General features: G+C 42.2%; 1 long non-coding RNA gene across 1 annotated transcript; it reads right to left on the bottom strand.

Moving 5' to 3' along the window:
* Nucleotides 1-34,861: 34,861 nt before the first annotated feature.
* On the bottom strand, nt 34,862-49,174 carry LOC114227537 (uncharacterized). The gene is made up of 3 exons (XR_008555728.1): nt 49,007-49,174; nt 48,574-48,668; nt 34,862-35,079 (listed from the first exon to the last, which is right to left on the bottom strand). It is a non-coding gene; the product is annotated as an uncharacterized LOC114227537 (long non-coding RNA).
* Between the last annotated feature and the right edge of the window lie 22,915 nt (nt 49,175-72,089).

Genomic DNA, 72,089 nt, shown 5'->3' with positions numbered 1-72,089 from the left:
GTCCTCATGACCGTTTCCCCATTTTTTTAGATACAAGAAAAATTATCCAGAAATGCTTTAACATCCATTCTATATTTAAATTTGCTAATTAGAGAAACTATTAGATATCTGAATTTGAAGAAAGAAGTGCCAACATTTTACTTAGAGTGTTTTCTGTGGGACATCTTAGATTTTTTTTTTTCCCCAATGTTCTTAGCTTTTCTCAGTCACCCTGTATTCTTTTATTTGACTGGTGGCTTAGAGGAGAGTGTGGTGTGCTCCTTTTTCTTGATTCCTTCTTCAGACAATGATTTCTCAACTCACCTACTTGAAATAAAGCAACAACACCTACTCATTAGGGATAAGGCTCTGCAGCCAAATCATTCCCTAGCTGTATATAAAATGTCAACTTTGGCATTTGACTCTTTCTTCTCTGGGCAAGTTGATCACCACAAGACTGATTCTCCCAAATCTCTGACTTCTCCGATTCTCGGTTTGTTTACCTCTACTGCATCCACAGCACCAAGGTCACATGCTGAACTGTCACCTCCACAAACTGCTCTGCTACTGCAGGTCATTGAAAAAGCATGACATTCTCTGGCAAAACGTCCTCATTATTCCTGCTCATGAGCTCAACCCTCCCTGCTGAGACTGTCTCCTTGACTCCTCGGGGACTCTCTTCTTTCAGTCTAGTCCCCTCCACCTTTTATTTTTATTCACATTTGACCTAGGCTCCACTGTCTATCATTTCATTAACAATATTGCTTTTTATATTATCAATTTGTCAAAACCTCAACCCTGAGTGAGTAAAACTATTCACCTACTCTATTACCTTGAAGCTGATCATTGCTCAAGAAAGTTAAGCATTAGTATAGATTGGTAACACTCTTAATCTGTTACAATCTTTGAACAATCTCCCACATGTTCAAAGAAATAATAATATAGTCTACTCAGATGAGATTAGACTGTATCAACCACTGTAACCACGTTCATCTTTTCCTTGGGGAAGGTGGGTTTGATTTTTAGGGAAACAAGTGAAAAACGTAATCATAGCCCTCCCTGATAAGGAAGTGATCTGGAATGGGAGCCCCTACTCTCACCCTCATTTATGGGTGCAGGCCACAGCACTTCCTGTTTACAATCACAAGAAATAAAGAGAAGTTTCCATGGTCACCTGGGCTAAATTGAAATACGTTACTCAGTAAGGCACACAAAGAGACAAAGGTTGAATATAAGAATGGTGTAGGAGGAACAACATTTTTATGGAAAAAAATGGATTTTCTGAGGGCGGTTGAGGGAGTAGATATGAAAACTTGAAAATGTGAAGTGAGAGAAAAAGGAGGTGGGACATACTCATAGTGAAGATCCAAGTCTGTGTCTACAGGGACTCGAAAAATCAAAGGCACCTTCTCTGTTCTCTATGCTGTATTACTCTGTTGAGAACACTCATTTTTTTCCATTGAAGAATGTGCTTTTTCACCTGACAGCCTGGGCTGTGTTAGGTCTGGAGGAGAGCCTAACAAACAGAATTTAGGAATGGGGCTCATTGCATTTTAACCACCTTGAGGGAGCTCTGGTGAAACAGAGGCAAGGCTTGCTTGGCTTACCCCCCAAATTACCACGGAGTATCTACTGGTCATCCCAGTTGCAGGGTGACCCAAATGCCATGAGCACCAGAAAAGTCCCTCAGGGATAGCAAACCATAAGAACAAATTTCCTGCCTCTTCACTGCCCTGAAACATTACCATCAAAGACCAGTATGAATCTTGTTAGGACAAAATAGGAGCTCCTGTAATAAAAACTACAGTGACCAGACCGGGTTCTCTTAAGTTATTAATTTCACTCTTATCTTTGTCTACTAAAGTCTTCTCATCAACTCAACTCCCTTACCTCCCAAGACAATAACATCAGCAACAAAATCTAGCCCTTCAACTACTATTCAATTTCTCCTCTTTAATGACAACATTTAATGGGAGAGTAGTGGTTGTGCCCATTCACTTTACATATTTATTTACCCCGCAACTCACTCAAAGTTGGCCTCTATCCATCCTGATCCCTCTCCTGCAATAGTTCTGGTCTTCTGATCAGTCAGTATATCAGGTTTTTCAGTTCTCATGGTACTTGGTCTTTAATGGCATTCGAGTGATTTTTCCATTTTATAAACTATTTATTTGGCATTGACAATGGCACGTTTTCTGCTTTTTCTTACACTCTAGCCATTTGTTATCTTCTTTCCACTTCAAACTTTTCTATCTGGTTCTTAAATGTTGGAAGTCCTAAAGGGTATTTCTGACTTTTGCTCTTCTCTCATTTCCACTTTTTTCTATAGGAATATCTCATCCATGCCCATGGCTTCAATTACTGTTTCTAGAACAACGGTTTCTGGAATCTCTGTTTCTAGCTCTGAGTTCTCTGAATTCCAAATCTCTAACTGGCCACACATCTTCCCTGGGATATCTCAGAGGCACCTACGCTCCACATACTAAAATTGGGCCCATGGTCTTCTTTCCAAACTTTGCCATCTTCTCCCAGTGTGTCCTGGTAGGGTGAAGCAACGTAATATTACTGGCAATGTAGAGTCAGAATGGATGATGATGGCGATTTGAGTTATCTTTGAGGCGTTATTCTTTGAAAGAGAAATTTATAAATGTTTCCATTTCAATCAGGTGCCTCATTTCTATCAGAGGGCTTCTCAATGTGATTGCAGGTTATGCTGAGCAGTGGAATTGAAAGGAATTTCATTTGCTCACTATCCATTGCTGTGGTCTTCATTTGCTAAAAAGAAATAACTTTGCTACTTGTGTCAAAAGAAAAAATTAACTTCCTGAAGTCATGAAATTATGTAAACATAGGACATTTAACTTTTGGGTAAAATTTCTATAATAGGAATGGTTAAATTGAAAAATAGAAGAGGATGTTTTAAAAATGTATATCATGACGTGTCATGCCATTTTGTTTAAAAATAATTTTTAGTAACGTCGAAGGAAATGAAAAGTTTTCGGCGTTTTGGATATTGCAGTTCAGATCTCCGGAGCAGGATCACATTGATGATAGAGTCTCTACTGTTCACATAGGAAAGATGTCCCCTTAATCTCACTTAAGGAAACCTGCCTGTGGATTGCCTTTAAAAAATACCTTAGAATTTTATGTCTTCCTGCAAATTACTGACACAGACAAAGGTGTGCGGTCATTCCTCAGACTTCTCATTGCAGCCGGAGGGGAAGGGGAATGGCAGCGTGGTGAGACCCGGCCTATGTGCCCATTTTGAGCTGAATAAGGCACTTGCCCACGGACGCCCGGGGCTCGGGGTCGCTGCCGCCTTCTCACTGATGCTGCCGCCCTCCCTGCCCTGCAGGACGGACCAGGAGAAGCCCTGCCCGGGAGGAAATGACGTTCTGCAAAGAGGGCCTCTCCGGAAGAGTTACTAACAGGACCTTAGGAAACCCCCTGGAATGATTGCAGACACGTCCCCGTGGCTTCCTTAGGACGCTCTGTTCACGCGTGGGTAGAGGACCTGCCCGCCACAAACATGGGCTCCTCTTCTGGAGTCCTTCAGTGGGGCTCTCCAAGGCCTGGGGAGGAGTGGAGGAAGGGGTCCCCCAATTAAGAATCCAACCATAAAGTGCAGAATGTATATGGGGGTGTTGGGGCTTGGTGGAGGGTGAGGGGATGCCTGCTCCTCTCCATAGGAAGACAGAGATGGGGTGAGTTGGGGGTGGGTTCGTTTGCATGATGGGAAGGATGGTCTGTGTAGAAGAACCTGCTCTTAGCTTCCCCCTTGAAGCCCGAGGAGAGGCTGGTAGTGCTGAGGCGGGGGGGGGGGGGAGAGGTCCCCTTAATGTGCCCCCCACCTCAGATTGCCTCACTGCCAGCCCCCCAGAAAGAACAGCGGACCCTCCTGAGGGCCCAGGCCCTGGGAGCTATCGGCTCAGCAGGTGGGAGACGCTGCAGAGGGTTGGGGGGAGCATTGGAGAGAGCCGTGTTCCCATAGGGCCCAGAGGTACAGCCACGCTGGGGAAGTGGGGGGATCCGGTGTCTGCAAGGTGTGAGAGGGGCATCGAGCCATATCAGGACCTTGAACAAGTCCCATGGGTTTTCTGGAGCCGGGAGGCCAGGGCATGGGGTTCCCACAGGCTCCCAGGTCCGTGTTGTGCTGGGGAAGGTCTCTGCGTTCTCATGTGTGTCTGGGTCAGGGGACATGGGGGGCCCATGTTGCTGTGATTAGCCTCCTGGGATCTGGATGTGGAGTAATTCACAGGCATGAGGGAGCTCTTCCTTCTGTGTGTGAAGCAAACACGAGGGCAGGCGGGTCCCATGTTCATGTCAGACCCGCTGCTGCAGCTCCTGCTCCGGTTTGGTGAGTGCTGGCCGACAGCTGCGCCCGGATGGGAGAGCAGCGGGCCCTGGCCACCTCCCCTGCGGGGGCATCGAGGCCACCGGGCCAGGGGCCACCGCCGGCCTCTTTAGGAAGGGACACCGGGTGTCTCCCCGCTAAGATGACGACCCTGGAATTAGAGGTTGATCAGGAGCTGCGGCTGCGGGGGGCTCCCCGCGGGCTGGCTAGCGCTGCCCACCAGTGGCTGTGTGTGCCCCCCTCACCCCCTTATACCGGTTCTCTGGACACTTGGACGTTTGTTGTCATACTTAGGCTGTCGGGTCACAGAGAACTAACTCCGAGAATGCGTGTCATTAGCAAGTCTGCCTTTATTTTTAACACGAGGCTCTGTGAACAGGATGAAGTGATCTGTTGCATACCCAGCTATAGGTTGTGTGTGTGCTTGGATTTTGTTATTTGTTTTTAGTAAAATGTTTCCACCAGCAGTACAGTGATTTATACTGGATTCAGCAAGATCAACCCAAGCCTGGGAGGCAGGACAAATCCACGCCGGCAGCAAAGGAGCCGGGTCTGTGCGGACTCAGGCTGGGCTGGAGGGGTCCGGCAGTGACCGGGAGACCTCCCCAGCACCTCTTCGGGAAAATAGTGTGACGAATTACTATGGAATTGGTCTTTAGGTCTCACTTGCTATACCTTTCGAATGTTGCTTTATCTGCTTTGGGCACATTATTCTTTCTTTTCTATTTACATATGTTGTAGTTTTATTGTTCATCATAAGCATTTTATAAAAAATATATATTTATTGATTTTTTTACAGAGAGGAATGGAGAGGGATAGAGAGTTAGAAACATCGGTGAGAGAGAAACATCAATCAGCTGCCTCCTGCACACCCCCTACTGGGGATGTGCCCTCAACCTAGGTACATGCCCTTGACTGGAATCAAACCTGGGACCCTTCAGTCTGCAGGCCGATGTTCCATTCACTGAGCCAAAGTGGTTAGGGCATAAGCATTTTTCTTTGTAGAGAACAATACTTCAGGAGAATAGCTTCTTTCAGTTGGCCACTGTTCTTCAAAATTAAGGCCATTGAAATACTTTTAATCATAAATTAGAAAGCTATGAATAATACTAAGTAATGAATGTCTTAGCACTTTTCTGTTTATGCAATTACCTTGGACCTTGAATTGGAATTAAATATAAAATATATTTTTGTCATTTTAGTTCTTGCATGAAAGATAATTCATTGTAAATGAAATCAGTAGAAGACTATATTCCTATAAGTACACTTTATAAATTATGCATATCACGTACACAGACACACACTGCAAGCATGTTAGTATGTATATTATTTTGCATTCCAAAAATACACTTTGATTCCACTTCTTATTATTCTAGCTTACAGCAGAATTTTGGAGCAGTTGTAATTCCTTCTAATACTAAATCCATTAATATAAAACCATTGCCATTAGACCTTACACATTAGTCTTTGCACATTACAAAACTAAAAGCTACTTCAAGACGAGTGGAGGTTTTGTGCTCAGATGTCTAATTACAGTGATGTATTTCTAGTATAAAATATTCTTAGACATCCAATTCACTAATTTTGGGCTCCACAGGAAAAATATAACTTGCTCAGAGTACTTGATACTTTATTTACTCTTTTTCCCTAAAAGCAAGGAATAAAAAATGGACTGCTATTGCCATTGTTTCTAAAAAATGTACAAGGTACACATATATGTATACATATCCTTATATAATAAAAGGCTAATATGCAAATTGTCTCCTCGGGTGTTTGGGAGTTTGACTGCTCACTATGATGTGCATTGACCACCAGGGTGCAGCGTGGAATGAAGGAAGGCCCTGGCCGGCAGCATGGGGAAGGAAGGCCCCAATCGGCCCTGATCGCCGGCCAGGCCTAGGGACCCTACCCATGCATGAATTTTGTGTACCGGGCTTTTAATATACATATAGTTATATCCATTCAGATAAAAAAGTCAGTCATTAGAATTATATTAAAAAGGAATTATAACATTGATTACATAACAATTTGTGCTAAGTATGTTAAGTTTATTTTGGAATTAGTTTGTGATTTTGTTTTCTCTGCAGTCTAAGGTAACAAATTTCTGTACAATTTCCAAAGGATATGGAATTTTGGTTGAAGTTAAATGAATGTACCTTTGGAAATACCAGAGACTTCATTGTCAATCTATAATAATAAAAGTGTAATATGCTAATTAGACCAGACATCCTTCCAGACGACCTTCTGGACAAAGCCAGGGTTGCAAGGGAAGCCTGGGTCGCAGGTGCCAGAGGGAAGCCGGTGTCTGCAGCTGGGGGAAGGAAGGCCTACTCTTGCATGAATTTTGTGCATCGGGCCTCTAGTTTTATAATTCATTTAGCTAGCATAAAAAGCATTGTTTTTGAATAAAAAAGACAATGTTCTTCTTAAGTGTAGAGTTATTTATAGGTATTTTTAGATTATTACTTATAATAATATACACTTCAAATGACAAGTTTTTAATCACACTACTGTAGTCTGTTACTAAATATAACTTTAAAATGTAGAGCATTCTAAAGTGAAAGTACTATTAACTAGAGTCTATGGATAAAGTTGTTAAAAATAATTAAGAGAAAATTTTCTCCCTCTATAATGTATTCCCTTCTATTGAAAATGTGGTTAGGACTTAGAGTTTTTCAATAATGTTAATTATGGGCAGACCAGTTATAAGCTGAGGCCAGACATTTATTTTACATAATATGTCCTTGTTGATGCAGAAAAGCATTTCCGGCGATGGGAGAGGTTGTACTTGAGCAGCTAATCCCTGGCCTTGGTTTCATTATTACGTTATTTGTCCTCCAGGTTATTTAAGAAACATCAACAGTGACAACAATAAACATTTTATTTTTCTCTTTGGAAGACATTTTTATTCAAACATTAAAACTAGAAAATGTTCATAAGCCTTGAATCATCAAAGTCCAATGACTTAGGGTAGGCTGAGGCTGAATATCCTAATCAAATTCGATGGACTAAGTACTTTATTAATTCATTTATTAGTATGTGTTAAAATTAATTGATAAGTGTTCTACAACAAATGGCTGCTATGATTTCACAGAGTAGGCTAATTCATCAGAATCAAGCACACCTGGTGATTGAGTGGCATTCTGCTATATTTTTGTTTTATGGTCTCAGACAAATTATTGGTCTGTTCCTCCATTTCCCCATCTGAAAAAATGGAGCAATGAAAACCTACCACACAGAGGGTTGGAGGTTTATATTATTTGAACATAGTTCATTATTCATTTTAGGAAATCCAGCAAATCCACAAATGTATAGAGAAGAAACTGAGAAGTATTTTCACCACCATTCCATAACTGTATCTCTGTTAATGTTCTCATTGAATTTATATTTAGAGTACATTCACACAACTGTAGAGTATAAATATTTACTTACACAAAATTAAAATTATGCACTTAGACCATTTGTATTCTGATTTTTCCTTTTTCTCATTTAATGCACTTTGATCACTTTATTTTTTTTTATTTTTATTTTTTTAATATTTTTATTGAGGTATTATATGTGTACATATCTTACTATTACCCCCCCACCCCACACCCACACATGCCCTCCCCCCCCAGAGTTTTGCGTCCATTGTTTATGCTTATATGCATGCATACAAGTCCTTCGTTTGATTTCATAACTCCCCCGCCTCTCCCTAACTTTCCCCCTGTAATTTGAAAGTCTGTTTGATGCTTTACTGTCTCTGTATCTATCTTTTTGTTCACCACTTTATAATGTTCTTTACTATCCCTAAATGAGTGAGATCATGTGGTATTGTTCTTTCATTGACTGGCTTATTTCACTTAGCATAATGTTCTCCAATTCCATCCAGGTTGCTGCAAATGATGAGAATTCCTTCTTTTTTATGGCAGCATAGTATTCCATTGTGTAGATGTACCACAGTTTTCCAATCCAGTCATCTGCTGATGGGCACCTAGGCTGTTTCCAAATCTTAGCTATTGTAAATTGTGCTGCTATGAACATAGTGGTGCATATATCCTTTCTGATTGGTGTTTCTAGTTTCTTCGGATATATTCCCAGGAGTGGGATTACTGGGTCAAATGGGAGTTCCATTTTCAGTTTTTTGAGGAAACTCCATACTGTTCTCCACAGTGGCTGCACCAGTCTGCATTCCCACCAGCAGTGCACGAGGGTTCCTTTTTCTCCGCATCCTCGCCAACACTTGTTGTTTGTTGATTTGTTGATGATAGCCATTCTGACAGGTGTGAGATGGTACCGCATTGTTGTTTTGATTTGCATCTCTCGGATAATAAGTGACTTTGAACATGTTTTCATGTGTCTCTTGGCCTTTCTTCTGTCTTCTTTTGAAAATATTCTGTTTAGGTCTGTTGCCCATTTTTTTATTGGATCATTTATCTTCCTCTTATTAAGTTGCATAAGCTGCCTGTAGATGTTGGAGATTAAACCTTTATCAGTGATAGCATTTGCAAATATGTTTTCCCATGCAGTGGGCTTTCTTGTTGTTTTGTTGATGGTTTCTTTTGCTGTAAAAAAGCTTTTTATTTTGATGTAGTCCCATTTGTTAATTTTCTCTTTAGCTTCCATTGCCCTAGGGGCAGTGTCAGTGAAGAAGTTCTTGTGGCATATGTCTGAGATTTTGTTGCCTGTGGATTCCTCTAGTATTTTTATGGTTTCCCGTCTTATGTTTAAGTCCTGTATCCATTTTGAGTTTATTTTTGTGTATGGTGTAAGTTGGTGATCTAGTTTCATTTTTTTGCATGTATCTGTCCAGTTTTCCCAACACCATTTATTGAAGAGACTGTCTTGACTCCATTGTATGTTCTTGCCTCCTTTGTCAAATATTAATTGAGCATAGTGGTTTGGGTCGATATCTGGGTTCTCTATTCTGTTCCATTGATCAATATGTCTGTTCTTGTGCCAGTACCAGGCTGTTTTGAGAACAGTGGCTTTGTAATACAGCTTGAAATCTGGTATTGAGATCCCACCTACTTTATTCTTCTTTCTGAGGATTGCTGAGGCTAGTCGGGGTCTTTTTTTATTCCAGATGAATTTTTGGAGAGTTCTTTCTAGGTCTGTGAAATATGCTGTTGGTATTTTGATGGGGAGTGCATTGAATCTGTAGATTGCTTTGGGTAGTATGGACATTTTAATGATGTTGATTCTACCAATCCAGGAACATGGTATGTTCTTCCATCTGTTTACGTCTTCCTCTATCTCTTTTTTCAGTGTCCTGTAGTTTTCTGCGTATAGGTCTTTTACCTCCTTAGTTAAGTTTATTCCTAGGTATCTTAATTTTTTTTGGTGCGATGGTAAATGGGATTGCTTTTTTAGTCTCTCTTTCTGTAAGTTCATTATTGGTGTATAGAAAAGCCATAGATTTCTTGGCGTTAATTTTGTATCCCGCTACATTGCCGAATTCATTTATTAAGTCTATTAGTTTTTTGATGGAATCTTTTGGGTTTTTTATGTACAATATCATGTCATCTGCAAATAAGGACAGCTTCACTTCTTCTTTTCCAATTTGGATGCCTCTTATTTCTTCTTCTTGCCTAATTGCGATAGCTAATACTTCCAGTACTATGTCAAACAGGAGTGGTGAGAGTGGGCATCCCTGTCTTGTTCCTGTTCTTAGGGGAAATGGTTTTAGTTTTTGCCCATTGAGTATGATGTTTGCTGTGGATTTATCATAAATAGCTTTTATTATGTTGAGGTATGAGCCTTCTATTCCCACCTTGTTGAGAGTTTTTATCAAGAAAGGGTGTTGGATTTTGTCAAATGCTTTTTCTGCATCTATTGATATGACTATGTGATTTTTATCTCTCAATTTGTTTATGTGATGTATCACGTTTATTGATTTGCGGATATTGTACCATCCTTGCATTCCTGGAATAAATCCTACTTGGTCATGGTGTATGATCTTTCTGATGTACTGCTGGAGCCGATTTGCTAGAATTTTGTTGAGGATTTTGGCATCAATGTTCATGAGGGATATTGGCCTGTAATTCTCTTTCATTGAGTTGTCTTTATCTGGTTTTGGTATTAGGGTGATGCTGGCTTCATAGAAGGAGCCTGGAAGTGTTCCTTCCTCTTGAATTTTTTGGAATAGTCTGAGGAGGATAGGTTTTAGTTCTTCCTTAAAAGTTTGATAAAATTCTCCTGTGAAGCCATCTGGCCCCGGGCTTTTGTTTGCTGGAAGCTTTTTGATGACTGCTTCAATTTCTTCCATAGTTACTGGCATGTTGAGCTGTTTAGAATCTTCCTGATTGAGTTTTGGAAGGTTGTATTTTTCTAGGAATATGTCGATTTCCTCTAGGTTGTCCAGTTTGTTGGAATAGAGTTGTTCATAGTATTTTGTAACAATCCTTTGTATTTCGTCGGGATCTGTTATTATTTCACCTCTTTCATTTCTGATTTTGTTTATTTGGGTCCTCTCTCTTTGCTTCTTGGTGAGCCTGGCTAGAGGTCCATCAATCTTGTTTATCCTTTCAAAGAACCAGCTCTTGGTTTTGTTGATCTTTTGTATTGTTTCTTTGGTCTCTATGTCGTTTATCTCCGCTCTGATCTTTATTATTTCTTTCCTTCTGCTTACACTGGGCTTATCTTGTTGCTCTCTCTCTAACTCTTTGAGTTGTTGGGTTAGGTAATTTATTACCATTGTTTCTTGTTTTTTGCAGTAGGCTTGTAGAGCTATGAACTTCCCTCTCAGGACTGCTTTCGCTGTGTCCCATAGATTTTGGATTGTTGTGTTTTCATTGTCGTTTGTTGCCATGATGTTTTTTATTTCTTCCTTGATGTCTTTGGTAACCCAGTCATGGTTTAATAGCATGCTGTTTAGTCTCCAAGTGTTTGATTTCTTTGGGTTGTTTTTATTGTAGTTGATTTCCAGTTTTATGCCACTGTGATCTGAGAAGATACTTGATATGATTTCTATCTTCTTGAATTTGGAGAGACTTTGCCTATGTCCTAACATATGGTCTATCTTTGAAAATGACCCATGTGCACTTGAGAAGAATGTATATTCTGTGGCTTTGGGGTGAAATGTTCTGAAGATGTCGATTAATTCCATCTGTTCTAGTGAGTCATTTAGGATTGATGTTTCTTTGCTGATTTTTTGTTTAGAGGATTTGTCCAATGGTGATAGTGGGGTATTGAAGTCTCCTACTATGATTGTATTACTGTCAATCTCTCCTTTGATATCTTCCAGGAGTTTTTTAATGTATCTTGGTGCTCCTGTATTGGGTGCATATATGTTTACCAGAGTTATTTCTTCTTGTTGGATTTCTCCCTTTAGTATTATGAAGTGGCCTTCATTATCTCTTGTTATGTCCTTCACTTTGAGATCTAATTTGTCAGATATAAGTATTGCAACCCCAGCTTTTTTTTCATTTCCATTTGCCTGGAAAACCTTTTTCCATCCCTTTACTCTCAGTCTGTATGCATCCTTTTTTTTGAGGTGGGTTTCCTGTAGACAGCAGATATCTGGGTTTTGTTTTCTTATCCAGTCTGTTACCCTGTGTCTTTTGATTGGGGCATTCAATCCATTTACATTTAAAGTTATTATTGATAGGTACTTATTTGACGCCATTTTTATTCTATACCCCTGTGTACCTTCTTTGCTTCCTATTTCTTTCTTTTTTTTTTTTTTTTTTTACAGCAGACCCTTTAGCATTTCTTTCATTGCTGGTTTGGTGGTGATAAACTCCCTTAGTCCTTTTTTGTCTGTGAAGCTCCTGATTTCACCTTCAATTTTGATTGATAGCCTTGCTGGGTACAGTATTCTTGGATTTAGACCCTTCCTTTGCATGACTTGGTATATTTCATTCCATTCCCTTCTGGCCTGATGAGTTTCTGTTGAGAAATCAGTTGCTAGTCTGATGGGGGTTCCTTTGTATGTAACTGTCTGTCTCTCTCTGGCCGCTTGTAAGATTCTTACTTTGTCGTTGGTGTTTGCCAACTTAACTATAATGTGCCGTGGCGTCGGTCTTTTGGGGTTCATTTTACTTGGAACTCTGTGAGCTTCTTGGATTTGTGTGGGTTTTTTCTTCCCTATATCAGGGAAGTTTTCTGTTATTATTTCTTCAAACAGGTTTTCTATTCCTTGCTCAGTTTCCTTTCCTTCTGGCACCCCTATTATCCTGATGTTGTTTTGTTTTGTATTGTCCCGAAGTTCCCTTACGCTCTCCTCAATCTTTCTAATTTTTGTTTCTAGAAGCTGTTGTAATTGGGTATTTTTTTCCATCTTGTCTTCTAGCTCACTTATGCGGTCCTCTGCTTCATCTAGTCTACTCTTGATGCTTTCTATTGAGTTCTTTACAGCAGCGATGTCATTTTTCATTTCTTCTTGGTTCTTCTTCATTTCTTCTTGGTTCTTACTCATATTGTCGAATTTGTCTTCCATCCTTTTCAGCCACTTTATGACCATTTCTCTGAATTCTTTCTCTGATAGGTTGTTTGCCTCTAAATCGTTTACTTCCTTTTCTGGTGATGCCTGCTTCTCTTTCCTGTGGGGGCTGTTTCTTTGTCTCCTCATGGTCTCTCTTCTCCGGATGTCTGGTTATATAGATTTCTCTCTCTGGCGTTGATTTAAAGGTATAAAATACAACACAACCAGGCACAACAGACAAGGCACTGAACAGAATTGTATTCACGATATTAATAACCTCCAATAAAGGTAACCACCAGAGAAAGACAAATTAGGGAATAGGAGTGGAAGAGGGAGAGTAAAAAGAAAGAACAACAACGAAAAAAAAAACAAAACAAAAAAAAAACAAAGAGTGTGAATCTGAACTTGGGAAAAGAGAAGAAAGAAAGAAAAGAAAAAGAAATAACAGAAAAGAAAAAGAAAAGAAGAAAAAAAAAAGTAAGAGAGACAAGAATGATACTAAGAGAGAAAAGGGGAACAAACTATATATATGGGGAGTAAACTCCACTAGAACAACCACTATTCCCAGCAAATTCCAGCAACACGAGCCTGGAGATTAATACAAACTGCAACAGCAGCTAATATCAAGTGAGGCAAGGGAAAACAAAAGTAAAAAACAAACAAAAACAAAGCAAACAAAAGAACCAACCAAACCAACAAAAAGAATAATCAAAACAATCTCATAAAAAAGCATAAAAATGCAATCTAATCAACATTCAAGCAAACAACAACAAAAGGCCCGAGAGAAAAATAATTTTTTTAAGGTAGCGTAGAGAGAGGTTTGTATGGATTTGGAGCAGGGGGTTTGGGAATTAGATATATAAGTAGGGTGAAGTTTTAGCAGGGAGTAAACTGAAAAAGTAGGGAAAATCTAAAGCCAGAAAGGGTTAAGATAAACTGGGGACCAAGGGGGAAAGGTTAGGAGGAGAGTGATGGCATAATGTTAGCTTTGAGATAGGGTAAAGCGATTGTAAGGGAAAGATGCAAATCGAATGTAGGCCACTAATCCAAAAATAAAAGAAAGAGAAAATCAAATGACATTAAAAAAAAAAAAAAAGTAAAATAATAGTAATTATATTGCTGATTGAAAATAAAAATGTAATAATTAAAAAGGTGAAAATCGAGTGAGGAAAAAGAAAAAAAATTAGTTTCTTAAGTAAAATATGCAAAGAATGCAAATAAAAAATATGAGAATAAAAAAATTAAAAAATTGAAAAAAGAATTGAAAATTAAAAAATAGGAAGACTAAAATGTGCAGTAGCGGCTGTCATTCACTTCCTCTATTATTCTGTTTGGTACGCCTTTTTCCCAGTCTGGGCGGTATTTCAGTTCAGCTTCATTCCAGGGCTCCTCAGTGTTGGAAGCCAGTCCTGCTTTTTAAGCCAGCCGTGTCTTAATTTCTCGTATTTATTTTTTATTACACCAGAGACAATTAGCGTTTCAGCCCCTGGGTGGCAGTGTTTCTGAATTGACTTCTGGGCCTCTCTAGCTCTTTTTTTTTTTTTTCCCCTCTATGGCACTCACTACAGGTTTGTGGAGGTGTGCGCCTCAGAGCTGCCTCTCTGATGGTCACACGCAGCTCTGGTCCCCAGGTTCCGAAAAAACACCTTCCCCCTGCAGACTTTCAGGGTTTCCACCTGGGTTTTTCTATGTGTTGGGCTTAGCAATCAGAGTCGGAAAGAGCCCAGGTGTGCGGACCGTGGGTCTGTGCACCAGACTAAGGAGCCTGCACTCCTTTGAAAATTCTTAGTCTGACCCTCCTCGTCAGATTAAAATGAGTTGCTTTCAAGAGGTCATTTCTGTTAGCAGCTCAGAAGACCCCCCTCCTCATTCACAGATCACGGCAGTTCCAACTGCCGCTGATTTTTCTAGGCACAGACCTCCCGGCTCCTGCCGGTCCTGCGGCTGCCGCGCTTCCCTCACCCACCGCGGGGATTAGAAACCGCCCCTCATTTCCGGCGAAATCTGACCTTTCCGTGGTGCAGTGAAGAGTTTCTTTGAATCCGAATGTTTGCCCTGATAGGGGACCGGTGGTCTGGTGCTCCCAGCAGTTCAGTTTTTGCAGTTGTCGCGGCAAGTCAGGTTTCCACTAAAATCCTCCTTTCCTTGCAAGATGCACTTTGATCACTTTAAATGTCATTTATTTGAAAAATAATTTTAATGAAAAGATAATTAAAATAATGGCTATATTATCATTTATTTAACTATTCTATAATTATTGATAATTAGATTGCTTACTAATCTTCTCACAAAAACACTGCAATGAAAATTCTTCTACATATACTTTTGTTTTCCATCTTCTTAAGATAGAGATTTGGAAACAACTAATATTAAAAAAAAAAAAAACAAGACAAAAAACACACGCACAACCCTCTATTTTCCAAATGGCTTTCCCAAAAGGCTACTTCTGAAAGTACCTTATGAGGATCCTTGTCCCATCATACTTACCTTTGCTTTTGGAATTCTTTTCATATTTGCCAGTTTTATGGAGGTTGATGGTATCTCTTGCAATTTTGCATGACTTACTTACTGGTGAAATGAAGCCTTCATTGTGTTTAGTGGCCAATTGTATTTCTCGCTACAGCATCTACATGACTTGGGCCACTTTTCCTGTTGGGCCATTTTTCTTACTTGACTTGAAAGTGATCTTTGTGTAATGCTGTTTGTCACAAACATATTTCTTTTTGTTATTTAACTTATACATTTGGTTATGAAATTGTTGATATATAACATTAAACATATTTATTTACATCTAAACACATTTCCCACTGGAATTCTAGACTCATTCACATAGAAATTCATCTCCAGTTCCTAAATACATTGATATTCTGTTATTTCTTCTAGAGTTTTTGAATGATTTTAATTTTTACATCTAATGTTTTAGCACATTCATACATTATTTCCACCTATGATATGTAATATAATCTAGTTTTACTCTCCTAACAAGTTAATCCAATATTTCTAAAATCACCTCTAGAGTAACCTTTTATTTCTCCACTGACTTTTTATACAACATTCTTTTCATAGCCAAGTGTTATATTTTCTGGAATCTACTTCTGAGGTATGCATCCTCTTTTCAGCTTCTTTATAATTCTTAAATATGACATATTGTTTAGATTTTTGTTAGTAAATCTTAAATATTTTAGAATCATTCTTTTTTCTAAAATTATTTTTTTTCTATTGGATTCCATTTAGTCTCCCACATGACCTTGGTCAGTTCCTGCTAATGTTGTTTGGGATCGTGTTAAGTCCAAATGTAATTTGGAAAGAACAGCCTTCCTTACAAAATCCAATCTTCCCATCTATGTCTTCTCTCTCTCCATAGCCATTTTTATGTCATTCAGTAGTGTTTTTAATATTTTTATGAGGATTTTCCAGGTGGTTGGAACTTTGATAATTACTTTGTATTATCATTTTAAATTTGTAATGACACTAGCAGATGGATGTTATTTTTATTATTATTTGGGTGAGGGAATCCAGATTTAGAGAAGTGACTTATTCAGTGTCCCATTCTCCTGAGTGGCAGAGGCCAGTCCGTCAGACTCTAAGCCCACAGGCTCACCCATCACACCTGCTGCTTCCCGGTTATCGTAGGTGATAACTTGTGGAGGAATTCTGACCCTCCTACGCACTGTCCTACCCAATATAATGCTGATCGCATTGGTAAACATTCATAGTCTCTCCCCGCTTGTCTTTTTGTATAGAAAGTGAACAGTTTTCTAAAAAATAGTTGTATGAATGATTATTTTAGTGGATCATTATTTTAATCACCCCTTTTTTTCTTAAACCAGGATTGTTTGACTTGAATTTATTACAAAATATATTTTTAAAAGACCACAAGAAGGAAGGGGGAGAAAAACCCTGCCATTTCAATCCTTTTTAATGGCAAAGGCATTTGAGCAAAGATCCTTTTGTTTAAAATACATTTTCATTGATTTCCGAGAGGAAGAGAGAGCTAGAAACATCAATAATGAGAGAGAATCACTGACTGGTTGCCTCCTGCACGCCCCCTACTGGGGATCGAGCCTGCAACCTGGGTATAGGGAATCGAACCATGACCTCCTGGTTCATAGGTGAAGGATTCTTACCTCGTATATCTTTGCCACTCTCCATCCCCAGAGGACCTGAGAGAGCAAAGAAGGCTAATTTTCCACAGCAGGCATGGCAGAAGGCCGCACAGCAGGGTGAGGGAACGGCCTGTGAGGGTGGCCCTTTCCCCGAGCACATAGTTTCCTGCTGTCCAGGTGATTTCCAGTCGTATAATTATTTCCGTCAGGGCTTTAATTTTCATTTGGGTAATTTTGCTCTCCAATCTTCTCTGGTTCCCAAGTACACAACTCTTATGATTTGTCTTTAAACTCATGGTTAAACAGTGGCTACCATTCTTCAGTATAAAATGTAGTACAGCCCGGCCGGTGTGGCTCAGGGGTTGAGTGGCGACCTAGGAACAGAGTCCCGGGTTCGATTCCTGGTCAGGGGACATGCCCGGGTTGCAGGTTCAATCCCCAGTGTGGGGCGAGCAAGAGGCAGCTGATCCATGATTCTCTCTCATCATGGATGTTTGAATCTCTCTCTCCCTCTCCTTCCTCTCTGAAATCAATAAAAATATTTTTTTAGAAGAACGCATAGTACAGGCCAGGATAAAACAACCACAATGACACATCCTGTCACCTTTGCTCTTTTATTCCTCTAACTACACCAAGAGCTCAATTCACCCGGGGTATGTTTCACAACTTGAAGGCGAAGTCCCAAGTACTTTCTTTTATTCACAACAGAAAACATGAATGTAGAATGCACTGAGTGGGACGTGCTTTGCTGTTTCAGAGTATTCTACTCTCCACTCCACCAGCCGGGCACCTAGCGATGTTCCAGAATTCCACTTTGTGTAACTGAATCCCAGTGATCAGGGACCGGCTCCGGAGCCTTTGTGTATATTTCTGAAGTGGTTTCAATTCTTTATATTTGAAGCGTGACACTGAGCTGCATTTTTCACTTTTGGTCACAAAAGGAAAGGCGGTCTCTATGGCAACAGAAAAGCTGAAGTGTGGTCCCTGACAGGTTTTCACGCGACAGAAATGACAGCCACCTTTGTTAAGTAATGCTATGTTAAGATGCGATCTTTCGTGTCAAATTTACTGCGAGATCCAAAATTGGGGAGTGACAACTTTTCAGAAAGAGAGAGCTGGTAATTAAGTTGCAGGCCAGAGGGTCTGCGGCCGGAGCGGCGTGAGCCGGGGCTGGGGTTTGGTGTGTAAGGCAGCGCGGGCCGGCGCTCCGCACATGATCAGTTCATGCAAAGAAGTCGGCACGGAGCCTGGACCACGCTGCTGCTCGTGAAAGCGGCTAAAATGGCACATGTGGGTAATTTTGATTTCTTTTTTTACCCAGGGTATCAGAAAAATACAAAGGGCATGTCATTCAAAAGTCGTGGTTGGCAAAATTTAATTAATATTTGAGATGGCCTCTTTTCTCCTCCCTTGTATTAAGAAAAAAGAGAGTCCCCGTTATCTTCCTCAACTCCCTCTCCCCCCACCCCCCCAAAATCACGGCACAATGCATATCACCCAAAATGTACTGTTTTGAAGCGTTGTGTTTGGTGGCATTAAGCACTTGCTCAGTGAGGGGTACCATCACCACCATCCATCCACAGAACTCCTTTAATCTTGCAAAACTGAAACTCCTCCTCCTCCCCAGCCCCATGCCCCTGGAAACCACCATTCTGTCCGCAGTTTCTGTAAGTGTTACTCTGCCAGGCGCCTCATGTAAGTGGAGTCATATAGTACTTGTTCTTTTGTATGTTATCTCACTCACATGATGCCTCTTTGTTCATCTGTAATATGGTATACATGTAACATCAAATCAGAAGCTGTGAATTCAGGAACTATGTCAACTTCTTAAGGGCTCTTTACTGATGAGGGTGTGTACTTCCTGTATCATAATCTCCTGCCTTTTTAAGGCTGAAGAATGTTCCATTCTATGTTCACTAGAGGCCCGATGCACCAAATTTTTTCAAGGGGCTCGGCCCTCGCAGCCCTGGCTTTGTCCGGAAGGTCATCTGGAAGGACGTCTGGAAGGTCGTTCAGCTGTCTGGTCTAATTAGCATATTACGCTTTTATTATTACAGAGTTATGCCACAGTTTGTTAATCCATTCTTCCATCAATGGATCCTTAGATTACTTGCACTTTTCAGACTATTTCACAGAATGCTGCTGCCTTAGAAATGGGTGTATAAACCTTTCTTAAAATCCCTACTTTTGGTTCTGTTGAGTATATACCCGGAGTGGAGTTATTGGATCACATGGTAATTCTATTTTTCATTGTTTTGGAGGTGCAGTTTTCCATGTTACATTTCCATCAACAGTGCACCAGCATCCACTGGCCCCACACCCTCAGTGCTCCCTGTCGTTTTCCGTGCACACCACACTTTACACAGTGTCTCAGTATTCGAGGGTAACGTAATGAAAGAAGATGTGACCTCTGGTTTCAAAGTCCAGACCTTGAGTTGACTCGATGGCACTAGGTAGCATTTGGCTCCCTTGAACTTCAGTTTTGATATCCTATGTAATAAAACCCTAATATGCAAATTGTCCCCTTGGGTGGTCATTCAACCACTCGCTATGCTGTGCGCTGACCACCAGGGGGCAGTGCGGAACATGGCGGGTGTCAGCAACTCAGCGCTGGCAGCAGGTGGCAGTGGAGGCACTGCTGGCCCCGATGGGCCCAATGAGAGTGGGACCGTGGTGGGATGGTGGAGCAGGTGAGTGGGTGGTGCCAGGCCAAGGCGGGTGTGATTAGGCACCCAGTCACCCTGCTGATTGCCAACCAGATGGCGACCAGCGGTGGCAGTCGGGGCAGGGCTGCTGCCTGGCTCCCAGGTGCTAAGGGAGCTGGGCGGGGGGGGGGGGGGGGCGCCCAATCCATCGCCCCGCAGGCCGGATGGTGGAGCAGGTGAGGGGCAGCGCCAGGCCAAGGCAGGGTGCCAGGCGTGGGGCTGTGGGGCTGCGAGGCTGGGGGCGGGAGCTGGGGCTGGATCTCCCCAGGCCACCCTGAGGGACCCCACCTGTGCACGGATTCGTGCATCGGGCCTCTAGTCTGTAAATAAGGATCATGATAGTACATAGTATGTTGGATATATTTTGTGTGTGTGAGGCAAGTGAGACATTGTATGTAAATTGCTTGACGTAATAACTATCATTTAGCCTTTGGTTCAGGTTATCTATAATTGTTATTAATTCCCCAACCACACAACTAGCTGATGTAATTATTTTAAAATGAATTTCAGAGAAATTAAGCTAGAAGCTGGATGCCACGAGGCTAATCAGTGGTTAGAAAGGGGATTCCAGCATAAAGGCCATGTCCTTGGTCTATTCTGTCCCACTGTCCCAGTCTGGTACCTGACATTCATGTAAAGTCAGTCAGAAACTATGAATTCAGAAAATATGTCAACTTCTCAGGGATGATTTACTGGTGAGGTGTGCACATCATGGGTAATGTGCAGAAGTTCTCGTTCTATTGAACAAAAAATAGCCGAGTAAAGCAGAGAGCCTCTATAAACTGCCCCCTTTAAATATCTGTAAGTTAGGCCAACCTCAAATACTTCCAAAGAAGAAAGATTGACAATGTCTTTAGTAATAGAAACATTTTACATAAAGAATCATTTAAAGTTAAGATACAGAATTTAACTTTAGCCCATTGAGCCCCGTCAATACAAAATAGATACTCAGATAGATTTTCCAGAATAGTAAATAGACAACATAAGTAAAAAAAAAAAAGAATATAAATTTTACACATCCAGCCACATTAACAAATATAATACTTAAAGATTGCCATTTTGTGATTATGTTATTTCTGTGTTTAATGGGGTGTCAAATTCTATGTCAAAATTTCACAATCAATGTAATCACACAAATAGAAAATATTTCCTAACATCCAGAGATTCTTCACTAATAGTTAAGAAAACGGAACCCTTAAAACTGAACTGGAGACACAATGTATTTTAAGTCATCGCTGGAAATGAGTGAGAATTATTTTCAACATCAAATTACCTTGCGTTTTATTTAAATGCCATAAGGCTTACAGGTTTTCTACGGAGTCTTTTGGCCATTCACATGTAATTCTGCTAGGAAGGATGAGGAAGTCAAAACAAACTTGAAAATGCAATTTTTAAAATGGGAAATCGCCCCCGGGTTACGGAGGACCGTGCACAGCTGGAACCTCAGCAGCACCGGGATCAAAGGCGAAGGCCACGGCAGCTGCACAGCCCAGATGACCAATTTTGTTCGTCTCAATTACCTTGATTGTGGATAATCTGATTTGGACTGTTGTGTGCATGTGTGTGCATGTACGTGTGTGCGTATCTAATCTTCTGTACGAATTGATGCCTTTGGTGGCTGAATTAGGTCAAAATACAAAAGACAAAATAGCTAATAGTAGGAAACATTACTGAGATTTTAAAGCCACAATTGTGCTCTATTTCCCCAAACCCGGAGCTTTGATGAAAATTGTTTATTGCCTGGCTAAGTTCTTATCTGGAGACATCCTCCGGGCTTTGAAGATTTTGCCATAGTCTTAGAAATAAAAAATTGAGCAAATTGCTGTGCTTTTCTATAATTTTGTAAAACAGGGTGTTTCAAGATAAATTATACCAGTGGACCGTATCTGTCTTGTGCCACAAAACACATGTAAAATACCTGTAATTTAGTCATTTCGCGGCACGCACGGGAGAGGTAGCAAACACAGACAGACATCCTAGTTGGCAGGCACACAGACTTCACAAGTTAGTCAGCTCCCAGGCTGCTAAATATCAAAGGCGAAGTCTCTACTGTACACCGAACTACGGAAAATTGCCTTCAGATTTAAGGTGCAATTTATTTCAAATGGGGTAAAGTTGTGGCTGGCAGCATCGAGGCAGACAGAGCTGTACTAGATCTATTATTTTATATTTACAATACAAGCCCATATACACATGCAACCAAACAATATAGGCCCCGAGTTCTGTTCATTACTATCTCGTTTTCAATGGCTTCACCGTTTTAATAATTCTATGCATGCCAAAAACCTTTAGTTTTGCACGTGTCAGCCTTCACAACTTTCTGATGTTCCGTTTTCCTCAATATTTTTTTGGGGTGCTTGGTAATTTTTTTACTTAGAATAAAATTTTATCCATAACATTAAATTATAATAGCATCTTGCTCCTTGTACTAAACTAACCTCAATAATAAAAAGGTCATTTTGTTAATAGAGTAATATTTTTTTCTCTTTCAATGAAATGATAGCGATCATAGTCTCAGTTTCCTAAGAAATACATGTGATCCCAACAGACTGGACAAGCAAAAACGGTATAAATGCCATAAAACGGAAACTGCAATATTGAGGTTTGGGCTAACTTTTCCAATACAAGATGCTGTTCTAAAGGGATAAAAACATTGGAGTCAATGAAATAGTCTTTTATTTAAAAAAAAAAAATGACCACAGACAGATCCTCCCGGGCGTGTCTGCATCAGGTGAGAGCCCGGGGGGAGGAGTGCAGACCCACTGCTTTCCTCGCTGTCTCAGCAGCAGGTGCCTGTCAGCAGGTGGACAGCTCCCCAGCCACAGCGAGGACCGTGTCAAAGGGCGGCTGAGCGTGCGCAGACATTTCACTGGGTCTCGGGGAGACACCCTTTTTGTCCTTGACCTGTTTTCAAAAGGCTGCTTTACCTTGGCCTCTCAACTGACCTTCGTGGGTGTGGGAATTCAAAGTATCGATGAGCTAACAGCACTTGCCAAACTGATGCCAACGTAAGGAAAGAAGTAAGATAGTCAGTCGAAGGCCTCTTTTTGTGGAGTGAAAAGCAAGAGTCCTCGTGCAGAGGGGGGCGGAGCAGTTTGCACACACAGTGGCGGTGGGGGTGTGTGGCTGGGCAGTTTGGGAAGTCCAGTAGACTCGGTTTTACGGCGTCCTTCCTGCCATATGCGCCTCTTGTGCTCATGGGCATGTCACAGGCCTCCCTCCCTCCCCAGCCTTGTGCTCCATGCCACGCTTCTAGTCACCAGGAAAGCTCTAGGCTCCCCCAAAGCCAGTGCTGCTGGAGGCTCGTGGTGATGGCGTGGGCAGGGCCCGTCATTCAGGAGGGCCTTGGGCTTCACTTCGTGTTGTCACTGTGTTGGAATTCCTGATCCTGTAATGTTTGAACTTGGTTCCTAAGTAAAATCCAGTGGGAACATGGAACACGCAAATGAGCCGAGTTCAACTCGCATCACCCGATGCCTGGCTCCTGCCCCGTCATTGGCAGAGGGCATTGCTGATGCCCGGGAGCGGGGAGCGTCTGTGTCCCTGTGATGGTGGGCCTTCGGCCAGGCTCGGGGTGCGAGGTGACGCGCTGCCCTCCTGCAGGGTCCGTGGGGACACTGGCGGGAAGCCGCCCTCCCGTTATGCAGGCCGGCACCTGCTGCGGACAGACCGAGGGCGCGGCCTGCAGGGAACCCAGCGGCTAAGGAGCCTGTTGTGGACTTGGACCTGTGTTACCTCTTGGAGGAGCCAAGTACTTCCGTTGGAAAGGATGGCCTAGAAGGAAAGGAGGAGACAGGGCAACCCCCAGTCCCTTTCCTGCCCGTCCTCCCTAGTCTTCATGCAGCGCATGTGTGTTAAGTAAAATAAAGCCAGAATAAAAGTAAAAGTAGCGAGAGCGCGTTTGTGCCGGTTTCTCCCTGTTCTGGTCCGAATGAACTGGACACAGGCGAGCAGGAGCGAAGGGATGTGAATGGTGTCGCTTCCGTGATTCTCTGTGAGTTCAACGCTCTTATCTTTGCAGTGAAGATGGGCTTTACGTAGCATGCACACGAATGGTAAAATCCACGCTAGCAATTTTAATTTTTAATTTGTCTTTATTTATAATGAATAACATTAAATAGCACAGTGTATTATGATGAGTTGAAAGGGAGCGTGTGGGAAAAGAAAGGGCTTGCTTTCCACTTTACAGTTTATTCATGTTCGTCAAACCAGAGAGCTTGCATTTTTATTTTTCATTGGGTCCCAATGAAATTATGGAGCTGACCCTGTATTTCCAAGTATTAGCAAGTCTGTATTGAACGTGCACTACGCGTCTACACTGGTGCCAGGCACCTGGAGTGAGGGTTGGGAGGGCAGCGTCTTTTACAAACCCTTTATTCTATCCTCACAGCAGTCCTGTAATTTATAAGGTAATTGGTAATATCCCCATTTACCAGATGAAGGAAATGAGGCCCAGTGTCACAAAAGAGGTAAAAGACGAAATCAAGATTTAATCTAGAATTTGTCTGACTCTGATTCCCATACTTTCCCACTCTCTACTGTGACCATGTAATTACCTTTCCACACTGGGACGCTCTTGACAATGAACTGGGGCGATATTAATAAATACTCCAAGATTATTGACATCAACTGACTCTCTGAAACAAACTAGGTTGAGTCTCCCTCTCACCATGAAATTCTTCCTCACGTGTAGATGGCCATTGATTGATCTTGTACGTTCCCCGCTCTGCCTGTAGGAGGGCAGGTCTTGTTCAGCACCTGATAGGCTGAACATAAATCATTTGCTGGATAAGCAACTCTTCGCCGAGTAGATCCTAAATGTCATATGGTTAAGGTTGCTCCAGAGGTAACGTAATCAAGTTACGGAAGTGTGGAGGTTGATAAAAACTTAGGAAAAAAAAAATAGAATCGTGAGGTATTTTATTTAACTTCAAACCTGATAAACTTCAGATATTATTTTAAACTTAATGTGCTACTGGGTTATAAAAAAGTGGGAAAATGAAGAGCCTTCCTAGTCTACAGGTGTTCAGAAGTTTTACAGTCTCATTAGCAGAAAGGTCATCATAAGTTTTTTCCTCGGGGGGAGAGGGGAATTCAAATTCTATTCGAGCCCTAGCCGGTTTGGCTCAGTGAGTAGAGCAATCGGCCTGTGGACTGAAGGGTCCTGGGTTCGATTCCGGCCAAGGGCACATGCCTGGGTTGCAGGCTCGATCCCCAGTGTGGGGTGTGCAGGAGGCAGCCAATCAATGATTCTCTCTCATCATTGATGTTTCTATCTATCTCTCCCTCTCCCTTCCTCTCTGAAATCAATAAAAATATATTTAAAAAAAAATTCTATTCGATACTCTGCCAATGTAGTATCAAGCCCAGTGCAAGCTTGTAAGTTGGATGAGGAATTTAGCCGCCATCCACACTGCTCTGGACTGAGAAAGAACACATTTGGAGTGTTTGAGGTGCTTGGACTGTTGGAGAGCGAGCCACGTACATCCCTGTCCCACTGAACATTTCCTTCTCATTCATCTGTTTATCACTTTTCATACAGAAAGCATCCTGCTTACGCACCAGCGCACCCCACACAGTAATCAGGGCAGGTTTCAGGATAAAATCAGGACTTAATATATGAAATCGGCTATCGGAACTGCTATGGCAACTGTGGATATAACTCTCAGAGTCACTGATAAGAAGCTTCTTATGAACATGCAGTGGTTTGGGGAAGAATGAAGACACTTGATAATAAACGGGGCTTCTCCTGTTCAGAGGAGGGAGGCGGAAGTTATGAGCTCTGCTAGAGGGACCTTTACTCTATTTGTAATTGGGTGCATTTTAAAGAAATTGGGATGCTCATCTTCAAGTTTCTGGACACGTAACAATGACTTAGAGCATGGTCCTGCCTTCTCCTTCCATTTCCATCTCTCGCCCCAACGTCACTGAAAGAGGAGACCGCCTGTCCTTCACTCCGCCGCTCGCTGTCTCTGGGAACACGGCCTCCGAGGCAGGACGCACCGAGTGACAGCTCCCGCTGGCGGGCGCCCCGGCGCTGACGGCCGTTCTCCGCAGTCCCTCAGAGACTTCCTAGGGAGATGCGTGGGTCGAAGGGTAAAAGCAGGTCACCCCTGGGCAGGAGCCGATAATGGGCATTTTATTACCCAGACAGCTCTCGTCTCAAAGCTGCTGTTCTCGGGGATCAGACAGATGACCTCCAGTCGTGGTTTTGATTCCATAAATGGGAAGTGGGTGTAACACTGTTTGTTGCTCGCATGTGATGGTGCACGGAGTTAATGTGATGTGATTTCCCGTCGGGGGTGATTTCCTAACCCCTTCTCGGCCTCACTCCCCTCAAGTCCACCGTTTTCAAGTTCCCACAGGAACTTGCTAACTTCCATCAAACTCCCGAGTAACAATGAATGCGCCCATTGAAGAAAGTAGCTTAGATTGCTTTGTGATTTTTAGGATTCAGAGTGCGCCCTTTATAATTCTCTCATTTTTTAGTTAGATGCTTGGCTAGGTGCTGAGTGGTAGACTGCTCCCCACCTGGTAAATGGTAACTGGTTATAACAATGAAGTTCTAACACTTACTATAAGCTAACCCATGGGTAGAGCTATCTTTATGCCCTCTGTTGTTCTAAGTGTTCAATTATATTAATTCATTGAAGAAATTTACAGTGCTTGGGATAAAATAAAACACATTCATGTATAATTAAAACACAAGTAACTTTGCATCTACATATATAGAAAAAGCCTAATATGCAAATTGTCCCTGCGGGAGTTTGACCGGGAGACTGATCACTTGCAATGACATGTGCTGACCACCAGGGGGGCAGTGCAGAATGAAGGGAGGCCCCGGTCAGCAGCCGGAAGGCCCCAATCGGCCCTGATCGCCAGCCAGGCCTAGGGACCCTACCAGTGGATGAATTTCATGCACCGGGCCTCTAGTTAAGTATATAAAATGTGTACAGACATGCCACACAAATTTGGAAGAACCATCCCCTGACTGCTATAATCAAGACTGGCGGCCAGGAGTTGCTTATTAAATGTCTTCCGCAGGCCGCCAGGCTGCCGCTGCACTGGGTAGACCAGAAACCTCCAAGAAGGGCATGCGGCTGACCTATGCCTCAAAGAAGTTTAGGAAACAAGACTCAGACACAGCACATAATTAGAGACCCAAAGAAGACAACATATAATTTGAAATTCCTTATAATGTTATGTCTTTGCCCGTTAAAGCATTCTCCAGTGGCTTACGCTGTGTATTTCTTTCCTCAACTTTATAAGATAGGGATCAATTTTCCCAATTTAAACCACATGCCCGTATACATAGCAGAGGCAAAACAACCAGCAAGCGTAGCCAACATTTACTGCCCGCTTCATTACGGACAGCACCCTGACGTAGGCATGCTGCCAGGCAACCAGGATGTAAAGAAGTTAAGCTCTGTATCCGCAGTGGTGTAGCACTGAGTAACTGACCCTGAGCTCAGGCTGAATTCCTGGAGAGGTCTCCCTCAGGACCGCTCTACAGTTCCCTGCGCTCACGTGTCCAAATGTGAAATATACACGTAGCCCAGTGGCCTTACATTCATCCAGAAAAAATAGGGTGAATGACTCTTTGTTGCTAGGAATGACATTATCAACATGGAGGACCGTCTCTGCATTCCAAACACGACAGTAATTCCCAAAGCTGTGCTCGCACCCCGACTTGCATCATCCAGCAAGTCCTTGCAGCTTAAACACCCTTTCTCTCAGAAGTCTCCGTCCGCATTTGAAATGAAATATTTCATTTTTAATGGAACTTATTGGGGTGATATTGGTTCAAAAACATATAGGTTTTAAGGGTACAACTCCATCAAACATCTTCTGCACACTGCATCCTATGCCGTTGCCCAGGCAAAGTCTCTTCGTTTTTCTTTCCCCCAGTTTGCCCACCTCCATCTACCCCTCACCCCCTTTCCAAGATTATATCAAACCCAGACGAGAAGACTGGCTTAACGATTGTCAGCTAATGTGGGTATGAAAGGACCTTAATGAGGACTCATGTGAGTGAGCTTATAGCAGGCTTTCCTCGCTGATGGAAACATGACCATCACCAGGACTTGGAAGGCCCATCGACAATAGACTCAAGTTCCCACTTTGAAGATCCACCAACAATGTGACTTAAGACCCGATTCTGTAGGAAAATGAGGTAGACCATAATGGAGATGGGGTGGAGGGGGGGTGTACAGGGATTACTAACATCAGGAAAATAAATAATGTTGAGAAGCATAATTTCTCCTTGTAAGAAATAGGTATAGTGACAATATTTACACTATAGGTTTCCTGTGTTTATATTTTTATTAAAAGAGGGAGTTTGCTTAAAGTAATTTGGAATTACTGCCTCACAGTAAGTATATGAAACACGGTACTTTTAGGATACTAACTCTGCTATAACAAAGTTTTATGCTTCTGTATAAATGCGGTGATCTTATATGACACACTTCGCAATTAATCTTGCCCAGAGGTAGAAGGTCCCAATGACATCATAAAAAATCAAAATCTCACAGAAGTGGAGCCTCGTTTGCAATCTATTAATTAGCAATGAGAAACATAGCTGTCATGCTGGCTACATTCTTTATGTTGCCATGATCTGCGAATGAGAATTGAAAGCAAATCTGTTCATATGCCATTTGATGTTAAGCCATATTTGGGCAGGAATCGACGGTGGTCATGCCCCCTGCAGAAGCCCAGTGACGGCTGTTGGCGCATACTTTGTGAAAGAGGAGTTTTACTTTAAGGATAGGAGAGCCAAGCGTCTCCCTTTCTCTGTCTCTGAGGAGCTGGTGGACTTTAAATTCCCCTTTTCCTAAGACAACATCATCTAACCCAGTGGTCGGCAAACTCATTAGTCCACAGAGCCAAATACCAACAGGACAACGACTGAAATTTCTTTGGAGAGCCAAATTTTTTAAACTTAAACTTCTTCTAACGCCACTTCTTCAAAACAGACTCGCCCAGGCCGTGGTATTTTGTGGAAGAGCCACACTCAAGGGGCCAAAGAGCCGCATGTGGCTCTCGAGCCACAGTTTGCTGACCACTGATCTAACCGAATACAGATTATGATTTAATTAGCGCTAACTTCATTGCTTTGCACTTTACATGATTTTTCTATGTAAATATTTTACTCCTTTTCTGTCTTCAGAGACTGAACTTTATCAGAACTAAGTGCTGCCTGAACATACCTAACTTAACTTTAAAAAAATCAAACCCCCAAGAATTTAGTGTCATTAGAGTAAAAGATGGAGGCTGGAGACGCCCGGCTGCAGGCGGGTGCCTGCAGGTCAGGCCACTGGTCTCCGGGGGCAGCGGCTGCATCTGCAGACTCTTGCTGGGGTAGGTCAGGCGGTGGTGTCTTGAACATGGGCAGGAGGCAAGTGCCTATTCTGCTTGTGCTGCTGCAGTGGACCAGGTCTGTCTCTGAGCCACCCTGGGGCAAGGGAGGGGTCCCTGGGCCACCCTGGGGCAAGGGAGGGGTCCCTGGGCCACCCTGGGCAAGGGAAGGGTCTCTGCCCGCTGCCTGTGGCCGGTGGACCCCCTGGGCTGGACAGGGCTGTGGAGCGGGTATGGCAGTGGGGTCTCCGCTGGGCTGTCTCTCTCCTGGTCCTCTCACTGGAGAGAGCAGGGATTTTGTGAGTTCATTTCGGTCCGAACCTCCAGGCTGCAGACTCGCTGGAGCAGTTGGGGTCTAGGGGAGACACGAAGAAACCCCAGGGCATGCAGGGCTGTGAGGCCACGGTTTTCTTCACTTTTCATGACCTGATGTTTTCTGCCCATGAACACATTCGGATACCTGACAGGTGCAGGGCATCCACAGCCGCCCTCCCCTCCCCTCCCCTCCCCTCCCCTCCCCTCCCCTCCCCTCCCCTCCCTTCCCCTCCTCTCCCCTCCCCTCCCCTCCCCTCTCCTTCCCTCCCCTCCCCTCCCCTCCCCTCACCTCGCCTCCCCTCCCCTCCCCTCCCCTCCCCTCCCCTCCCCTCATCTCTCTAGACTCAATGCCCATTCAGACTACCACTCATATTGGTTGACATTAGATGGTCAAGGAAACATCAAACATGGCTTATCAGTACCATCCAAACACAAACTAAGCAGCCCAGCGAAGCAAGCCCGTGCTTTCCATGCGATCCCATTCATATAACCGCCACGAAGGCCGGATGCCCGTGCACTGGATGGCGGTGCCCTGTCCTCACCGCAGGCCTAGGCGGCCCCTCCTCATAGAGCCGCACAGAGCCCTGGGCGCTGCCCTCTGAGCCCCACGCAGCCGCCGCGTCTGTGAGAGGCTCTGCTCCTGGAGCTGCTGAGGGGGTCACGGGCACATGCTGAGTGCCATTTTTGAATTGAGGCTCAAAAGCAGAAGGTAGATAATTATGTTGTTAAGACAAAATATTCTGCAATAGAAGCAAAATAAAAAAATGTATAGTTGAGTGTAGACAACTAGTCACTTAACAACAACAGCAGCAGCGAAATCATGTGATTTCCGTGTTAAACCTCTGCCTCCCTTCCAGGGCCATCAAACTCCAGCAAAACTCACTGGCCCCCGTGATGTTTACAGCTGCAATACTGAGCAGGACACCCCCCCCCCAACCCTAACCGCCCCCCCCCCCACCCCCCAGCACGTTGGCGAGCCTGCCGCCTGCTTCTCTCTGGACAAGCACAGCCAGGCTTCACCTGCCCCCTCAGCTCCGAGGAGCACACTGCGAGGATCTGTCAATATTTGGTCATTTCCGTGTCCCCGCACGTGCCCAGAATCCTCCACAGATGGAGATAAAAGCTCTCCTGCGAGCCAAGAGGGCATTTTTCCCTTTGCCACGAAATATTGATGCCGCGCTTGATTGAGGTGGAGATCTCATTAATTATTTGATTTGCAGAAAAAGAAGGCCGCGGGCAATGAGTGCCCCGCTAATGCCATGATGTACCATCTTGAGACTTAAGATCTTTCTAATGTATTCGTCAGGGTGCATCTGAGAGGGAGAGTGCGCTGAATGGGTCCATTAATTTAATTGAAGCAAAAGCTCAGGCCAGAGATAAAACATCCCGGCGGCTCCTTTTCATGCGGCCGAGCCCCGTCCACAGGCGCAGATCCACATGCACCGACCAGCGATCCAGGTACTTGGGGACGCCAGCGGCTTCAAGGCCAAGTCCCAGCCGCAGCCGCAGAGGGAAGGGCCCGGAGAGGCCCTCGGCTCCCCCACCCCGTGCGCCCCTCGCTCCTGCGGGCGCTGTCTGGCTCATTGTGATGTGATGTGCGGCCTGAGGTCACATGTAAGTCATTTAGACTTCTGAGGGTGGAGGCGCGTTTGTTCTTTTCTTCCAACTTCTGAGAAACAGACTCATCTCCTGCTCTTGAAACCGCGGAACAGGGGGACGGAGGAGCATCAGCCCAGAAGCAGCTGAGAATGGGTTGCTTTCCTGCAGCCGCTTCTCTGAAACGCAGGGTCAGGGCCGTCCTGGAGGCCCGAGGAGCGTGAGCCTCTCCCTGCCCTCACCTGGCCTCTCCTGCTCAGGGTGATGGGGCCCAGCCGTGAACCCAGGCCCGGGCACAGGACACAGGCATCCCAGGAGCGGCTCCCAACTCAACATCATCCCATGAAATAAGAAACAATTTAGTGTGTCTGATGGACACTGGATTACATTCAGACGTCGGCAGTCATTAAATGTCATCATTTAGAGGTAGAGTCATCATCTCTGTGTCAAAAATCATTAGTGAACATCAAAGGAAAGATAATAGTTTTCCATAAAACAGTTAGAAAAAAAATGAGTATGAAAAAGTGCTGCCAAACTGGTTTTCCCTGTGTGAAAAGAAATGATCTATTTGTAGGAGAAATAAGGAATTTTTTAGACAAATTACACTGGACTCAATATTACAATGTTAATGGTAGTAGTAAGCATGATGGATAAAGCGGCTTTGGTGTCTTGGCAAGGAAATTTAAAGCTAGTGGCAAAGAGCAGGTAGTTTTTGTAAGATACCTTTTCAGCATATATCATGGGAACAGTATGTATCATGGCTAAATGTTGGGTATCAATTTTGTTCCTCAGCATGAACTCTAGAAATCCTTAAGTACAAATAGATTTAGGATGAAGAGACACACGCTCTAGTGATTGAAGTAATTGTTTCCCTATTTTTCACAGTCTATGAGGCATTTCAGTTTTTAAATTTTCATTATTTTTTTCTTCAAATAATGAATTATTCTCTTTCCTATACATAGCAAACCCTTCCTCCCTCCCTCCCTCCCTCCCTCCCTTCCTTCCTTCCTTCCTTCCTTCCTTCCTTCCTTCCTTCCTTCCTTCCTTCCTTTCTTCCCCCAAGAATATTTTTCCATTGAATTTTAGAGAGAGTGCAAGAGAGAGGGAAAAGGAGAGAAACATGGGTGTGAGAGAAACATAGTGATTGGTTGCCTCCTGCAGGAGCCCCAACCAGGGCCAGGGCCAGCAACCAAGGCACGTGCTCTTGACCGGAATCAAACCCGGGACCTGTTGGTCCAGTTAATTTGCTTCCTGAACTTTGGTTCCCTCTCACATTTCTCTTCTTCTTTATCTTCTTTTCTTTGTGTGGGTCTAGACAGGGATATTTAGTTTATTTCCCTTGATTTACACATAACCCGGCATCCCTCTCTTCCACTATACATACAGGGCCTTTGCTTCTTAATTTAAAAAAAAAAATGTATGGGGGTGACATTGGTTAAAAAAAATTATATAGATTCCAAGTGTACAATTCTTTGATACATCATCTGTATGTTTTATTATGAGGCTAACACCAAAGTCAAATCTTCCCTCACCATATATTTGAGCCCTTTTACAACTCCCTCACCCTCTTCCCCTCTGGTGACCAGCATACTACTGTCTGTGTGTCTGAGTTTTTGTTTTTTTCTTTTTCTTCTTTGTTCATTTGTTGCTTTCAGTTATATATTCCACATGTGAGTGAGGTCATATGGTTCTTGACGTTTTCTGTCTGATGTGTTTCACTTAGCATGATATTCTCAAGATCCATCCCTGTGGTCTTAAATGGCAGCATTTCACCTGTTCTCCTGGCTGGGTAGCATTCCACTGTGTACATGGACCAGTCCTCTGTCCAGTCCTCTATCGAAGGGCACTTTGGTTGTTTCCGTATCTTGGACACCATGATTAATGCTGCAATGAACATAGGGGTACTTACATTTTTATGAATTAATGTTTTCCAATTTTTTGGCTAGATCCCCAGAAGAGAAGTTTCTGGGCCCTGTGGTACCTCGATTCTTCATCTTTTGAGGATCCTTCACACTGTTTTTCAGAGCGGCTGTACCAGTTTACATTTCCACCAACACTGAATGAGGGTACCTTTTTCTCCAAAACCTCCCAACATTTTTTATTATTTGTCTTGCTTCTTAATTTTTTGAAGGTTTTGGAGCAGCAGTGAGTTATTTCACAATTAACTCAGAGTTATATCACTAAAATTCCTAGGTTTCAATTCTGGGGAACTTTCCCCCCACCTTTCTGTCGACTCCAGACTTTCCCATCACAGCTTGTGACAACCCGCTTAACCTGCCTCCAAAAACTATATAATCTCCTCACTCTCTACCCTCATTCTTAAATGACTAACCTCTGTGCCTACAGATCATCATGCAAACAATAAATGACACATGTGAGTCAGACTTTTAATTGCAGTCTTTTTCCTTTTACAGCCCATTTCCACAAACAGCAAGGATTTATCATATGTGTTTTTGCACACTCTAAAATGAATCACGCCACCTATGCAATAGAAAACAGAATATTTTTTAAAGAAATATTATTTGAAATATAAGGCCTACAAAATCTTTTCATCTGGCCCTGCCAAAGCATTAGGGTGAGTTAATTAAATGTTTGACCAAATACAGCAGGCTCATTTTTAAGTTGATAATTTTGTAGGGCCCGCGAATGATGTTATAAGTACCCAAATGGCCTTTGGCAGAGAGAAGGTTCCCCACCCCTGCTTTCAATGACCTACCTCTTGATACACATGAAGAATTACAATTTATTTAAAACTTAGAAGCATTTCAATATCATTGAGAAAAACTTCTAAAGTATGCCTTAAATAGATCCTATTCTTACACCTGAAAGAACTAATTGGAGGGTCTTTATAGGTCCTTGATATTATAATTTGCATCATTAAATTTTCAGTGTGATATGGATCGAAATGTTGAATGGGATTTAAGTCATATGTGACTTTGTTTTTCTTCTATTTTTATAATTATACTTTTTAAAGCCATCAGTCAGTTGTGTGTGAAACGTATGAACCAGTTGTGAATTCTATAAAATTTTAGGTTTTTCAGGAAATGGGGGACAGTAGAACATGTGCTTCTCATCATGAAAGTTATAGTATGCTTTAGGTGATATCACTAATAACGCGAGTTATAAAATTGATTCGATATAAAATATATTATGTTATGAACCTATCATGTCCTAAGTTCCATGGAGGGATTTCCGGTAATACAGCCAAAGAAGGCTGCCGCAGTGGAGAAAAAGTAGGCCATGGAATAATGAGTGGGGATTGTGTGCGGGCTGTCGACATAAGGGAATAGATGGCTTTGGTGTAATTGGGGGACGGCGAGGCTAGCTGGAGAGACGGGGAAGTGACCTTTCTGTATCATTCTCGTTAGACAGCCAGGCTCTGCTTTGGAAGACACAGGCTTTGTATATACACAGAGTACATTTACTCTGGACGTTCAGTAAGATATTTAATGCAATTACTTTCTTTCTGGTAAACTTTATGTATTTTTAAATTATGCAAAACTTTCGTGGCTCTTTCATGGACCACACACGAGTTCCTTGGATTTCTGTGGCACATTAAAGCGCCGATTTAAAAGTATTTTGTGATAACTCTTTATGGTGATACATTGCACAATACTTTTCTTTGTGTATTTTTATTGCCTACCAAGAAATGAAATCATTTGCTTTTAGGGACTTCAGTCTACATATGAAAGAAATCATATTAGACCCAGTTTGGAAAATACATTTTCTAAAAAGCTCTTCTGTTAATATGCATGTTTATTCTGAAAACCTCTGGCCATTTTGTAGTTGTAGCATTACTTGCGCTTGTCAGCCTGAGTGCACGTATGACTCAAAAGCAAAGCACGGAGTGGTCAGGTGGGCACCTTTGCAGGAAGCCCCCGCCCATTAGCGATAGACCATGCTGGCCTCCCCGATGCCGGTCAACAAAGGCTGAAGCTTGGGACCCACTTCATTTCACCCTGAAAGTAGCATAATATGATAGGTCAATTATGCCTCAATAAAAAACAACATAAAACATCGACTTCGTGAGATTTAAAAATGTCTGTTATTGAAAATATGCTCCAAGGACTCAGTTGAATGCATTCTTCTGGATCTTGGGAGAAAGGTCTGGGCGGGAGGTATAAATTCGGAGATGCTTTGCAAGCTGATGGCATTAGAAGGATGTGCTTGGATCCGCTCACTAAGGGAGTAAGGAAGGTCTGAGCCCGTGACACTCAGTATCCTCTCAGGCTGGGAGGCTGTTTGTTTCCGCTACGTACTTAGTCACTAAAATAAGAGTGGACAGTTATTGTTATACAGCAAGACAGGAACACTGATTTTTAAGAAGTCAATATTATACTAGCAAAGGTGATTTTTATATAGCTCAAGAAAAAGCCTGATCTATATTGATGTTTTATAATATATTTTACATAGAGCACGGTTTTGGTGAGATGTTAATTGGATAGCAGATGGTAGAGAAAAAGGTGGTTTGGAATCAAATATAGTAAACCCTATGTAAATCCAGATGGAGTTGGTATTTTTTATAGGAATTCTTTGAGTTTTTATGCTGATACTTTCTGTACCTTTCTCGGGGGGGGGGGGCGGTTAGAGAATTTCTACTTCACAAACACTTTCATGATCAAGTTCTTTCTGAGAATTTCCATGGTAAGCATATTGTTGAATGAATTAGAGAAAATGTTAAGCAAGATGTCACATTTCAAAGTCAAATCAAAAGTAAATAGCCCTAGCTGGTTTGGCTCAGTGGATAGAGCATCAGCCTGTGGACTGAAGGGTCTCAGGTTCGATTCTGGTCAAGGGCACATGCCTGGGTTGCGGGCTCAATCCCCAGTAGGGGGCATGTAGGAGGCAGCCCATCAATGATTCTCTTCATTGATGTTCCTATCTCTCTCTCCTTCTCCCTTCCTTTCTGAAATCAATCAAAATATATTTTTTAAAAAAGTAAATAGAAACAAGCCAACAAAACAAAAAACAAACAAGAAATCTAATCCCATTTCTTTATTAGGAACAGTTATTTATGCAAAGCTACACCTTTTATATAAAATCAGGTTCTTACAAGAGCCATGCCTTGAATTGTTTTTTAAAATCTCTAGACGGATATAGAGGTTACAAAATAAACAGGAGTAGGTTAACATTTTCCCCAAACCCCTTTAGTGAGAGAAAAATCTTTTAGACATTAATCTACATATTTAAACATTATTAATAATTTCATACATTTCTGTTATCAAAAATATTTAATTTAACAGATGTCATAATTTATAACTTATGTATAATGTAATCCAGGCTTGCACATGAAGTTATAATAATGAAAAATTGAATGTTTAGAAAATGGTTTTAATAATCTATGTGATTCTTACACTTTTCTAAATATCATTTAGTAGTCTGATTATTTTTTTAAGGAAATTAAAATAATGTTCCATATTTTAAGTGGAATTAGGGATTTTTATAGCAGAGATGATCAGTCTTGTACTCTGTGCTGCCTATTTTGCTTTTACTTCTTTAAAAAATAATAAGCTTTTGATTATCTGATTAAACATGAGCAAAGCAACCCTCACCTAGGCATGCCTTCCTCTCATTGAGTAAATTAGCACATTCATCATCTTGTATATTTATCTTTTTTGTATGTGTGATTCAACAGTTAAGTTCTGCTCTTAGCAAATGTTATATATCTTAATATTTATATAATTTTATATAGAGGAAAACATTAATGATGAAGGTATTCTAAAATAAGGTAAAAGTGGCTATATTGGCTCTTATGCAGGCTCTTTAAATAAATTGTATCACTGTGACAGGTTATTATTAAACATAGAGCTGTTTCATAAATAAAGTTCATATAATTATATTTTGTTTGCTTTTAGTTTTCATTTGAACCACATATAAAAACCTCAACTTTAAAGGAAAAGTGGTTCACACACACACACACACACACACACACACACACACAACTAGAACTTGCATAACATTTTGTAAATGAAATTCTGTCATACTGCATGATCATTACAGAACTGCCAAATCGCCTGCTGGTGACTGTTCCAGCAATATGACCCGCACATTGAACACGATGGTAGGGTTGTTCCCGTGCACACGCCACAGGAAAAGGGCGAGGGACGGTGAGGCAGATCGTTAACACACATCCAGCTGTGACGAGTGATCGCATCCCTCGGTAACATCGCCTCAAGGAGGGAAAGAAGGCAGAATTTCAAGTGAGATTGTTCCGCGAGTTTTCTAAAACGGACACGTGGAGCCCACCGGAATGTCTCTGCTAGGAGTGACAGGCAGTGCAGTTCTCTTAAACAGCTAATGCATTTCCACACGACGTCCAGGGTTAGACGGAGGCCTGCCTCCCAGCCTCCCCAGCAGTCTTGGCCAGCGATGCGACTAACGCCCCCTGAGCCTTCTCCTTGTCTGTTTGGATGTTTTGACTGAACTAAGTAATTCCAATGATTTCTTTATTTCATCCTACTCTGACACTGAGTCCATTGGAGCATCTGCCCAAGTTATGTAAGATTGAGAACGTGTTTGCAATCAGTGCTTACACTGTTACAAGGTTAATTCTAGAACATCAGGAGGAGGCTCTTTTCAGATACTTACCGCTTGAAGGTGAAACTCTTTACCAGAAACATTTGAGGTTGTTCTAACTAATGGGGTTCTAAGTCAGGTCTGCACTTACTGTCTAGGATCACTGTCAGCACCCTGTGCCTTCCTCCTCACTCTCTGAGGCATGCACATTTTAATGGTGAAAGTTTAAGATGGACTTTTAAATTAAAATTAGTAAGGCGATTTATGCTAGCACGTATTTGATAATTGTGAATGATTTTATGAAGTTCCGACTCCCGCACCGTTAAGCCCTGGTTTGTCAGGTGGTAGCCTACTCTTTTTTGACACTTGAATCTCATGCAAAAATTCCTTGGCCATTTTCAGGAGAGAGGTCAATCTGGTGAGTGTAGAGCTCCCATGACCCCTGAGTAATTAATTGCTTTTTATCTTTTTTAATAATTGTTCTGATAAATGTTTTTGTCCTTCTCTTTAACCTCCTTAATCTTCATACAAACACGAACAACATTAGAGGTTCAGTCATTGGTGGCAATGTCCCCGCTCTAATTTCCTGGTTTCTCAGATACATTCAGTATGAAATAATCACCTTAACGCCAGTTTCCCCAAATGGATGTCCTTTCAGTACCTGTGCAACTATGGTAATCTCTTCACCGCTATTTAACCAGGTGGGGTTATTTTTTGAGCGGAATGTATCTGGACATACCCCTTTTACCATTTCCCTATTGAATTAGAGTTTCCACATTTTGATACAATAGACATGGTGAGCTTTTTGTTGATACAGTCTCTTTTGCCAATGTGAATTTCCCACTTGATATCATCATACACTAATATCGCAGCCCAAAGTGGTATTTTTTTTTTAGTTCTTAATATTTTAATGATTAAAGATCAAATCACGTAATCATTAACCATTTGTTGAGATAATATTACATTGACAAAGAAGCGAGTATGGATGTAGGCTGATCATTGCTTTTAAACGTTGGATTTAAGCATTTTGTGGGTGTATGAAGATGCCCTGCCCACTTTTCAGTGATCTGAGTGCAGTCAGGAGAGCGGTCAGGGTCAGCTGTCGGCTTCTGGCTCAGTGGCAGCCACTTTGCCTAAGGCCATGGTCGGCAAACGGCGGCTCTCGAGCCACATGCGGCTCTTTGGCCCCTTGAGTGTGGCTCTTCCACAAAATACCACGGCCTGGGAGAATCTATTTTGAAGAAGTGGCGTTAGAAGAAGTTTAAGTTTAAAAAATGTGGCTCTCAAAAGAAATTTCAATCGTTGTACTGTTGATATTTGGCTCTGTTGGCTAATGAGTTTGCCGACCACTGGCCTAAGGCAACACCATTCCTGGGACAACCTGCATCCAATAACTCATCAATGAGTGGAGTAAAGTCCCAGGTCTCTTGGTCTAACCCACTATAACTCTGAAGGAGCATTTTATTTCCAGATTTGCTTGCGGGGTTGGCCAAGTCTCTCATCGGCTCTGTACTGTCATTGATGCCTTTCTCCGCCCAGTCCTGTGCGTCTCCTCTCCAGCGTCAGGCGGCACGTGGGATAGCCCTACGTCATGGCAGAGACTGGCTTCCCCAGCACAGCACCGAAAGGCGGCGGCGGTATATTGATATTCAGTCGTCTGTCTGTTTCTCCTCTGGAGCCACCTCCAGTTCAGACACATGGTACTTAGCTATAGTGGGTCTCTGTCGGCACAGATCTGGGTGGGTGGGGCCACACAGACAGACGGTAGATCTGCATGGCATATTTAAGGAGCAGAAGAGTGAGGAGAGAGGACCGAGTAGCTCGTCTCTGCAAAGCCACCACATACAGACAAGGCGTTGCTTTTTTTTCAGAAGTGACTTATTTCAACTTGAGTTACCAGCAGCCACCAACAGACATAGAGCATGTTGCAGTCTTGTAGCAATAAAGCAGCATCCAAGGGCCTTTCCTTCCCAGGATTCTATGGCAACCTCTGTACCGCACGCTCGTTAGAGCGAAGTTCTGTTTAATTGATCTACTAATGCATTGCTTAATAGTAACTGTTAAGCAGTCCTTTGTTTCCAGGTCATATTTAGGGTTCACCCATTTGCATAAAAGCATTTCGTTAGCTGAAACCAATCATTACTAGTAATTTTCTTTCTTCAGTTTAAAATAACTAAGCCCTCGTTGAGGTTTTCTGAATAGCAAATATTTATATCTTGGAGAATAGGCTTTCTGCATGAGCTCGGCTGGCTTTGTTTCTGTGAGCAGCTAGGAAATTACAGAGCTTGGAAATGTTAATCAGGGAAGACAAAAAGAAGGTGTCTTTTTCTCCAGCTGAAATGCAAATCTACAGTGACGCTAACTATAGGCCGCATCCAATATTTGATGACAAAGTTGTAATGGATAAATATAATTTAAGATACACAGTAGTTACCCACTGCATAACTTTTGCTAATTGGAATTTTCATATGTTCCACTCAGTGCAATCGAGACACTCTTAGCTGAGCCATTTCCTGTATTTCAGACCCATCCAAAGGACTGAGCTTCAGATTGCACTTGTCACAGGCTTTAGATTAGCTTAGAAATAAACACGAACACAGCGATGAGACCCTACGTTAACTGGGAATAGGGGCGAGGTGGAAAGATAACATTTCCCGGAATATAGCACCCAGTACGTTCTAAACACCAGGCTAGGGACTTGAAATATGTCAAACCAATCAGTTATTAGCAACACTATTTCCATTGTAGGGATCAAGAAGATGCGTCCTTAAATAATTCTAAGTCATCTACTCAGTTTATTCAATAACTATTAATTGGACATACAATGTGCGAATAGGCTTTCACATTAAACTACTCAGAAAGAGTAGCCAAGATGCATATACGAGCTCACATTACATTAAAAAATCATGACGCAAATATTTAAATGCTGTCATGAGCCAGACAGGTGCTGGTCAATGTGGTGTTATGTAATGTGATATCCAACATGATCATGCTGAGTAATTGTGGAGCTGGTTTTTATACTCTCTTCCTACTGTGAGCTCTACGGTGGAATGTTCATTTTATCTGAAAAGAAGAAGCATTACCATCTCTGGTTCATATCAACTGCTGTTGATGTTAGTAGTAGCTCTTGTTCTTCCAGAACTTTCTCTGGCCAGAGCGCATATTCCTGACATTCTTTGGGGGAGGGGGATAATTTCCCACACCATCGGCTCTATTGTTCAGAATTGCCTGAGACACTAATTATGACATGAAATTACTAGTTACGTTGAGTGGAGGAACTAGAGAGGATGAGGGAAGAAGCAGTTTAAGAGGAACTGGGGTTTGGTTCCTCTGAGATCAAATGCTTGTTCTTCAGTTGTGCAAACTAGGATTAAGTTGCTCAATTACTCTGTAAAATAGCAGTAATCAATACGGTTTATTACAATAGCAGATATCTGAGCATTGCATAATCATATTTTTGCTAATATTATCTTTGCCATTAGATTTATGATACTAATGAGGAGTAGAGTAGATATGGAAGGGAATTCTCTATATCCATTTTCCCTTGGAAAGGAAAGATTTAAAAATATCATATCAGGCATGTACCAGGGCACTTAAATACAGAATATGTTTTAAAAAGTAAGCAAAATATTTATGTATCACATTACATTTTTTAACAAAGAAAAAAAGAGCAAAAGTGAGGGGGTTGTACAAGGCCTTGGGTGCCTGAGTTAATAGTTATTAACTTCTTTTGAATTTTCAGTCTGGCAAGTGGAGTGAAATTTTTCTTCTATCAGTTGATGGAATGACAGGAAAAGAGACAAAAGATTTCATAGGTATCAAGGGAGCTATTTTAAGAGGCGTGGCCCACCTGCTTGCGGGCAGGGGCCGGGGGGCGGGATTGGGGAGGTGGATGTATGAAACATCTGCAGTGACAGTTGGGATCACTGTGTAGGTAGTGTTCTGTTTAAACCCCGCCATGTCCCAACCAAGGACCGGGCCCACCGTGTTGTCAGTTTCCTCTCTGCAGCACCTGGTGTCTGTCCAACTGTGCAGAGTTGAGGTGGAAAAGGTAGCATTGCCTCTCTGTTAAGTCTGTGACCATCAATGACCTGGTCTGTGGCAACTGCCTCTTTCCTAAAAGTTGTTTCAGTCCATCTCTCATGGATTCCAAAATTGTGTTTCATTGTTTTTGGAAGCTGTGATTGGGGAAATCTCTATTTTTCATAATAGTTGAATCCTATTACCAACAGGGTATTTTTTTCCATATGGAATTTTGATTTTCTAATTTTAAAGTAATGCATGTTCATAACATGTTTGGGCAGTGTAAAGAAACAAAAGGATGGGAACCCCACATCTAATCGAATCCTCCAGACATAACTGTAATGAATGGTTTTAAATGTATTTTCCAGATTAGTATATGCTGCTGTACACTTTAAATGCGTTTGTATGTTCCATATAACTATTTTTTAAAAAATGAGTTATAAATGCATATTTTATAACCTGCTTTTTCTTTTAACTATACATCCACACATATTTGCATGTCAATAAATATACATCATTATTTAATAGTTGCATATTCATTCAATGGCTGTTCAATGACTTTGACCTCTGTGTTATGCTCCAGTGAACAAATAGGGAACAAATTAAACAGCCCTGTCCTTGTATGAATTCTTCATGCATATAAATTGGTATCTTTATTTTCTAGGAGAAACACACTATATGATGTGTTCAAATTACTTCCATTTCTGCCCACCGGGGTTGATAGAGTCTGGGAGAGGCAGGCCTAACTACACACACATGAGTTCTGGCTCTCTTAGATTCTAGAGAGAAAATAGAGTGCTTTCAGAAAACGCAACGGAAGGGTTTGAGCTCTCCTGGTGCGCCCTGAGCGCTGAAGGGTGAATAGTTAGGTACCGGCTTAGTGATGAAGGTCTGCAGGTGGATGTCAGAGGGAGAGCGAAAGCACAGCATTCGCACAGTCATCTCACGATCTTCCTGGGGGAGTTACTAAGATTTGTGAGATCATAGAGGGGAGAGGCACCACCATCGAACTTGACAGCCTGAGTCACAAACTCACCGCTGTTAAATCGCTCCCCCAGTGTCCTTCCCTCCAGCCCCATTCTGCTCCCACTGTGCCTTCCTTCCCAGGCCTTAGTTTATGATATAATTCCCCCAGGAGTGTTCATCATCCAGGAATGTGTAGGCTAGTCTCTAATGTTAACTGAGTTTCTCACAGGGAAAATGGTAAATTCATTTAACCTAAAAGACTATGTTTTGAATTTGATAATTAACATTGATATTATTGAAGGATTCCAAAATGATTCTTTAAGTTTATTACTCATTTTAAAACTATTTTGCAAATACTGGACAAGATAAAAGAAAAAAAGAAAAGAGAGAGACAAAAACCAAATTGGTAAAAGAAATAAGAAAGCATGCTAAACAAATAAAAGGACGATACCAAAAGTATTTTTGAGAAAATGAGCTATATTGTCCTGTTAAAAGATAATGAATCTCAGATCAGCTCAAAATATAATATCAAATTTTATATTTACCAACAAAATTATATCTGAAATGTAAGAAGCAAAAAAGGAATTGCAATATATATATGTATCAAATTAAATGGAAACAGTCATTATATATCAATAGAGAAAATGCATAATCCTATATAGTATAACCTTAATATGCTAAGTATCTGGTCGTCCGTTCAACTAATCAAAGTATAATATGCTAATGATATACTAAGGCCACTCAACCACTCACTATGACATGTACTGACCACCAGGGCAGATGCTCCAACTAGTAAGTTAGCTTGCTGCTGGGGTCGGGCCAATCAGGACTGAGCGAGATGGGCCGGACAGACCCTGGAGCCCTCCCGCAGTCCCTCTCTGGCTGGCCAACCTCCTGTGTCGCTCCCCGGCCCCGATTGTGCACTGGTGGAGTCCCTCGGCCTGGCCTGCACTCTTTCGCTATCCGGGACCCCTCGGGGGATATTGAAGAGCTGGTTTCAGCCTAATGGTGGAATGACCGGTTGCTATGACGCTTATTGACCACCAGGGGTCAGACACTCAATGCAGGAGCTGCCGCCTGGTGGTCAGTGTGCTCCCACAGGGGGAGCGCTGCTCAGCCAGAAGCCGGGCTCATGGCTGGAGGTTGCAGCAGCGGTGGTGGGAGCTTCTCCCGCTTCCGTGGCGGCGCTAAGGATGTCTGACTGCCAGCTTAGGCCTGCTCCCCCCAAGTGCATGAATTTTGTGCACCTGGCCTCTACTAAAATATAACTGTCTAGAAAACCCATATATTATATTGCATTACATAAACAGAAACTATTTTTAAAAATTGATGAAAACACAATAATTGCAGATTTAACAATCCCTCTAAGATTTTGACATATGAAGAAAATAAAGATGGTTTGAATATTTTAATGCCATTGATTATAGATACCTATTCACCTACATCAGTGATGGCGAACCTATGACACGCGTGTCAGCACTGACATGCGTAGCCATTTCTGATGACACGCGGTTGCATGCCGAGGATGAAACATTTGCTGCTCCTGAGGATGAAACATTTGCGACTAGAGTCTTGGAGTTAGTTTTTTCCTCAAAGTGACACACTACCCGAGTTATGCTCAGTTTTTTGGCGAAGTTTAACACACCAAGCTCAAAAGGTTGCCCATCACTGACCTACATGCTATGCTCTACTATATATACACATATGCAAATGTGTGATGTCTGGATGACACATGATACATACTACACATTATATAAGTACTAGAGGCCTGGTGCATGGATTCGTGCACTGGTGGGTCCCTCGGCCTGGCCTGTGGGGATCGGGCCAAAACCGGCTCTCTGACATCCCCCAGGGATCCCGGATTGTGAGAGGGTGCAGGTCAGGCCGAGGGACCCCATCGGTGCATGATTGGTGCCGTGGAGGGACCGCAGGAGGGCTCCAGGGCATGCCCAGCCTGTCTCGCACAGTCCTGATCGGCCGGACCCCAGCAGCAAGCTAACCTACTGGTCGGAGCATCTGCCCTTTGGTGGTCAGTGCGCATAATAGTGACTGGCTGAATGGTGGGTCAGACACTTAGCATATTAGGCTTTTATTATATACATAATGTACATATTTTTCATTTTCCATAATATATTTTCTTATGTTATTATGGCAGAATTTGAAAAGTATCCTCCCTTAAGAAATTATACATTTACAATTATATAATATATGAGCAATTAACAAAAGGCAATTACATATTTAAATGAGTATGTGCTTATAATTATATGTAAACACATATGAATAAGAGAGGTGGCCTTTCAAAGAATGATTTAAGAAAAAGAAAAATCATAATAGGATATTATAGAATACAATGATATAATGCCATATATATGAAAATGAAGCAAAAAAATTATATGTGGTATGTAATGCAATGCCTTACATTTTATATAATTACATAATATATATTTAATTAAACATTCTATAATTGCTAAATCTGTGTAAACATTTGGTAGACATACACATATGAATTTATTATATATAGATGCATGCATCTATATACATTAAAATATTTCATGTTACCCTATTTATTTATGTATTTAGTCATTTATTCTCTTATTCACTTTTTCAGGGCAGTAGCCTCTCAAAGCAGGATTTTAAAAGGGAGAGAAGCCACAATGGTAAATACTGGCTATGTGACTGCAGCAAGTCACCAGCAACACTGAAACTTGAAAACTAGTTAAAAATAAAAACATAATACATAATGACATGTGTAAAGATTCCATATTAAAATCTTCACCACAAAGTGCTATGTTTAAAAGCTGTAAACACCATTAGTCCGTGCCGGGAAGGACCTGCTGCCGCCTGCTTCCGGTGCAGCCGCTCCTCGGCCCACTCCCGTGCCTCCTGGCCTCCCCGAGTGTCCACATGCCCGGGAGCTCTGTGCCGTGCCCACCACGGTGTTGCTGACTTTGCATGGAAATCGCTGTTTGTTTCTCCATGGGACTTTCATTTCTCTGGGTCGTGGTGTGCATTTGATTCATCATTTGGTCTGAGTGGCCTGGCCTGGTATCTGCTGGTAATGTAAGCGTAAGAGAGTTGTAGCAAAGGGTTAAGGAAAAGAGAGAAATGGAAAAGATGAGATTGTGATGACAAGTTATTGATCATTATTTTTCAGAACTTTAAATGGCTTTTGAATAGAATACAAGTGAGCTCAAAAATGGTTTAAAAGTATATGAAAGGGATATATCAGATTTTTTTCTTACTAATCTACACTAATAAAAGAGAAAGATGCAAATTGACCGTACCTTCGCGATGCCCACCAGCCAATCATGAGTGAGTATGCAAATTGACCCAACAAAGATGGCAGGTTAATTTGCATACACAGCCACAGAGCAGCCGGGGGCAGGACGCTTGCATCATTGCCTTGGCGACGATGCAGGCATTCTGCAGAAAGGTGGCTCCGGGTCAGAGCAAAGGTGGCAAGGCGGCTCCGGCTTGAGCAAAGGCAGTGGCGGCAGCCAGACTGAGTAGAAGTCCAGGGAACAAAAGGCCCATTCTTGCACGAATCTTCATGCATTGGGCATCTAGTATCTATATATATATTTATCTATATCTATATCTATATCTATATCTATATCTATATCTATATCTATATCTATCTATATCTATATCTATATCTATATCTATACACTTAGGTACAGTGCTTAATTTACCATACATATATATTAGCTTCTTCATTGGTAGAAATGTACTATTGGTTTCAGTCAAATTACCTCAATTTCTGGAAATAAATGTATCTTTACATTTAAATTCAAATTGTTATTGACTCAGTAATGCTTGATTCAAAAAGAAATTGAAATGAACCTTTTAAATGTCTATCTTCTAATATCTCCCTAATAGAATGATACTTATTCCTGGAATCAAACCATCTAACTGCTCTCAACCTCCAGGTACTTATCCACCACATTTTAAAACATTCTTTTTGTAACTGCACTATTCTAAAAAAAGAGGCACTATCCTTTAGCTATAGTTCAGTGTAATTTCCAAAAAATAAATTTTTTAAAGTGTGTAACATTTCAATTTGCTCGAATATCTAAAAGCATTTCCCAAAATATGCTTTAAAAAACCTTTCAGAAAAATAGTAGAATGCCACATAGTTATAGACTAAGTCTATTTCCATTTTGCTTTTATTTTATCAAAGCTTTATTTCAAACTGTCCTTTAAAATATTCTTTAAAGTTTTAACTAGCTCCCTATACTGACCTTGGAACATGAATTATTTATAACAGTATATAATTACTTCCTTTTCAAAATATTAAAATTATATATTATATATCTAATAGTAAATATTAATAGTAATTATACAGTAAATACTGCATAGAATTTGTATGCTTTATTTTTTCATTTTCATTTCAGTTCTTACGTGAAGCATATTCACTTAAAACATATATATGTATATATTTATATATATGGTATTGTGTATATTCCCCAAGCAAAATGAATCATAATTTTACCATTTACTTCCATAAAAATGCATTGTTTGTAATGACTGTTTTGCATGATTTATATCATAATCATTCATAGCATCAGTAAAATAAGTCCAAATAAGAAGTTTAATTTTAAAAGATTGTTTTCACATTCAAAGAGTGAGATTCCTTCTATTTCATGGTGAAACATCAGGGTATAAGATATAAATTACTTTATTCAACTAAGCAGTTGAAGAAAATCTATATAACCTCTGATTTTTCTACTTCTACTTTATGTTTGAAGCCCCAACTATTCAGAAAAGACCAGATAAAATCTCCAGTTCTTAAGGGGCCTTTCACGCCGATCTGAGGCAGGCAAGTTGTAAAATGTACAGCGATGGGAAGTACCAGCCACACGCCCGTCCTCCTTCCCCCGGGGTCCCCTCCCCACTCTCCCACCCCCACCACTGCGCTCAGTTTTCTCTGCCTTTCTTGGAATCGGATCCTGTTTAAAACTGAGCCCTTTGTCCCTTTAGCTGTAGGTGAGAATTCTTGCATTCTTAATCGTATAACCTGGTCATAGGTAGACTTAAAACCTGGTTAATGGAAAATGCTAGAAGTTAGGACCTCAGCATGTTCTCTTTCTCTGGGCTTCTGTGCCTCCACCTGCCTGTGCCTTCTTTTTTCACATCCTGGTTTTTATTGACTATAGAGAGCAGGGGTCCTCAAGCTTTTTAAACAGGGGGCCAGTTCACTGTCCCTCAGACCGTCGGAGGGCCGGACTATAGTTTAAAAAAAAACTATGAACAAATTCCTATGCACACTGCACATATCTTATTTTGAAGTAAAAAAACAAAACGGCAGAAACACCCGCAGGTGGCCCGCGGGCCATAGTTTGAGGACGCCTGATAGAGATGCTGTTTGAAGGTGGGCGCCGTGGGAAACACCATTTAGCTAAGGACCGAGAAGGACCGCTCTGACTGGCAGACTGAGCAGAAGTCCAGGGAACAAAGGCAGCAACAGGGAGGCCAGTTAGCAGAGTGCAGCGCCGGTGAGACCGGGGCAGCGTCCGCAGGGAGCTGCCAGGCTCGTGCATGGACGACGCCTGCAGTGACCCCCAGTGACCCCGGAGCTGCTGCTGATGGGAGGGGTGGGTGTGGGGGGAAGGTGAGTCAGGGTGCCTCCGGGCCTTGGCCTGAGCTGTCCAATGACAGGCCTGCTAGGGGATGAGGAAGACGGGAAAACAGGTTTGGGGAAATTAGGTGATATGTGAACTTTGATTTGAGACACATGAAATCAAAAGCCCATTAGATATGTATCTTAATTATCTACTGCTAAGATGGACAAATATTTATATTCATTTCACTTCAGTAAATTTACTTAATCAGGGATCTATTTTGCGCTTCATTTATGCATCAACTTTTCAGAGCAATTCATGTCTTTGACCTAGCGCCCGTGTGACTGCTGTGGGCTGTGTCGGCCAGGACATCCGCCTGTCCCTTCTGTTATTCTCTGACAGCGTGTGGCAATGGCACACAGGATTCAAATTTGGGGTTTTGAACCTTCATTTTGGCAAGAACCTCTTGTGGAATCACTAACAGCTCCAAAGAGACAGCAGAAAAAAATGCCACAGGAACCCCTATGGTTTGGCTTTGTTTTTTTTTACTCTACATGTTTATACATTTATACAAGTCAGCCATGAAGTTAGAACTCCATTTTACACCTTCCCTCTGAAATCGGAGTAGAAAAGAGAAGCTGCTCCTGGGAAAGTGTCAGATGAGCCTTCGATTCTAGTGGTTTTAGGGTCTTACCTGTGCCCTGAGGTAGCTCAGCCACGTTTGAAACCTGAAATTCTCCCAAGCACCGGAGGAGGGAAAGGTGAGCTTAAAACAGCTGGGTGATTTTCCTGGAACAAAGTGAATGTTTCTGTTAGATATCTCATAAGTGACATACTAGATGCATTCTTTCTTTCTTTTTTAAAAGAAAAGTATCAGCCACAGAAAACTGAGTGCTGCGGCCTCCCTGGGCCTCTTTTCTTCCTGGCTCACGAATGAAACCACGTGGCGTCTCCACGTGGCAGGCACTGCGGTGGACGCTGGGGTGCAAAGATGCTTGCCTGAGGGGTTCAACTTCCGCCACAGCCCAGGTACTGAGCCCCGCCTCCTCCTCCTCCTCATTCCACCTCATTGATCGGTGAGCAAACAGGCAGAAGAGAAGACACCTCCCTGCCTCCATCATGCTTACCGTTCCAAGTATCTTAGTTCCTTTTAAAAAATAAGACACTTTTGAAAAGAATAGGGGCATAGAGCATGGTGACAGGTGCCTGAATGCAGACCTCAGTGCGGCCCCGGTCCTGGGCAGCAAGTTCAGAGTAAAAAGCTGTGCTGACTCCAAGGTGAGCCGCCCAGAGATCCTTGGTCTTCCTGTTGTGAGCTGTTTGAATTCATTGCACAAACAGCTATTTTGAACATAATGAATGGCATTATGATGTTATGAATGGCATTATGATGTTGTGAATGGCATTATGATGTTATGGTATGTATATCTACTACTAATTAGTAATGTTTCATCATAGCCAAACTATAGGGGTTCTTGTGGCATTTTATTTTGCTTTAATTTTCATAAAACATCAAATTCTGCTTGCCACTCATTCAAGGAATATCATTTTTATGTAGCTCAACTTATCTGTGGCTACTGGTTTTACCTGAGCATTCCATCTTGGTTATTAAAATAAACACATCTTATTTCTGGAATAAAGTTTTATTATCTAGCATTATTTACAACAGCTAAGATCTGGAAACAGCCCAAGTGCCCACCAGTAGACGAGTGGGGGGAAAAACCAACCATGGGACATTTGCACCATGGAATACTACGTAGCGGTAAAAAAGAAGGGTCTCTTACCCTTTGAGACAGCATGGAGGGACCTGGAGAATATCGTGCTAAGTGAAATAAGCCAGCCAGAGAAAGACAAGTATCCCATGATCTCACTTATAGGTGGAATCTAATGAACAAAATAAACTGACGAACAAAATAGATCCAGGCATTGAAGTATGCAACAGACTGACATGTTCCAGAGGGAGGCGGTGGTGGGGAGAGATTAGCCAATGAACTTAGATGCATATATGCACAGCCCATGGACAGACAGTAGTGCAGGGGAGGGCTGGGAAGGGCTGGGAGGAGGAGGGAGGGGGTGAATGGGCGGAAAGGGGACATCTATAATACTTTCAACATTGAAGATAAATTACAAAAACAATAGCAAGAATTGAAAAGAAGATTTTTGCTTTGTCAGATGAGAGTCTGTTTAAAACTAGTAGACATTTGCTCTATTGTCACTCTGTTTTACCGAAGCAATATTGTCTGGTAGAAGCATCCGTTGTAGCCTTGCTCTTTAGAGTTAACTGAGCAAATATTGTTTAAAATATAGAACAGGCAACATTAAACAGCGCCATCCTCGCACGGCAGTGTGGGTATCCACTGGGCGGCAGTCATTTGAAAAGCTTCTGATGCAGCTTTCAGTCCTTGCCATGTCCCTCGCCATTGTGGGTGTCTGGAGCTGGTGGTCAGGTCGCCCATTGTGTAGCCAGCGAGCCTGATGATGCCTGGTCCCCCCCCCCCCCCCCCCCAGCTGTTCTGTAGCTCAGCCCCTCAGAGGCACAATGCTGTTTGGAAACTGCACTCCATGCAGGGCAGCCCTTCCCGGGCTGGTTTTTATCTCTGTTTCTTCCTCACCCGCGCGGCGGCCCTCCATTGTGAGATGAAAGTGGGGGCCCTTCAGGGCTGCAGCGGAGGGGGCGCTGGCCTCTCAGGGCTGCGTGGAGAGGCTGTAACCTGAGCGACAGTAAACAGCATCTCGGCGGTTTTGCTGCCGCTGCCACGGAGATATTGATTCTCTGCTCCCAGGCTCTTTGATGTGGCTTCGGAGCATTGATGCAGGAAAAAACTACATAAATCTCCGCAGACTGGGCCAGGCCCACAATGCAAGGGGGTGCGCTTGTTCGCAAGTAGAGAAATATATATATTTTTTTCTGTTTCAGTACTGGAAAGTAACCTTTTCTCCATGCTCTCTGGCTGCTGTATTTTTATTTTTATTTTTTTTTACTTCAGAGAGGAAGGGGGAGAGAGAGATAGAAACATCCATGATAAGAGAAAACCATTGATCGGCTGCCTCCTGCATGCCCCCTCCTGAGAACTGAGCCCACAACCCGGGCCTGTGCCTGACCACCTGACCGGGAATCGAACTGTGACCTCCTGGTTCTCAGGTTGACACTCAACCACGGAGCCCCGCCGGCTGGGCTACCTGACTGCTTTAGATTCAGGTTCAGACGTTCTGAGGCTGAGGATCTGTATAAATTCGGTCATCTGTTAGGATTAACCCTTTCCTAGTGAGAAGCTTAATTTGTCCACACCCCCAGGACTCTAGGGTTGGATTTTTCCCCCCAGTTCTCACTAAAAAAACGTAGGAGACATTTTCTGCCGTGAAGTGTCCATGTCCTTTAAGAGAAACCCTGTCCATTTGGTGGGAGCTCCTGAAACGGGTGAATTGTACCCGCGCTTTCTCGTCCGTGGTGGATCTTGTGCAGGGCCCATTTCCGCTGAACCGCACATTAGGAGGTTGGTCTTATGCTAATGAAATCCCTTTTGACTGCCTTCTTATGCATTTGATGGCCAAGTGCACTCCGATGGCATTCTGTTTCTTGGGAAATACTTTGTGGGGAGAGCCTGAGAGTTCGTTCTGGAGCTACTGTCCAGGGATGGGCTGGATCCCACTGGTTCGCCCTCGCTTTCAAGGCGCAGTAACTCAGGAACACGTCACAGCCTCGGTTCATCTCCGGGGCTCCAGCTGTCTTCCTGCAAAACAGAAGCCGACGTCACATTTGTAGAAAACAAGCTGTTTACAAGAGTCCCATCCTAAAACCATCTTGAACACTAAGTCATGCAATGTAAAGAAACCCGGATAACTTATAAGACGCATTGGCCTCCGTGGTGTTCTGATTGGGGGTGGCACCAAGTTGCTGATCTAGTCGCACACCCTGGACAGCGTGGCTTCCCGCGCCCCCCTGCTCCTGTGGAGTATTTAGCTCAGCCGAAACTTTGCCTTCTAGAGCAGCGGCCGCCAACCTTTCGGGACTCACGGACCACCAGTGGCCCGCGGCCCGCCAGTGGGTGACCGCTCTTAGAGACATGTTTCAGAGGGAGCGCCCTACTGCCCGCTCTGAACCACAGCTGTTAGTCTTCACTCGGTCTGAGGCAAGTTTTCTAAATGACTGACTATGCCTTTCCTAACTGGGCCTTTTCCCACTAACATGGTTCACTATGTACCTGTGTTTTTCTCTTTAAATAGAGATGCCACACTAGAAGCACCTGAATTGTATTTGAACTGCCTCATGGAAGGAAAGTTAAATTATCTGGTGGCAAAACATAACTTGGGACCCAGCATGGTGATAGGAACACGTGAGCTGCAAACACTGGAGAGAAAATAAAGCTCCCAGGGAGGCATCCCTCGAGTCTCCAAATGGGACTATCTCATTGTCACTTGGGTTTTTAGTTTCTTACTAGAGGCCCGGTGCATGAAATTCGTGCACTCGGGGGTGAGGGCGTCCCTCAGCCCGGCCTGCACCCTTTAGCAGTCCAGGAGCTTCCAGTCGGACATCCTTGGCGCTGCTGTGGAGGCAGGAGAGGCTCCCGCCACCGAGGCTGTGCTCGCCAGTCATGAGCCCAACTTCTGGCTGAGCGGCGCTCCCCCTGTGGGAGCACACTGACCACCAGGGGCAGCTCCTGCGTTGAGCATCAGCCCCCTGGTGGTCGGTGCGCATCATAGTGACCGGTCGTTTCGCTGTTGGGTCGATTGGCATATTAGCCTTTTGTTATATAGGATTTGAGGACTCATAGTTAAGAGTTGTTGGAGTAATTTTCTGGGGAGCAAAGTTTTAGGGATGTATACTGGGGCCTAGGGACCCAGATCCCAGGACACAAAGCACTGGAGATACTGTTTCTTAAATGTGCTTCTTTGTTTGTTTTTAATTAAAGTTCTATTATCCCAACCTAATTACTTTGGGAAAACTAATGTGACGGGAAAATCATGATTCTGAAAATTTCATGTTCTCTTTCAACAAGGGAAGTACACTTAATGTGCAGTTAACTGGACTGCCAGTGTGTTCTCTTTCCCAAATAGACCCTGGATGTAAAATACTGCTTCAAGACACCAGTAGTATGATGCTGGACAGTTCTTTTTCACTTTGTATGTATTAAGACCACCTGTAGACATACAAAGGCGCATATATTTGTCCTCTAAAAGCGGGAACATCACCACTTTTGCGGAGAAGCTGTGTAATAAATCTAGGCTTGCTGATCACCCTCAGACTTCTCTGTTCTTCTTTCTGAGCCCGTCAGCAATGACATTGGCTCAGCCGCTGCCCGTGGAACCAGTAACCTCATCAGGGAGCAGCTGACTCAGCACATATGGTCCAGGAGAGACCGTAGGCCCCCGTGTGCCCTGCAGGCCCCTAAGTGAGGTTTCTGGCTTGGGCTCCGTGCTGGGTGCCAGCACCAGGGCCCGAGTCTTGCCTTTGGCATTAATTACTCCATTTAGAGATGTGTTCAAGTCTCTGGCTCTAAATATTTCCCCCGCTTCTTACTATGTTTGCACCTGGATTGCTAACACAGCTACCCCTTAAATCCTCTTCAAAGAGCTGAGGTTTATCGTGACCACTTCTTACCAGGGAAGACCCGAGTACTGCGAGTGGTCACTGCCAAGTGTGACTCTCCCTGCAGATCCCGGGGTGGGAATTGCCAAGCTGAGTCCACAGAGGCCAGAGTCAATGCTCCAACTACACCATCCAGGGCCGGGAGACCAGGAGCCTCGCTCAGCTCCACTCCAGCGGCCCTGAGGGTGCAGTGAGCAGTGCAGACAAGTCCTCCTCCGCTGGCCACCTCCCCATGGAAGAGGACTTGCCTGCCTAATTGTAACACTAATATTACCATTGATTAGAACTTTGTAAGGCATTGACCTTGACCCGCTAAGAGAGTTTTTCTTTTCATTGTGTCCATGACCATAAATGCTTAATTACATCAGGGATGATAGAAGATTTCTATCATCCAGATCGCTGTGCCCCATACCCCCAAAGATATGGCATTGTCCAACTCCACATTCATCCTGAAAAGCAAGTTACCTTCAGATAGCACAGTTATTGGAATTATGGAATTAAAGACATAATTGGTGTAGAGGGAGAGAGAAATTCAGAATTTCTCAGTGGGTGGTAGCCTACACCACTGATGAGTGAATCTTGGAATCCCTTTCAGCCCAAGCAAGAAGCCACCAGGAAGTTAAAGATTTTTTTTATTTTGTTTTTTGTTTGTTTGTTAATCCTCACCCCAGGATATTTTCCCATTGATTTTTAGAGAGAGTGGAAGGGAGGGGGAGAGACATAGAGAGAGAAACATCAAAGTGAGAGAGACACATCGATTGGTTGCCTCCTACATGAGCCTAACCAGGGCTGGGGATCAGATACAGCCTGCCACCCTGGGACATGCCCTTGACCTGAATGGAGCCCAGGACCCCTCATCCCACAGGCTGATGCTGTATCCACTGAGCCAAATCAGCTAGGGCAGGAAGTCAATGATTTTCAACAGACTCTTCCATGCTCTGCCTCTGTTAAATCTAGTATTCATTCTTTTTACCTATTGGATTTGGTCAATTATATATCAAAGTCAGTGTAATCAATTATCAACTAGATAAATTTAAATTTTAAAAAAGTACTTGTATGTCATTTCCATTTTAAGATGTTTACGTGTTGAAAAATATACAGGTGTGTGTTAAAAGAATTAGTGAATTTAGGGAATAAAATAATGCCATATTTTTAGAAAATTTCTTAAAGGGAGAAGGGATATATAGAGAGAAATAATTTCAAAAGAAGTATTTAATTTTTTAATACATTAAAAATATTTAATAATATAACTATATTTGCAAATACTACTTTTTGATAGTCACAAGATCAAATCCTATATAATAAAGAGCTAATATGCTAATTAGACCAAATGGTGGAACGACCTTCTAGAATGACCTTCCAGAATGACAAGTGGGCAGGGCTGCGGGGCCGCCGGGGCCACGAGGCAGCTGGGCTGTGAAGGTCGAACCCCTTGCACGAATTTCGTGCATCGGGCCTCTAGTAGAATATAAAATATAGAAGAAAAACCACCAATTTAAAATAGAACTCAATGGTTAAGAAAAATTGCATATGAATATTTTTATCTAAAATATTGAAGTTGGTCATTGATATTGGTTGAACTCATTATGAAATTGCTCAGTCTTATACCATCAAGAAGATTGGATATTTTATTTATACCTTTACTCTAAAGTTGCTTACATATGCATACATTACTAGAGACATTTTCCAAAGAGGAGACAAAGTTGTCTTGCAAATGAGCTTATTCAGCATATTTGCATGGAGTATTTGACAAATGGCTGCAGAATAAAGAGCAGAGCCATGTGAAGTGAGATCTAACCGAGGCTTCCGTAAATATACCCGGAGAGCAATCCCTCGGAGCGCAGCGCTGTGTGTACAGGAGCGTGGGTATGCTGCCGCATGTCAGGAACCACGTGGGCAGTGCACAGAACGTGGCCACAGCTGTGGTACGCCACGCAGGGGGCTTTAAATAGAGAAACAACACTGTTGTCCTATCTATACAAAAATTCATTCTCTTCATTCTTTACAACCAAAAAATAATCATTAAAAGTAAATAAAACTCTAGTTAGAAGTCTTTCAATGGAATTAGAAAAGAATACTTAATGTAAGGCCTCCTTAGGGAATATTTGTGGCATTTAAAGTATAGTGTAAATTAATATGAAAGGGAGAACTGCATTATCCAGTGAAATACAATGTTTCCACAAACTATTTTAAGTGTAAGACAGAACCATTAAGAATGTGGAGTGATGTGAAACTGTGCAGGGGACCAGCTTATAAAATTTACTTTTGAATCTTCCGTTTTTTCAGATCTGGGAGTTATTTTGTATTGCATATACAATTAAGGCAATTATATAACACATGAATTGTTTTGTACTTTCACACCTGGTCATCTTACTTTTATCAGTATAATATAAGAATAAATCATTAAATAGTGGATAATTAATTTTTGTTTTTAAGGATCTCATTAGCTAAGAATACAAAAGGTATTGGCTTACATGGCACTTCTCTTTCTGATACAAAAACAGAAATAAAAACATAGACTGCACCTGTCAATTAGATTCAGGAGGCAAAGCCAGCTGGTGTCGCTCAGTGGTTGAGTCATTGAGGTCAGGGTTCAATTCCAGGTCAGGGCACATGCCCAGGTTGTAGGCTTGCTCCCCAGTAGGGGGCATGCAGGAGGCAGCTGATCAATGATTCTCTCTCATCATTGATGTTTCTATCTTCTCCCTCTCCCTTCTTCTCTGAAATCAATAAAAATATTTAAAAAATAACTCTTTAAATTCAGGAGGCAAAAATAGTTTTGATTTAAAATAAATAATGCTAATTTTATGTTAATCACAATTTAGTCAGAAAAATATTTTCATTTCTAATATTGATAATATAGTTTCTAAAAGTTTAATCCAAGTTACTTCAATATTTTGGTTCATTATAATTGAAACTACTACCAATAGCACAACCCTGCATTAATCTACATAAATCTTCATAAGAATCATGCTTCCAAAGTTTGCATATATTTAAAATAATTTTGCCACTCTAGGCCTAGATAATTACTTAAGTCTTTCCTCTCTTAATAATGCCATGAAAAAAATATGAATTTTTGATGCTAATGGCCCTGTATTATTCTAGTGCCGTGGTCGGCAAACTGCGGCTCTTTGGCCCCTTGAGTATGGCTCTTCCACAAAATACCATGGCCTGGGTGAGTCTATTTTGAAGAAGTGGCGTTAGAAGAAGTTTAAGTTTAAAAAATTTGGCTCGCAAAAGAAATTTCAATCGTTGTGCTGTTGATATTTGGCTCTGTTGACTAATGAGCTTGCCGACCACTGGTCTAGTGCATAAGCTGATCTATTGAAAAGCTTATAACAAAAAACCTTGAAATAGATGGAGTATCAAGTCTCAAAATATCCCCTTACTCCTGTCCATCACTCTCTGTTTATATTTAAGAATTCTAACCGCCCCCCCCCAAAAAAAAACTTACATTAATGATTAATTTTAATGAATCCGAGAAAACAATTCTGTCTACCAAAGGAGTGACCACTAAACACAGATATAGAACTCTCCCAGATAGATTCTGGGGGAACAGAAACATCTGTTGCTTACTCAGCTGCTTTCCTTCCTAATGTTTTTCATTAGGATATAAACGTACAGTATGATATGGATTAGCCATCATTACTTTAGTGTCTTGTCAATATGTTGCGATGAAGAAAGTAAATAATAAATAGAACGAAAAGTCTTAAAAAAACATGTTACACCTGTCATGCTTTTTCATTTGACTTACACCTCTGAATTATTGGTGGTGACCAAGAAAAAAATACATATTAGATTCAACACATCCCTTGGAATTAAAACATAAAGACAAAGACTAATTGATTTCATTCCTGTTTGATCTCTGTGCTGACATTATATTTAGCTTGGTAATTTTAGCAAGGGGCATCAAATCAATAACTCAGGGATCTCAGCTTCATTGATGTACAATTTTATTTTGCATCATCTATAAAACATTTATCAGCAACCATTTCTAATAGGGATGTTTGCATGTGAAGGGTTTTGTACAGTACCTATCCTCCTATCTAATAAAAGCGTAATAGGCAAATTGACCATCACACCAAGACACAAGATGGCTGCCCCCATGTGGACACAAGATGGCCACAACAAGATGGCCTGCAGGGGTGGGCAGTTGTGGGACGTTAGGGGTGGCCAGGCCAGCAGAGGAGGGCAGTTGGGGGAGATCAGGCCAGCAAGGGAGGGCAGTTGGGGGGGACCCAGGCCTGCAGGGGAGGGAAGTTGGGGGGGACCAGGCCTGCAGGGGAGGGCAGTATTGGGCTAGTAGGCAAGCAGGGAGGGCAGTTAGGGGTGACCAGGCCGGTAAGGAGGGCAGTTGGGGGGGGGGCAGGCCTGCAGGGGAGAGCAGTTGGGGGGGACCAGGCCTGCAGGGGAGGACAGTTGGGAGCCAGCAGTCCTGGATTGTGAGAGGGATGTCTGACCGCCCATTTAGGATCGGGCCTAAACGGGCGGTCGGACATCCCTCAAGGGGTCCCAGATTGGAGAGGGTGAAGGCTGGGCTGAGGGACTTACCCCGCCCCCCGTGCACAAATTTCATGCACCGGGCTTCTAGTTGAGATGATAAAGCGCTATTAGTTCATATACCTCTGTTAAGTAATGTTGAAAGTTAACTCCTAAGTGGATGCTACAACACCATTTAACACCATGTGCAGAGTATGTCACTTCATCATATTGTTGGCAGCCACCGCACTGGAGTAGCTCAGACACAAAGGGAGTTGGCACACATTTATCCAAATTTGTTTTTTTAATTAAAATGAAGTATTGCTTTTTTCTTTAAAAATACAAAAAATTAATTATAATAAGCAGAAAAATATACACTTGTAATATCCTAAAACATATTCTGAATTTAAATTTAATTATTATAATACTCTTAACCTTTTCCTGATTCTAATTTAGACATACTTACATTAAAAATATATACATTACCACCAAATTCTAAAAACAATATCATTTATCATTGATTCATATCATCATTCCAAAGATGTGTGATTTCAACTTTAAGTTTTTTCAATTAACAGTATTTTATACACTTTTTCTATGACTTATCTCCTGAGCCAGTGATAAATGTTATACACATTTAAAAATTTTCCTAAATGTTTGTTTTTTACTTATTTACTATTTTATTAAAATATGACAATATTTGCCTGGCTGGCATGGCTCAGTGGTTGAGCAGCGACCTATGAACTAGGAGGTCACAGTTTGATTTCCAGTCAGGGCACATGTCCAGTTTGTGGGCTCAATCCCCAGTGGGGGGCATGCAGGAGGCAGCTGATCCATGATTCTCTCTCATCATTGATGTTTCTGTCTCTCTCTCCTCCCTTCCTCTCTGAAATCAATAAAAACATATATTAAAAATATTACAATATTTATTCCTCCTTAAATGGTAAAAGAATACAATTAGACATTTGAAAATTAAAAATGTAAATTGTATACATATTTATATTATAAATTCATTTCAAATGTAAATGTTTTTTTATTTGTTGGATAGAATTAATATTTTTACTTGGAGTACACAAATAAGACAAAAACAGGCAAGCCTTTAATTTCCATTAATATTGCTATTTCCAGAAAGGAAGTTAATTGGGTAGCAACTTTAAAAAAAAAAATCTTTATAGTACCAAGGGGATTAAAACAAATATTGCTGTAAGCACCATCTGAACCAGATGAAAAATAGAGGGCTGGGTTTGTTATGGGAATAGAGCCTCTAATATAACATGATAAATTGAAAAATTGATCTAAAGCCATATGAGAATGGGACACACTTTCCAAAGAGGTTGAGTTAACTCAGGTACAGAATCCTATATAATAAAAGGCCAGCGACCATAAGTGTAATGACCGGAACAACCACTCGACCTGTTGCTATGAGGTGGGGGGCCGGCAAGGGGAACTGGGTGGCTGGGGGTGGTGGTGGCAGGGTGGGACCCGGGGCCAGCAAGGGGAACCGGGTGGTTGGCGGTGGAGGCGAGTGGGACCAGGGACTAGCGAGCAGGTGGAAGATGGGCCTGATCACAGGCTAGGCCTAGGGACCCTACCCGTGCACGATTTCATGCGCTGGGCCTCTAGTACTTAATAAATATAACTTAAAGCCAAAAGAAAATCTGTCCTATTTAAAACAATGTTTTTAGCTATACATGTATATAGAGTGATTACAGACCCTACTAGTTTTAAGTATTAAGTTCTTCAGTTATTAATCAGCATTTAAAATCTAGCTCTTTACTGATTCAATGATAAGACATTCTTTGATCGGATCTTTCCTTAATTTTAACATGTTTATTATTGATAAAGGCATTCATGGACTTGGTTACCATTGGAAATACAGGGTGTCCCCCCAACACTGTACACACACTTTAACAACTGATAGCTCGATTTTGAGAATGAAATGTGTTTTAATAAACACGGCCGTTATCATTATTCAAAGTGTGTGTAGACGTTTAGGGAGGACAGCCTGTATATAAAAATGAACTTGGCCTCAGAGAACCTTGCAATAGCCATCTACATTTGTATGTAAAATAAAATGCACAGATCAAAGCGTGCCCTTCATTCAGTGAGCCTCTGTGTGTGAAGATACAAATACACTCGGGCATCTTCAAGCTTCCGTCAGAAGGCATCTGTTTAGAGCTCACACAGGACAAAGCTCATGCGGAGAGTTTAGTAGAGACCACAGTTGTGAACCAAAATGAAACTGGTGCTTATGTATCTGCTTATGCTTAATTATTTCTAAAAACGTGTGCGGTGCTGAATACATTCCAGGTGCTGGCTCTGCCTGTTCCCTTTCGGTTGGTACTAGCACTCTCCTAGCTGGAAAGAGAGGAAACCCAGGCCTTAGGGCTGTGCAACTTTCCCAGGTAACACTTGGACAGAGTTCATAATGAAATTAGAATCAAACCCTTCCGCCGTGGACCCTCCACCACTGACCATGGCCATTGTTGCTGGTGTTATTGTGTCATAATGGCTGCGGGCACCTGTGTTATAATTAGGCACATTATTCCTCTTTCTGGAAACAGCGTTTGAAAACACAGATACAAAAATAGGAAAAACCGCACCGTTTCAGCACCGCAGGTAAACACTATTATTAGCATTTTGCTTTGTGGACTTCCAAATTTTTATATACAATACAATAAAAATATGTTAATATATAATTTTTAAATTGGCATCATAATCTATCCAGATTTTGTTACCTTCCTTCATTTAAATACTAGGGGCCTGGTGCACAAATTAGTGCACTGGTGGGGGTGTGGCCTGCAGGAATAGGCCTGCTGTGGGAGCGCCACTCATCCCGGTCAGCCAAGTGGCGCTTCCACTGTGGGAGCACACTGACCACCGGGGGTGCGGGGGCAGGGCCAGCTCCTGGTGGTCATTCTGGTCATTCTGCCATTCGGTCGCTGGGCTTTTATATATATAGATTTGCCAAGGCATCAAATCCAGACCCACTTCACTCTAATGACTGTCAGGCATTTAATGGAATTGATCCATACGATAATATTTTCTAACCCACAGTGTTAGATATTTGGTTGGTTTTTACTATTTATATAAACAATGTTTTCAAAGCTGCAGTCATAAAAGCCCATTTGAAGTTATCCCCTGCTCACCTTTGGTTTTGTTCCCAAAGCCCAGGGGACTGACTTTGCAAAAGGTCAGGCACATAAAATGGCACGTGCTGCTTCTGCCAGCCTGTCCCTAGACCGGGGGTGTTGCATAACCACAGCTGTTTTCACAGTCTCATCATATCTGAACTTCAATCAACAACATCTACGAAGAAGACACTCTATGGTTCCGTGCTATGGGCTTTAGACGATGCTAATGAGTATTAGATAAGTCCCTGCAATAAAGGATATTTTTAAAAATACATCTACATGGAAAGACAATGATACTGCGTGCTTCATTAAAAGTCTCTAAGGGTAAAGGGCAAACCTTCCAGTAAAACAGGGTAGTTTTCTGCATGTAGCAGTGACTCATTGAGTGCTGTTGAACTAGATAGTAGTTCAACACAGATCAGTTTAAAACAAACATTATTAAGCATGACCAGTGTTGACACAAAAATAAAGTCATGATTATTCTTAAATGTCTCAAACGTCAAACAAAGAAACTCAAACTTCATGTTGCAAAGGTAGAAAACCATCCAGAATATTAAAAATAAATCCATTGAATGATGGCTTAGACACAGGATTTATTATAATTGTGAGGTGTCTGACCACACTCGATCCAACCAAAACTTGAAAAGCCAGGAAACAACAACAAGAAAGCATGTGGAAAGGCACCAAGCAGGAACAATCAACAAGAAACTTTACACAGAAGACGGCACAGTCAGGAGGGCTGTCAAGCAGGACGGTGGAAACCAGACACGCCCGGAGGATGAACGAGGGTCTTCCTCTCTCAGAACCTGGGGCACTAATCAGAGCCTGTTCTCATGCAACAGGTTGTTCCAATGGCTCTAACTATATTTACAAATCATTGTTTCCAAATTTGGGGGTAGATACCCAGGACAGGGATTGCTGGATCCTATGGTAACTCTATTATTAATTTTTTGAGGAACCTCCATATTGTTTTCCATAGTGGCTGTACCAGTTTACATCCCACCGTCAGTGAATGAGTGTTCCTTTTTCTCTGCTCACAACCCCTTTAACGTGTGTTACTGCCTGTCTTGTTGATAATAGCCATTCTAACAGGTGTGAGGTGGTAGTATTGCATTGTAGTTTTGATTTGCATTTCTCCTAGTAACTAGTGAAGTTGGGCAACTTTTCATCAGTGTGTTGGCCATTTGTATTTCTTCTTGGGAGAACATCTACACAAGTCCTCTGCCCACTTTTAATTGGATTTTGTTGTTATTGCTGAGTTGTATGAGTTCTTTATAATTTTGGGTATTAACTCTTTAGAGAAGATATTGTTTGAAAATATCTTCTCACATGTGGTTGGCTGTCTTCTTGTTTTGTTGGTTTCTTTTGCTGTGCAGGAGCTTTTTGTTTAATATAGCCCCATTCACTTATTTCACTTCCTTGCCTTTGACTTTAGTAGATGCTTTACCCTATTAATTTACATCAAACTTGTATCTAAGTAAACAGCCATCTTTTACATAAACTACTTATAAGTCAGGTTGGATGTCTATTTTTGTTCATTGTGGGGGATTTGGTTCATTTTCAGTAAATATTTAAACAGTTCCTGTATATTGAAATTATGATCAACTAACCTCTTACATATCTTTTACAATACCCACTCATGCCAATTCTCTCATTATTAGTTGAAGTGGTCTGAAACCAAACTTGCAATATCTCCAGGTTATGCCGATCTTTGACCATTTGCCCTGCTAACATGAAAATACAAACATTTCAGACCATTCCTTCGATGTTCAAGATTAGTGAAGTTACTGTAAATACAAAGAGAATGAGATTTGGTGGGACTTGATGCTGATGAATTCTTCTGTTAGAGATCCACTCACTGCTTCTTCCAGAGCTTAGTGTTATGTAACTATAGCAATTTACAGAATTTACTTAATATTGAGAGAATTCTATCTCAGTTCTTCTACTATAGTTTCAAAACATTGTTACTGATAATAACTTTACAATGGCATCCGCCCATTCTTTCAGAATCCTAGCATTTGAATTACCCGAGTCTGGCAATTCTAGCCCGTCATGAATTTATTGAAAATATTTGCTTTGTCCTTTGTAAAAGAAGCCAAAACATGTTGACAACAATCTTCCCTTTGAAACCAAACTGAAAGTATTTCTCTCCCTAAAAGAAAACTTTCTATTATATCTAAAAATGTCTTCTATTTCTTACTCCGAACCCCAGTAAATAGTGCAAATCTAATCCACTCATCTGCTGATGGGCACTTAGGCTGTTTCCAAATCTTAGCTATGGTAAATGGTGCTGCTATGAACATAGGGGTGCATATGTCCTTTCTGATTGGTGTTTCTGGTTTCTTGGGGTATAGTCCTAGAAGTGGGAACACTGGGTCAAATGGGAGTTCCATTTTTAGTTATTTGAGGAAACTCCATACTGTTCTCCACAGTGGCTGCACCAGTCTGCATTCCCACCAGCAGTGCACGAGGGTTCCTTTTTCTCCGCATCCTCGCCAGCACTTGTCGTTGGTTGATTTGTTGATGACAGCCATTCTGACAAGTGTGAGATGATACCTCATTGTCATTTTGATTTGCATCTCTCGGATAATTAGTGACTTTGAGCATGTTTTCATATGACTCTTGGCCTTCCTTATGTCCTCTTTAAAAAAGTATCTATTTAGGTCCGTTGACCACTTTTTGATTGGGTGTGGGTAAGGGGGAGAGATCAATCAAAGGACTTATATGCATGCATATAAGCATAACCAATGGACACAGACACCAGGGGGTGAGGGCATGAGCAGGGGTTTGGGGGGTAAGGGGGAGATAAGGACACATATGCAATATCTTAATCAATAAAGAAAAAAAAGAAAAGAGAAATAACGTATAGGGAGCCATAGTAACACAAAAAACAATAAAATAAAACAAGGTTAAAAAGAAGAACATGGTTATGCAGATGTCCAAGTATAATCTTGTACACCTAAAAATTAAATAATGTAATTAACCAATGTAAAAAAAAAGGTGCAAATCTACATAGTCAAACTTCCTTTATTAAATGAGACCCTAGGAAACCATTGCCCATCATGTTAAAGTGCAAAGACATTGTCAGGATACGAATCTGTTAATATTTTCTTCGGCCCTGATATAAGGAATATAGAAAGTAAAACATCCAAATACTGTAGAAACATAACACTGTATTTCAGCACAATTTTAAATATAGTTTACCTATCATTTACATGTTTGTGACCAAGTCGAACCATTGCCATGCATATTGTGTGACTGAAAGCATGCTGGACTCTTCCTAGTTCGTAGGTATTTCTAGGACACTAATGACCAGTGATTCCATGGAAACCCTTCACAATCGGCTGCTCTGTTGACAAATAGCCATGGTGGAGTAAAGGGTGATAATTAAGCTCCGAATAGATGGGAGTGGGGAGGAAAAACTAGAGTTAAAGGATGTATTCCAACTTCAGCTTTTACTATTCAAGCAGAAAGCCAAATGTGCCACTCTGAGGCCTGTCACTTCACCTCCAAGGAGAGGCCTATAAAAATGCTTCCTTCTGGAAATGTATAGTTCTAGAATTTTATAATTCTGACTTCTCAGCTCCCTTCACATTTCGTTTTCTAAATAGCGTGTTGGATTGCATTGACTCATGAACTAAAAAGAGAAAAGACACCGAGCTGGTTAAAGATCATGTGTGAAAACATCAGTACACCTTGTTCCTGAGCTCTTTTTTTCCCCGTATTTGACCGCTGCATTTCTGAACTGATGAACTGAATTTAATCTGTGGGGCCTCACACATTCTTACAATGACTAATCTTTATCTGTCACCCAAGCTTGTTGTGCTAACTTTGAAATAGCTGTTGATAGTGTAGTTATTTCATCCAATTGTAACAGAAAGAATTTAATGAGTGTTTGAAGTGCGTGTGATTATGCTGTTTGAAAGTTATACACTTTCCAGATAAGGATTAAACACAAATCAAAGGAAGTCAACATTTCATTTTGAATGGAAGCGATTATATGTAATCGGCAAACTTTGAAGCTTTCTGCACGGGCGCACTGAATAATCAACACTGTTGTTCTGGCATTATCAGTGCGATTGCACTTGTGTAGGATTTGAAATGCCTGCTGTTTGCATAGTGGAAGGCAAAGAGGAAAGTTTGTTTTCCCACTAACAATTCATTGATTGTTTGCTCTTCATTGATAGTTTGTGACACTTTATCTCCCTGGCGGCTGGACTTTTTACCTGGCCTATATGAAGTGCTTTCATTAGAACAGCATTGATTTTGCCATTGATGAACTCAGGGCTAGGATGCGTGACTTGTAAATTATTTTCTACATGGGCTGCCCTTTTCCTAGTGGCATCAAAATAATAAATAAACGACGTTGCATTGAAACAGTAAACCATTATTTGGATCAGTTCTGATGTGGCATCTATTGATTAACAAAAGCCAAGATATTTCCTACATCCCTCTATGCCAAGGGTTAGCTCACAGAAGTTGATAATTAAAGGAAGTGATGAAGCGTGTGTGGGGGGACAGATGTGCACAAGAATGTTTATAGCAATTTCTTCACAGTACCCCGAACTGGAGTTAGCTCAAGTTTTATTAAAACTCAGTTGGATAAGCAGGTTATAACACAATTCAATCAATACTACAATAAAACAATAAAAATGAGTAAGTCATAGCTATGTGCAATGACATAGCTATATATAAATAACATGTATAAATAGCACAATAGTAATGTTAAGTAAAAGCAGCCAGGCACAAAAAACATGAACTGTTTAAGTCCCTAAGGCTAAAAGAAAAACATGCAAAACTATGGTGTGTGGATGGATACTTACATGGTAAAACCATAAAAGAAAGTACAGAAGTGAATACCATAAAGCTTGGGGCAGTGGTTCCCTTTATGGGAGGAGTAGGAGGTTGGTAGGGGAAGAGGTGGGAGGGCTTCTGGGACACTGGCAGCATCCCTATCTGACCTGGGTGGTGGTTAGATGGGGGTTTATTACATGATAACTAGTGCACTTGGTGGTGGTGGGGGGGGCAGTGCAGCCTGGCCTTTGCCCAGTCACAGTGCTGGAGCCCCGTGATCCATCGCCCCCAAGAGGTAGGCCTCCACGAGCCCCACGTCCCTGGGCCTGGTGCCGGGGGTGGAGACACGAGCCTCAGGCAAATCCCCAATGCAAGTCCCAGCCCACCGGCACCTGCTGCGCACGCAGCCGCCTGCTGATCGGTCGTTACACATGAGGGTGTCATGACCATTTGCATATTAGCTCTTTATTATTTAGATTCTGGGAGCTTCAACTTTTCTGTTGTTTGTCATATTTAACAATAAAAAAGTTAAAAGCAAAAAAAAGTGATAAAAGTTTATGGAATTCATTTTAGATGTCAAACAATGGCTTTGCAAAATGGAACATCCTCTTAAAGTATGCAATATAAAAAAATAGTTCTGTGAACACTTTGTTGAGTTTACATTTGTTTTTTATTGCTAAACCACAAAGTTTCTTTCTAAATATTCATTACCCCTCTATATTTGGGGTGTGTGTGTGTGTGTGTGTGTGTGTTTATTTTTGTATGTCTGGACTTTTCCATGGTGACTTTTCAGCATTGAGACAACATTTTTGGCTCTTTTGTTTATAAAAATATGTTTTTAAGTGATAATTACAACTTGATATAGGTGGTAGTTCTTTTTTCAAACTCAGTATACCTACAGCCCTATTGTAAGAAAAATACAGCATGCTTGACTTCCCATAAGAAAACCCCAAGACTTAATGAGCTACAGAGAGTCCTGAGCTAAACCCACTGGCCTATTATTTTGTTGTCCGTGGGATTTAATAACCATGTGGAAAGCATTGTTCAGCGTACGGAGGGTGGCCCCTCAGGTGAAATCTTAAATGTAGCAGCAAAGCAGGACGGGAACCTCCTCTTTCTACTTAGTCTTAATCTCCTTTCAGGGGCACTAAATTCAAAGCTTTGAGTTGATTAAATTGAAAATGCAATTAAATACATATTTGTAAGTGGACGCACTTGCTTTGAATGGAACAGCATCTTTTGAATTATAATCAGTTTTCAGAAGTAATATTCATCAGCTATGACCATTGCCATTTTCTATAAGAAGTTATTTAGTCTGGTTTAAATTAGAAAATTTAATATGCACTCCAAAGATCAAAGGACCACTAGTTGAAAGGTAAATATGAATATCTTTTTGTAATTTTCTATTATTCTGCTACATTGAGGATAAAAGACTCTCCCAAATGTTGTGTCCAAAGAAATAGACTTTTATCATTTCTCTGTTTTCAAACTGTCCCCCTGCACTAATTATTCTGTAACACTTGGCCCTTGTTACTTATTTTAAATCAAAGTACAGGATAGTAATTCTTTCTGAAAATTCTTCATTACCAGAAAACATCCTTCACTTCTAACATCAAGAGTTATAATTAAACTGAGCATTATCATTCTCTTGGCATCAGAAGTAAATATATACAGAAGGGAAATAATACTCAGAAAAACTCGAACAGGTCGATTTTTACCAAGCTATCGTTAGCATGTTGAAGATGAAGCAGCTTTACTAAAATAAAATATCACATTATATCTGAAACCCTGTGTAAGAGATTGTACTTTTCAAAGATGCAAGTTAAATGTTGCATTCCCAAAATGACAAATACAAAGTGTTATCATTGACTATGTCTTGGGGACGTGTTCCCAGAGCTGATCACATGAACTAAACCGAGGTTTTCAGGGAGTTGGATGAACAAACAGCATCTGGACCAGGCACCTCTGTCTGGAAGATGGAGGTGGAGAGAGAGGTCAGCTTAGTCCCGCCCTGTGGAGGGCTTGGGTCAGCAAAGCCTACAGGAGCTATACTGCCAAGTCAACACCCTGAAATACCTGGAATTTAGTCATTGAGATGATCAAAAGTTACAGTTGGGTTTAGGAATGGTTATGGACAGCAGTGATCTGCTGTATTTGAATTCCTAGCTCTTAGCATGCACTGCTTTGCATTGCTCTTTGGCCAGTGGTCAGTACATATCTATTATGTTTGTTGTTGAATTAGTAGCTGATTCTTGTAAAGCAATACTGAAACAGACTAAAAGGAAGAGGGGAAGTGCGTTAAATTTCTTTGAGCCTGTGGCTGATTTTACGAGGTACATTACACTATGTTTTAAGACTTGGCTAAGTCGCCGATGCATATTTTATATTTATTCTACACCCTGAGAGTCACGAATGTTTATTGCACTTTGGAATAATAATGAGGGACTACCTCTGCTAACTTTTTGGTGAAAAAAGAGGTCTATGCCATCTGGTGCATTGGTTTTGGGTGACATTAAATGCAGTCATGGGCCACTCTATGGAAAGGAGCTCAAAGTCAGAGTGTGTTATGAACGAACAAATGAACATTTTGGTTCTTGAGCATCTGGGGTACCCTAAAAGCGATGATTTGTGACATTTTCTTACTTCATGCACAGGCAATAAAGTTGGTCCATGAGCTAGGAAGAAAGGGGGGCTATAAAGGCTGCTCAGGTAGAGGTTCTTTGGAGAAAATAGAGTAGTGTTTTATAATTAATGTTTCTAGTATTTTTAATTTAGTGTTCTACTATCTACTATGCTTACAGTAGATAAAGAATCATTGACACAGCTAGCCAACTGAAAAAGAATTGGAAAATGCTATTTGTTACAATAGCCTTTGAAAATCCTCACTTAGCATTATTTCTCCCAGCCACTGATGTTATAAATTCAACTTAGAATTTCCTTTTCATTCTTTTGTTATTTCCTCTCAAATCTTTACAGAGCACGTTAACTTTTTTTATTCCTTTAAAAGAAATATTTTAACAGACTCTCCTTTATCTTAATTTTTAAAGAGTTTTTTATAGAAAATTTTTGAGAATGTAATAAAGAGAAAATATGATGTATTACTTTTAACATTCTTCAATATCTTTGCCATTTAAGAATTCTGGCTTTTAGTTCTTAGATCTCCAAAATATGGTTTACTTGAAGCAATAGTTCTCATTTTCTTTTTAATTATAGTAATGTTAATAATCCCACACATTTAAGGAGTGGTCTAAAACATGTGTATTTTCATTAGCAGTCACTCCCTATGCTCTCTTCCTCAGTCCCTGACCACCAGTAGTGGATGGCCCATCTCTATGGATTTGTCTATTCCGGCAATTTGGTAAAAATGAAATCACACACCACCTGGTCTTCTGTGACTGGCTTCTGTTCTGAGCAGAATGTTTTGATGCCCACCCTTGTTGAAACATGAAGTACTTCATTCCTTTTATTCTCAAACAGGATTCCATTGTGGCGACTTATCACTGACTAAGAAATCTTACTGCCACTAAGTTAAACAGCTCCCTGGGTCTGACCCTAACTTGCCCAGATATGGAAATGTATCATACCAAATCCATGAATAGCAGATTAACCTTTACTGTTTACATGGTTAGTGACCATTTGAAACATTTTTAGTATTAATTACAGTGGTCCTAGGGAACTAGGGGTTGAATATTCATCTTATTTTAGACTTACCTGTAACTTGAGCATCGGAAAGACTGAGCCCCCGGGCACTGCATTGCTGAGAGCTGAGGAAGTGGCCACGAAGCCACTCAACACCTCTCTGCAGATGAGATGCAGAATGACGGCGATCAGGACTTGCAATATAATATCTGTCGAATAATGCATTTTATATGGCTCTTATCATGTACCGGTATTGTCCTTTTAGAGGTTCTAACAGTTTACATGTTTTGATACAGTATTTAAATGGAATTGAAAGAAATAATTTAAAATGGCCATTTTATAACTAGAAAGGTAGCTTTTCTTTTTCACAATTAAATAGGTTACGAACATGATCTTCAAAATATTTCTCCTGCTCAAACAGATCATTTCAGTTGATTAAAATTTTGCAAAATCAATTATGGCCATTTTCTATTAGCCGTTTTCAACAAGCCTGTTTTTATTTATATTTTAGATACGTTACAGGACCTCTATGGCACGCAAGCGTGAGTGTGATTAATGAAGTAGAAGTCTTTGAACATAGTTGTTGGCAGGTACAAGTAGACCTTGGGTTTGAAGAGCACCCTTGAACAATAATTATAAATGATGGCGCCGTGTCCCGGAGGGCTCGGCAGGGCGATTATTTATCTGTGTAAGAGTCTGTCGTAAATTTAGAATGAAAACCAAGGCACTAAACGTCTGGCTTAAATGCTGACTTCTCTGAAGCTCAGAGGCGTGTCTGCGGACTTTAGGTGCCTTTCTGTTCCTTGGCATTCACACTCCCTTCCCCGACGGGGACCAAAGCGGACAAAGGAAGAAGGGCACTCGCTCTCCGCTCTCCGGGAGCCTCGGGGACAGCCAGGGGGACCTCTTGACTGTGGGTGTTGGGGCCGGGGGCTCAGTGTGTGCAGGTGGGGGTGTTGGGCCGGGGGCTCAGTGTGTGCAGGTGGGGTGTTAGGGCCGGGGGCTCAGTGTGTGCAGGTGGGGTCTTAGGGCCGGGGGCTCAGTGTGTGCAGGTGGGGGTGTGGGGGCCGGGGGCTCAGTGTGTGCAGGTGGGGTGTTGGCACTAGGGGCTCAGTGTGTGCAGGTGGGGGTGTTGGGACCGAGGGCTCAGTGTGTGCAGGTGGGGGTGTTGGGGCCGGGGGCTCAGTGTGTGCAGGTGGGGGTGTTGGGGCCGGGGGCTCAGTGTGTGCAGGTGGGGTCTTAGGGCCGGGGGCTCAGTGTGTGCAGGTGGGGGTTTGGTCAGGGGCTCAGTGTGTGCAGGTGGGGGTGTTGGCACTAGGGGCTCAGTGTGTGCAGGTGGGGGTGTTGGGACTGAGGGCTCAGTGTGTGCAGGTGGGGGTGTTGGGACTGGGGGCTCAGTGTGTGCAGGTGGGGTGTTGGGGCCGGGGGCTCAGTGGGCTGCAGGTGGGGGCTCCCCGCGGCCCAGGAACACCTGCTTGCCAAGAGGCGGGTCCACGGCAGTGCTTTGCCTCCTCCTGTAACTAACCCACCAGTGAAAGAAACAAAGAAAAAGGGTGGAGACATTTCCGTCGCACACGGAGCTGGCCCCGCAGGTAAGAGCGTGGCCTCCGTGCGTGAGGGGTCACCCAATGACTGCCATCATCTGTCCTGCCCGTGCACGCCCCAGAGGGGAAGGCGAACGGTGTCATCTTGGATAAGAACAGAAAAAAAAAAAAAAAGAAAGAAACAACAGGAACCTGCTGCGTCCTGAGCAGCTCCACTGCCCCCTCTGGGCATGCGCACTGGGCCGCGCACTGACAGGTGTCGCCCAAGAGCCGCGGGCAGCTGCTCGGCGGCACATACTCTGGTGATGCACCGGTTCACGGTGACACCTCAGAAATAGGAACTCACCCGTGGGTTCCTGTACATTGTCACCCGCTCCGATTTCCGCGCTGTGACCCGTGATGATGCCCCTTTCGGGATGGACCCGGTGCCCCGGCGGCCGGGAGGGCGTCTCGGGGTCCCTCGTCACTAACGTGTGCTTCCCGGGGGGTCTGGTGAAAGGGACGCCGCCTCATCTACGCAACTGTCTCTCTTTCTCGGGGACCTGCTTCTTGTCCTCAGAAGCCCCCACAAACAGCCCAAGGTGTGACCTTGCAGAACGTGTGTCTTACTGGATTGGAGCAAAAGGCATATCTACTGCAGATTTAATTTGCTCCGTGTGGCCCTGCTGTCGCGCGGTCACAGCCACCTGAGGGCCAGGAGGAGGCCACGGGCACGCCGGTTGGCGTCACAGAGCTCCGGCCACCGACGTGCGGTGTGTGCCTGTCACATCGCCCTGGGGAAGCGGGTCCCGGGAGTTTCCAGGGAGCGGACGGAATTCCAGGGACCAGCAGCGCGTCCCGTCCATCTGACGTGCCCTCTGATGTCTCGGGGACACTGCTCTCCCCGGACGGCTGAGAACATGTTAAACTGCACAACACACTGCCCAGCTCCGTTCGCACTGGAAGCTTCCAGACAGGACAGTTCAGGGTATTAACTTAGGGTGGCGTCGCAGCATCCTGAGTCCTACGTGGCCCCAACATATGCTCTCGTAAA

This window comes from Eptesicus fuscus, chromosome 4, assembly GCF_027574615.1.
Source record: "Eptesicus fuscus isolate TK198812 chromosome 4, DD_ASM_mEF_20220401, whole genome shotgun sequence".
Classification (NCBI taxonomy): Eukaryota; Metazoa; Chordata; class Mammalia; order Chiroptera; family Vespertilionidae; genus Eptesicus; species Eptesicus fuscus.
The sequence above is the reverse complement of the archived record's forward strand: the minus strand, read 5'-3'. Positions and strand labels throughout refer to the sequence as shown.